Below are 72,089 nucleotides of genomic sequence, written 5' to 3' on the forward strand. Positions count from 1 at the left end.
ATGATGATAAGGCATCAACAGAACTGATCTTCTACAGATAACGGTGTTTTTTTTTTTTCTCTCTTTTTGGTCATTGGAAACAGTCTCTTCATTGACATAAAGGGAAGACAATTTCTCCTTTTTATTGCAGAAATGGCTGACTCAGTCTGTAATTTGTGTGGTTTGGGGCAGCCAGAAGAGTACCTTAGTCCCTTATAGTCCCAAGGTGAGAAAAACTGTCTGCTGCTTTACCCAGTGACTCAAATGGCCAATTAGAGTGAATGTGAAAAGGCAGAGTGCCAAACACAAACACATTTTCTGTGGTGGCTATTTTTAACCATGCCAGTATCTTTTGACCTACTTCCCCCAGCTCTGCTATCTTAAAGACTCACATTCTTAAGGATGACACATCTGAATACTATGCACATATTTCCCTCATTTCCAAGTTGGGTTAAAAAAGAAAGGCAAGGTTATAACCCTACAATCAAGGCTAAACTTCTTGGCAAGCCCAGCCATGCTTTGTCAAGTTCACTCTTCCTGCTTTGCTCTTGGTGTGTGTCCAGTGTTCTAACGCATGAAGTCCAGACTTACCTAGTATTCCGGAGTTCTGGGTGATGCTCCTCTAACATCGTTTACAGGAAGGGATCTGTGAAAAGAACGCATCTCCACCTCTTGCAGCTTTACAATTGCCTTGGAGTCCTGTTTCTGCCCCAGAGGCCCAAGAGAATGCTGTTTCCAAATGCGCACACACGCACTGCCCAGGGGTCTGCTGGAGCTGCTTTACAGGGTAGGAGCAAGGAAATGGCTGCTTTGTAAAAAGGGGGCTTGCTGCACCTGACTGTGAAGTTACATGATGGAGTGTGCCTGCTGCTGCCCCTCATTTTGGAATTCCATGACCACAAGAGGACACACGACTGATTCTCCATGTTTAAGAGGTTAGGGAGTTAACAAGACAGGAGATGGGGACTTGCAGTCATTTAAAACCCAACGTTGGTGGGCCAGTGTTGTGGCATAGCAGGTAAAACCACCACCTGTGATGCAGGCATCCCATGTTGGTGCTGGTTTGTGTCTTGGCTGCTCCACTTCTGATGTAGCTCCCTGCTAATGGCCTGGGGAAAGCAGTGGAGGAGAGCCCAAGTGCTTGGGCCCCTGCTACCCGTGAGGGAGACCTAGATGAGGCTTCAGCTTCAGCTGGGTCCAGCACTGGCTGTTGTGGACATCTGGGGAGTGAACAAGCAGATGGAAGATCTTTCTCTCTCTCTCTCTCTCTCTCTCTCTCTCTTTCTCCCTCCCTCTCTCTCTCTCTCCCTCCCTCTCTCTCTCTCTTTCTCCCTCCCACCCTCTCTCTCTCTCTTTCTCCCTCTCTCTGTAACTCTTTCAAATAAATAAATAAATAAAATCTAAAAAACAAAAACCAACAAAAAACCTGTATTGAGTATGGATGGAGATAACCAGTTCCCAAGGGAGCTACACAAGTGTGCAGCATCTTTTTCCCTGATGCATTACACACTGGTGCCTGTGTTGACATTGGTATTTGCGTCGTTGAATTGAACTTTGAAAGATCAGTTTGTTGCTGCCAAGGTAGTAACAGACTCCCTGAGTTCCCACATCAGAAAATACCAGCACATTGTCAGTGTTTGAGAAAAGAAGAGCAAAAGCTCGGATTTACTTTAAAAGTTTACTATCAGGACAATAAATTTGAGGGTCACCAGCTTTTACCTGTTGGCACCTTTCCTAAACATCCATGGAATAAGGAACAGTGCTACTACTACAGTCATTTATATTTGCAGGGTAAATGTTTGTACCTTTTCAAAAGCGTATTTGTCCTATTAAACTTTGCTAACCTTTGGAGCAGTTAGGGCAGAGCCCAGTACTTTTTGAAGACAAGTGAAAAAAGAATTGCACACACACACACACAGACATACAGACACACATACCCCAACACACAAAGAACTGTTGGGCTCAAATTGTCACTAATCCTGAGGTTGAGAAAACCTGGTCTTTTAGAGTATTTATCTGGTAAATGTAGGTCACCTTGATCTACAGGGAGAAAACTCAGTGTATCTAATGCTTACCACCCTCTTCTCTTCTACTCTATCTACATCTTCTCCTCTATTTATTCAAAAGGTAGATCAGTGCTTTCTATGGTAGGTTATATGGAGTGATAAGTTAAAGAGAAACGTGTCATTTCCTTTCTTTGCCATGTGTGCACACTATATAAAAATAAAGCTATTTGAAAATAATCTAAATTTGTGTGTGTCTTTTCCTGTTGTATGTACTAAAGAATGTTATTTTAAAAATTTATTATCAAGGAATAGAGTGTAGCTATTTGTGATCTAATTATTTGCCCTGTATCTGTAAGCTTATGTATTTAAATTATACTGTGTCAAATTGCAGGAACAATCAACAATTGTGGCGAGATGTTAAATAAATGCTCATTTTTGAATTCCCTTTTCCAGTTGCTCAGTGAAAGCATGCATATCCAGAGATTTAAGTCAACATTAGTTGTAGAGAAAGAAGGCAATGTATAATTAAGGGGGGACCTACAAAAACCCATGGTTTTGCTAATGGGCTCTACTGAAAGCAATCGTGTCCTGCATTTTCTTGCCTAATTCCCATTTTCTAGGTAGCCTTCTGCCAGCAGCAGCTTTCTTGTGCTGGGGAATTGGCCTTCTGCTTTGAGCACATTGAAAACAGACATGTTTTGTATTTGTGTGTGTGTGTGTGTGTGTGTATGTGTTGCTGGGATTAACTAGGCACACTTAAGCTGCAGAAAATAAGACAATGGAAATAAGAGACTTTATCTAATGTTAGCTAGAAGTGACCCAATATGAGGTTGCTTAAGGCAGGCAATCACTTGTCTCCTATGTTCCAGACTTGGCCTGTCCTGTCCCATTTGGTAGTCTTTTCACATTTTTAATTTTTTTATTGAAAGTAATTAGAGATTTATATCCTCAGTTACCCTCATCACATTTCAAGTGCTAGAAGAATGACCAGTGGCTACGACAATGGGCAGGGATGCAATAGAACAGTCTGTTATCACAGAAAGTTCACTGGACAATGATCTTCCAATTGTGTGGATTCAACAGATAATGACAATGTGAGGGCAAAGCTGAAGGTGCCAGAGCACACTCCTGAGCAAGCAAAGTCCTTCTGTATGGCTGATTGAAGGCTCTACCCAGTAGGCAGAAACTATAGAAACCTCACTGTATTTCTATTTAATTCATCCAACAATTACGTATTCAATGCATGCTATAGGTTGAGCACAATTCTAGGCACAGAAGCCCTAAATGAACAAACATGATTATGTCATTGTCTTCAAGAAGGCTATCTTTGAATGTGGAAGAATCTTAAGACACACAAATAACAGAAATTCATACATTGTATTTAGAGTCATGCGAAGCTTACCCATGACAAGAAAGAAATGTGACATTAGGTGATTTCAATATTATGCAAGTCCACTCAGACAAACTCAGATGGCTACTATATCCTGAGGTGATATAATCTGATAGGACCACTGTCATATATTCAGTCTATCATTGGCTAAAATGTCATTGTGCAGAATAGGAATTTCTGTAAATACCTGCGTTCATAAAATATACAACTATGAAATAATCACTGCTTGGCAAAAATATAAGGGAATGTGAGAGGAAAATATTGTGGAATTGTAGGTGCTATTGCAAATAGAGTACCCAAAGTGGACCCTCCTGAAGAGGTGATACTTACATAATGTTAAAGGCAGTGAGAAATAACTCATGCTCACATCTGGGTCAAGGGAATTCCAGACATAGCTACAGAAAATGCCCAGGCTATGAGGTGGGATCTCTCTAATTAACTCAAAGAAAACCCAGGAAGACTAGCAGGACTGGCACAGCATTAGTAAGAGTAACAGTAAAAGTCATAGGAAATGAGATTGATTATTACAGATGATAGAGAAAATCCATGGTAAGGATTGAATTTCATTTCAAGAAAGATAAGAAGCCTTTCATATTTAAGCACAGAAATGACGTGATCTGATTTATATTATTTCATGTCTCCTTTGTTGCAAGAACGGAAACAGTGTCACCAATTCATAAGGCATTGTTTAAAATTGGGCAGGAAAATTCCACTAGAATGTTATCACTAGAAGAGATAAGGAGTGGATCAAGTACACTTAAGTTGAAAAAATTTAAAAAAAAAATACTAATTGAATGTAGTATCTGGAATTTGAGGAGGGGTCAAGAATTACTAAAAGATTTTGCTTCAACAACTGGGTAGATGGCAGTATGATATTTGTTGAGGTTAGAGAGTCTGGGAACATAGCAAGCTTGGTGTGTGTGATAATAGAGTTCCCTGTGGGATATATTTAATGTGAGATCCTCATTACAGATCCAACAAGGAATTCCTCATTAGCAATTGAATACAGAAGGATAAAGGATAGAAAAGAAGTTGGGTGGGCTTTATGGGCACAGGTTCAAGTTCTGGCTACTCCTCTTCTGCTCCAGCTCTTGCTAGTGTGCCTGGAAAGGCAGCAGGAGATGGCCCAACTGTTTGGGCCCTTGCTATATACGTGGGAGACCCAGGTGGAACTCCTGGCTCCTGGCTTCCCTCTGGCCCAGCCGTTGCCATAGTGGCTATTTGGGGAGTGAATGAATGGAAGACCTTTCTCTCTGTCTCTGCCTCTCCCTCTCTCTAACTCTGACTTTAAAATAACTAAATAAATATTTTAAAAAAAGAAAGGAAGCTGGATCTGATTATATAAATTTTTATGTTAACAACCCCATACTCACAAAGTAAGTAAGTGTAGATAAGGAAGCAGACACTGAAGTGCTGAATACTTTGGCATTCCAATTTATAGACAGACTCAGAGGATGTTCAGAATTAACCATCGATGTCGTAGGGAATTGGGAATGTGTATCCTGGAGACCAAGTGAAAAATTTCATTTTTAAAATGGAGAGTGATCAGTTATGTTAAAGGCTTGTTGGTAAGTTGAGTGAGGTAAGAGCTGAAAATGTTCCATTATATTTAACATTGTGTAGCTTATTAATGAGAAGTTTCTTGGGGGCACTGGGGACCGAAGCCTGCCCCAAAATCAGAAAATATAAACTCATTATTTGGTCAGTTCCAGAAAAAAAGAAAATGAAATACTTCAGAATATGAGCAGCAATTATTATTTAGAGTAATTCCACTGTGATGTTAGTACATGTCTTTTGAGTTCAGAGCTTCTATGCAAAATAGCTCCCTTAGTGACCAGCACTTCAATGAAGTGAAGACAGAAGCCAGCATTCTTTCAAAAAGCGTAAGTCCCCTGAAAGATTAGCATATCTTTTTGTGGCTTCTATTTTTTCTTGACTCATGTATAATTGTGATTATTCTACTCTCTGGTTTTACCTTTCAAAAATTTTTAATGAAATCACTCAAAAAATCCAGAAGAAAGGATTTTAAATATTTTCACCCTAAAAAAATGATAAGTGTTTGAGGATATAGATAGGCTTACCTTGATTTGACTTTAGATGATATATACATATACTGAAATATCATGTGGTAATTTAAAAATAGTTATTATTTTTATGTACCACTTAACTTTTAAAAAACAATCCTTTAAAGAAAACTTTTTCTTTCTTTTTTGCTTAAAAGCACGAATATTACTGACACATAATGTTCTTCAATTAAAACATTAATGAATGAATATTAAGAATGAATATTATGCATGTTTATTATTCATCTTAATCAACACCCAGTGAAGTGTTTAGTAAATTAGAACTCAATAAATACTTGGCTTGAACAGAATATTAATGGTTCTTCTAGAAAATAACCCCACACAAAGAAAGATGCTAAGTTGTGCAGTTTTGCATATTATGTTGTTCTATTTTATCATTATAACATTTATCTCAATTGGGTATAATTGGGACTCAACTCCATAAACAAAAATCTGCATATTTAGAGTCTAGAAACTTTATTAGGGTCATGGACGTGGAATGTAGCAGCAGTGAAATTTGTACTTGAATCTGAACCACTCCAAGTCCCACACTGCCCTCGCAGATCTTAGTTAGCTGGGGAGGAAGGAGCTGTGTAACAGCTACAAATACTGCTTGCAGAATAAGCCAATGCTCTAGTAGTTTACGGCTTTAGAAGAGGCAGTGGGAGCTTCTTCTGGGGGGAGGCGTGAAAGGCAATCTAGAAGACAGTAAGTTCCGTTTAATCTCCCCCAAAAGATACCATTTAGTGTCTGCCTGCCTCTGAAAGTACTCCACCAATGTACACCAAGGATTGCCTACTTTCTTATCCAATGGACAGATTTCCAACTCCCTGGATTTGACCTTTAATTAGAATTTAGTCCCATGTGCCATTTTTTTAAAGATTTATTTATTTATTTGAAAGGCAGAGTTATACAGAGAGAGGATAGGCGGGGGGGGGGGGGGGGGGAGGGGTTTCCATCTACTAGTTCACTCCCCAGATGGCTGCAACTGTTGGAGCTGTGCCAATCTGAAGCCAGGAGCCAGGAGCTTCTTCCAGGTCTCCCACGCAGGTGCAAGGGCCCAAGGACTTGGGCCATCTTCTACTGTTTTCCCAGATCATAGCAAAGAGCTGGATCGGAAGAGGAGCAGCCGGGACAAGAACTGGCGCCCATATGGGATTCTGGCACTTCAGGCCAGGGCTTTAACCAGCTGCGCCATAGCAGATAGAATTCAGCAGTGAAGCCATCTATGCTGGCTTTTTTTGTTGGAGGGTCTTTAATACTATCGACATTTAAATTTACTATTGATAAGTAATGACTTTGCCCAGCCATTTTTCCAAAAATATTCCTATTTTTTACTTTGGATTTCCTTTGTACTTTTACTGGGAGATTTCTTTCCTTTGCTTTCTTTTGTAGTGATGACCATGTTCCTGTTTCTGTGTGCAGCACATCCTTAAGCATCTTCTGTAGGGCTGGATGAGTGGTGACAGATTCTTTCAATTTCTGTTTTTCATGGAAGGTCTTTATTTCACCTTTGTTCATAAATGAGAGCTTTGCAGGGTATAGTATTCTGGAATGACAGTTCTTTTCTCTTAAGACTTGGAATATATCTTGCCATTCTCTCCTAGAATGTAGGGTTTCTGATGAGAAGTCCCCTGTGAGTCTAATTGGAGATCCTCTGAAAGTAATCTGGCATTTCTCTCATGCACATTTTAGAATCTTTTCTTTATGTTTTACTGTGGTCAGTTCGATTACAATGTGTCATGGTGAAGATCTTTTTTGGTCAAGTCTATTAGGAGTTCTGTGTGTTTCTTGTGCTTGGATATGCCTTTCTTTCTCCAGATTAGGAAAATTTTCTGTTATTTCATTAAAAAGGCCTTCTAATCCTTTCTCTCTTTCCAAGCCTTCAGAAATTCCTAGAACCCATATGCTGGGATGCTTGATAATATCCTGTAGATAGCAACAGTTTTCTAATTTCTTCTTCTTGTGTTTGGTCTGACTGTACCTTTTCTTGCGCTTTGTCTTCTAAGTAGGATATTCTTTCTTCTGCTTCACCAATGCTGTTGTTAAGGCTTTCCACTGCATTTTTATTTGTTCTATTGAATTCTTTGTTCCAAGATTTCATTTTTATTTCTCTTGTAAATCTCAATTCCGTGGAAGAAATTTTCTTTTATGTCATGTATGGATTTCATTATTCATGCATTTGCTTCTGATTACTTCTAAGTAATCCTATGATCAATTTTTTGAATTCCATTTCTGGCATTTCTTCCATCTCATCATCTTCACACTCTAGTACTGAAGTGTTGTGTTCTTTTGGGGTGTCATTTTGTCTTCTTTATTCTTGTTTCTTGAGTTGGTGTGTTTGTTATTCGACACTTGTGGAGATACTTGTTGGTTTCTTCTTTGATTTTCTGCTATGGTGGCTTTTATCTTTGGACTATATCTGTGTGGATTAGTGGAGCATTTCCTTTCAGGGAATACCTAGGCATGTGGTGTGTATAGCCAAGGAGCTGTGTTTAGTGCACCAGGGTGAAGGGCGTATCTGGGATGACACACACAGGTGTGGCATGGCAAATCTCTCTCTCTCTCTCTTTCTCTCTCTTTTTAATGAGAGGGGAGGTTTGTTCTTGTCTGTTGGTGTAGACTCAGCTGAGCTCCTCTCCTCAAAGGAGACCAGTGCCTAGGCACTAGTCCCAGTGGGTATGTTATTTATCCGCTCTGCCACAAGGACTACAGAAAGGATCTGTGCAGTCCTCAGTGTAAGTTCAGATTCTCCTCAATGCCCCTCAGTAGGTAGTCAGGGAGCCCTGATTGTGTGGAGCCTCCCTCAGTGACTGCCCAAAGTCCCAGCCACACCCTCAACCCTCCCACACAGCCTCAGTGTTTTCACAGTCCCGGCACACAAGCCTCCCGCAGTCACAACACACAGTCCCCTGTCAGTTCTCCCCACAAGACTCAGGAGTCTCCACTTGGTTGTATGCTGGGCACAGACACAAGCTGGCACAACTGTTTCGTATGTCCAAAATGGCACCTGTTCTCTATCAACTTGTTACAGGATGCTGTTGCAGGGTGATAGGGGAGAGAGAAAACGTGCTGTCCTCCACCCCCCACTTTGTTTTCTCTCTAGTGTGGCAGGTACACTATCCTCCAGGGGGCTCCAAGCCAGATTCCCTCTAGGTTCTTCCTGCAGTTTTTTTGCCAATGACTTTGGCTGCTACAGTCTGGTCCCACCTCATTCTCCAATGCTGGTGCAGAAGAAACTCCACACAACAAAAAACAAAATCAAAAACAACAACAACAAAAATCCAGGTAAGAAATGGACAAAGGACTTAAACATATTTTTCAAAAGAGGAAATCCAAATGGACAACAGACACATGAAAAAATGCTCAGGATCGCTAGCCATTAGGGAAATGCAAACCAAAACCACAATGCAGTTTCATCTCACCCCAGTTAGAGTGGTTTTTATACAGAAGTCAACAAACAACAAATGTTGGCAAGAATGTGGGGGAAAAGGTACCCTAATCCACATTGGTACGAATGTAAACTGGTAAAACCACTATGGAAGACAATTTTGAGATACCTCAGAAATCTGAATATAGAACTACCATATGACCCAGCTATTCCTCTCATGGGAATTTACCCAAGGGAAATGAAATCAGCAAATAAAAGAGTTATCTGCACCCCCATGTTTATTGCAGCTCAATTCACAATAGCTAAGACAAGGAATCAACAAAAATACCCATCTGAAGATTGGATAAAGCAATTACGAGATATGTACTCATGGAATACTACACAGTGGTTAAAAATGAAATCCAGTAATTTGAAACAAAATAGATGAATTTGGAAAACATCATACTTAGTGAAATAAGCCAGTACCAAAGGGACAAATACCACATGTTCTCCCTGACCTGTGAAAACTAATAGAGCACCTAAAAGGAAATCTGTGGAAGTGAAATTGACACTTTGAGAAGCAATGACTTGAACAGCTGTTGTCTTGACTGTCAAGGAGCAGTTTTTTTTCCTCTTCTTCTTACTATTTGTTGAACTCCTTACCTAACATAGAGTTAATCTATGCATATAAAGTCAGTTGAAAGTAGATCTCAGTAAAAAATAAGAGTGGGAATAAGAGAGACAGGAGGAAATTTGTAACTGTAAAGATCTATAGTTTTTCACATGTTCCTATGGACTTACTTCTAAGGGTACAGTTTATTTATTTACTTATTTTTTGACAGGCAGAGTTAGTGAGAGAGAGAGAGACAGAGAGAAAGGACTTCCTTTCCGTTGGTTCACTCCCCAAATGGCTGCTACAGCCAGTGCGCTGCGCCGATCCGAAGCCAGGAGCCAGGTACCTCCTCCTGGTCTCCCATGCGGGTGCAGGGCCCAAGCACTTGGGCCATCCTCCACTGCCTTCCCAGGCCACAGCAGAGAGCTGTACTGGAAGAGGAGCAACCGGGACAGAATCCGGTGCCCCAACCGGGACTAGAACCTGGGGTACCAGTACTGCAGGTGGAGAATTAGCTTAGAGAGCCGCAGCGCCGGCCTAAAGGTACAGTTTAAAAACTTGCCATGGGACCCCCAATTCCATTAAGTTGGTACAGTTTAAAAACTTGCCATGGAACCCCAAATTCCATTAAGTTGGGTGGTAAAAATGCCATCTTAACTGTTAAAGTCACCATATTAAGTGTTAAATTGATCATATAGATAGAATTAAGTGTTAAAGGTATCATATAAATAAGATCAGATGTCTGATAATAATAATATATAGAATTGAAAAGGAAATTATGTTTCAACACGGGAAGCAGTCTACACAGCAGACTCATAAAATAACAATCGCTCTAAACAGCTCTCTGACCTCAGAATCAGTGCTAAAAGCATTCTTGTCTGGCTGAAAAGTCCATGAGAGCATTTCATGCCTGGAAAGCCAAGACACTGTGGCCAAGTGAGGCCACAGTGGAAAGAAAGAAGTGGCCATCAAAAGGAGGTACTTTTTTCTAAAGGGAGGAGAGAACTTCCACTTTGCTTATAGCCCTGTCTAAATACTGATGGAGATTGTGGATTCAAAAGGCTTCCATAGCCTTGACAGCTCCTGTTAAGAGCCTCGGGTGATCACTGACTTCATACATATGAGAGTTAATTGTTAAATTAACAACAGGAGTCGCTGTGCACCAACTCCCCATGCAGGACCTCTGTCTTCAATGAATTGTACTATGAGAATTAACTGTAAAATTTGTTCTCAAACATTTTGTGTGTGTGCACATGCAAATTATTGAAATCTTTACTTAGTGTAGAGTTGTTCTTCTGTATTAAAGTTAATTGAAAATGAATCTTAATGGAGAATGGGACTGTGAATGGGAGAGGGAGGAGGAATTGGGGTATGGTGGGAAGAATCACTATATTCCTAAAGTTGTACTTTTGAAATTTATACTCATTAAATAAAAGACTTTCTTTGGGAAAAAAAATGACTATTAAAGTCATTTTCCACTTTTCTTGCAAAAACATTTTTAAAACCTCCAAGCCATCCCCGTAGGCTTTCGGAAAATGCCCACATGTCCTGGCCTGGTCCTGGTTTCTGGTCCTAACCTCACGGCCCTCCTCCCTTGCTTCCCCATGACACACTACATTTCTGCCATATTAAGCTCTTTGTAGAAATATTCTTCTTCTTCATCTTGCATTGTCTTTGCACCTTCTGTCTCCTTGGTCTAGAGTATTCCTTTGATTCCATGATAAGATTTCTTAGTCTTAGTGCTAGCCACATATTTGACAACTTGTATAATTGTTGATTTTGAAGAGATTAGTGAGTAGGTTCTCTATTTTCAAAATACTAGAAAGAAGCAATGTAACATGCCCTGCTCCACCACCACTCAGCCATGTCAGTTCCGGTTGAGACTCCCCACTCTAGTGAAAATGTGTGTGCCCTGCCAAGCACAAGTCAAATTCCTTAGTGAAGATTTCTGTTCTCCCTTCCAGATTTTCTTGGAGCATTCCACTGTGCTTCTCCATAGGTCAGTCTAGCTTCTTTTATAGTCATTCTGTTTCTAACGGTATTAATTGAACATACATTGTTATAATACTGGAGCTGGATACTTCTGGCAAATCAACTTTTGTGGGTATTTCTTTCCAATATCCTGTTCAGTGATGTGACATTGACTTGAAATCAGCCATGATGAGAGTATATATAAAGCATGGAAATTGAGAAAGGCCACCAAGCAGGGTTTTCTTTCCCCCTCCTTGATGCTAAGCAGGTGGTTATTTTATGTTTCCTAATACTGGTGCCTGATGTGAGTCACACCCTTCTGTGGGTAGTAGAGATACATACGACAAGAAAGACACCATGTCAACTATCAAGTTCTACTAAGTAGGTTGCAAACTCTTTAAAGAAAACATGTCTCTACTTGTCTTCTCCATATGGGCACAAACATAGTGACTGACTCATAGGAAGAACTCAGATATTCAAAGAAAGTTAATAAAAAACATGGATTTGAACATATTTACATTATGGACATCAAATTTCTTCATAGTGTTTTCTTAGTCCTTTTGCCTTTGTATACTTCCTGTCTACAACTTTCAATTAACAATGGGATGTTTTAGTGGTTGGTTTATTTATATATTTCTAAAATTCAGTGATTTAGCAGGAAGGTTCTTGCAGGCTGTAGGAAATCTGGAAGCTTAATTATGGCTATTCTGAGCTTTTCAAAATGGTTTTCATGATTTCTTTGACCACTCTATTCAGCTGAGACGTTTGTGAACTTAATTTTCCCCTTTCATTCTCCTAACAATTACTCTTTGCTTAATGGACTTTTGCCTCACCTTTTCTTTTTTCTTTTCCTTCTTCTTCTTCTTCTTTTTTTTTTTTTTTTTTTTTTTTTTTTTTTTGCTTTACTGTAGTTTCTTTTGGGGATGGGGGTGGCTGGGGGATTCAAGCTTTTGTATTTGTGCTGTATATTGACTTCTAAAGTTTTTTATTAGAAGATAAAAATTTTCACATCTTTAGATGAGTGATTACACACAAATGGAGAGGAATGAAAAAAAGGGATTCCGTTTTCAGGTTTTAGTTGTATCTGTTATTATTTCAATTTTTAAAAATTCCGCAACAAGGGGCCAATGCTATGGCATAGCAGATAATGCCGCCACCTGTAGTGCCGGTATCCCCTATAGGCGCCAGTTCGAGTCCCAGCTGCTCCATTTCCAATCCAGCTCTCTGCTATGGCCTGGAAAAGCAGTGAAAGATGGCCCAAGTCCTTGGGCCCCTGCACCCTCGTGGGAGACCCCGAGAAAGCTCCTGGTCCTGGCTTCAGATCTGCGCAGCTTTGGCCGTTGTGGTCAATTGGGGAGTGAACCAGAGGATGGGAGACACCTCTCTCTCTCTCTCTCTCTCTCTCTCTCTCTCTGTAACTCTGACTTTCAAATACATAAATACATCTTTGAAAAAAATTCCACATCAAAATGACAATTTCTTAATTTTTTTCTAAAATTGTATGTTGAGGGACAGATATTTCGTGCAGAGATTAAAATACCTCTTGGAGGGTCTGCATTCCATATAGGGATGCCTGGATTTGAGTCCTGGTTCTGCTTTCTGTACCAGCTTCTTACTATTGTACACCCTGGGAGGGAGCAGGTGATGGCTCAAGTATTTGGTTCCTACCACCCACGTAGGAGACCCAGACTGAATTCTTGACTCCTGGCTTTGGACAGATCTATCCTGGTTGCTGCAGTCATTTGGGGAGTGGACCAGAAAGTAGAAGCTCTTACTGTCTCTGTCTCTGTCTCTCTCTGTATCTCTGACTTTCATATAAAACAAAAATAAAAAATAAGTAAGAAAAAATTAAAATTTCACATAGAGTGAAACAATGAATGATTTCTTTGTGTATGTTCAAAATGTTTTATAGTTAACTATGAAATAACAAAGCATTGTGTTTATAAATTAACTAATATACGGAGGCCAGTGCTGTGGTATAAAAGGTTAAGCTTGCAGTGTTGACATCCCACATGGGCACCGGTTTGAGTCCCAACTGCTCCAGTTTGATCCAGCTCCCTCTAATGCACCTTGGAAAGCAGCAGAAGATGGCCCAAGTGCTTGGGTCCCTGCACCCATGGGGAAGACCTAGCTCCTGGATCCTGGCTTCCATATGGCCCAGCCCTGGTTGTTGTGGCCAGTTTGGGGGTGAACCAGGAAACGGAAGATCAATCTCTCTCTCTCTCTCTCTCTCTCCTTATCTCTGCCTCTCAAATAAATAAATTAATCTTTCTTTTTAAAAAATAGTAAATAGAATACATAATAACAGAAGTAAAAATTAACCCAAATATTAATGCTGATATTTGAAATATTTAATATTCAACATGACATGGGCACTAATCTATCAGCTTGGACTTTGGATAACTGCTGGAGTCAGTTGGATGTCGGTCCAGGAGCATCTGACAATGGCCACCAATGTTCTATGCTTACATTTATGGGACATTTTAAAATCTTATACACATACCTATATGAATGATTTAATTTCTCTCTTGGTCACTGTGATTTATCTAGGACTTAACCTAGTGCTTGGCATGTGGAATGCTCACAGTATTCACCATTAATATGCCTCATGTAAATAGATATAGCGGTACAGTATTATTTTTCTAGGTTGTGTCATATGTTATGCAGGGGTATACCATAAATCACCGAATAATCTGTTGGACATTTAGATTACCTTTACTTCTTCACTTTATTTCCCCAGAGACTCTCCTTATGCTGTTTTTCACTGTGGAGTTGTTTAAAGTAAAAAGAAAGGGTAGAATTTGGAGAATCTGTTGAGAAAACTGAAGGTGATTTGTAGCATCTTTCAAATACAACAATCCATTCACTAATTTCTTTATGCTTATGTATGAAATTTGAATAGTAAAATCTTTTAGTATTTCTCAGTTGCAATGACTGTGACTAACCTACCCTAAGGAATCAGAGAGGTATGTGAATGACTGGGAAACTGGTGTGAGAATGAACAAAGAACAGGAACGGAGCCTGACTCAGCTTTTTGGCTGAGTCACCAAAGTTTGTGATGCTGTGAGTGGCAGCATTGGACTTGATGCCTGTACTTTGGGTCTGTCTCAATGCAGGTGGCCAAGCAAAATAACTCAGAAACAAATTTTTCATGGGAAATAAATCCCATTTTCTCTGCTCACCTTTGTTTTCTATTGGTATAAAATTTCAACAGTAATAAATTTTTTGTTAAATGAAATAACCTTTTTTTTGGTTGAAAAGTAAAGTGTCAGAGGAAGGAGACAGAGGGAGAGAGAAAGAGAGCGAGAACGGGGTGAGAGAGAGAGAGCTAGAAGGAAAATCATTACAGAGAAAGGGGACCTTCTGATTGACAAACTGCTACTCAATGAGGCCGTCTTTTGTCCTCGTTATGATGGAGGCTCGGATTTTGATTTCCATTAGGAAGAGAACTATAAGTTCTTGGTTAGCTTCAGTTTCAAATCTGAGCTCTTCCAAGACCTAAGCGTCCATGAATAGAAGCCACTTGTCCACAAAGGCCTGAAAGCATAAGCAAGTCATAACCCAACTGATGCAGGCTGCTAAGGGCTGAGGTAAGAATTCACCTTGTGCTTTGGAGCTGTGTAAGTAGAGGAAGCTCCATGTATTAGGCTTATATAATTCTTTCAAGGAGAAAAGAAATCTTGGGCCACTAAATGTCAAAGCTGCTTGTTTTTCAGCATAGTTGAGTGCAGAATCAGCAGTGCTGTAACAGAGGTTTGAAGGTGAATGATTGCACAGCACTGGAGCCTCGAGTCTGGGCAAGAGATAATGATTGCAGCAGAAAAAAGAAAACATTCCTCTCCATCATTTTTTATAACAAAACTCTCTGGAGAATAATGATTTCCTGCCCAAATTAGCCTGGCTTACACCTACGAAATACAAAGGATAAGGTCAATAGATTGAAGATTCTGAACTCTCACTTTTGCACTCAGAGAAATGAATGATGAAAAGTATTAAAAGACTACTGCCATTGCTATTCTCAAGTTAAAGAAATCAAGCCAGAAGGCATAATGCTCACATGGTGTTTATTTTTACAGCTTCATTCAACAATTCCTTAACCTGCTGAAAAGTTAGGTTAGACACTAGAATTTAAAGTGCTCTTTCATTGTTTAATTGGATGTTGACATTCATTGCAGCAGCAAATATATATATATATATATACACACACACACATATATATATGGAATACCTGCTATACACTGAATACACAATTTATAGTTAATTATTTTTAATCATTAGTGAACTTACAGTTAATGATTATTTACCACTCAACATAATAACAACGCAATTACTGTAAGAAGCAACCAAAGCTGGTTTCTATGCACTATGCTACATGCTGTGGTGTCCAACCTCTGAAATTCATTTGGACATTTGATTGCCATGGCTATAGTGTTGGGAGAGAAGGCTTAAAGTAGTGATAAGATCAGTAACTGGGATAGATGTCTTTCTTCTGTATCTGGACTAGTTACGAAAAGAGTTAGTTATAACAAAAGATGGCTGCCTCTTATGTCTCCCACATACTTGGCCATCCACCAGGAAATCCTCACTAGAAGCTGAGAAGACAGCAATGCTATGTTCTTGAACTCCCCAGACTCCAGGACCATGAGCTAAATACACTTCTTTCCTTTATTAATTTCAGCAGCAAAAAATAGTTGAAGACACTATGACTGCCAAAATCGACAGAATCTAAAATCTTCCAACTATGGAAACTAAAAGCACTTTATAAAAAGGAAAATTTTTAGGAGAATTGGAGTTCTGTCTAGAGTGACAGACACTGACTCCAAATAACTAAGATAAAATGGGAAATATTAAGGGTTGTGGCTGGATGCTGGCAGCTTTGCAGGAGAGATGAAACTATATAATCAAATTTAGAGCAGGCAAAGTCAAAGGGCTCTGAGTGTTCTTAGTAGGTCCACAGACTTGTCCAGGTGTAATTGCTGTCTGATAGCCCCCTGAATATTTAAGCTGCTGGCAGAGACTGAGTTGGATGCATCATAATCAGGCTGTGCATGATTGTAAGGACTGGATTGATTAAGAAGAGTCTTCCATGGTCCCCTTAAAAAATGACACCTGCAGTGTGAAGCAAGCACATCAGTTGTTGTCCGGAGCTGGAGGTTGAGTGGTATGGGGTCGAGTGAAAAGGGCACAAAGAGCTCCTTGCAGTGACAGAATCTCTGGTTGATAGTTATATTGGTGTGTATTTTGTCAAAATTCATTGAGGAACTAACATTGTGGCATAGTAGGTAAAGCCTCAGCCTGTGATGCTGGCATCCCATGAGGGCACTGATTCATGACCAGTACCTTGCTAATGGCCTGGGAAAAACCACATGGGAGATTCTGGTGGAGCTCCTGACTCCTGGCTTTAGCTTGGCTCAGCCCTAGCAGTTGCGACCACTTGAGGAGTGAACCAGCGGATAGCACATTTTCTCCCTCTCTCCCTCTCTCCCTCTCTCTCTTTCTGTGAGTGTGTATGTGTTTGTGTTTGTGTGTGTGTCTCTCTCTCTGTAAATCTATCAAATAAATCTTTAAAAAACCTCTCTCTTTCTCTCTTTCTTTCTGTGTGTTTATGTGTCTCTCCCTCTCTCTCTGTAACTCTTTCAAATAAATCATTCTAAAAAAATCATTGGAATGTACACTTTGATGAATTTTGTTGTATGTAAGTCATGCATCCAAAAAGTTGATTTTAAAAATTTTACCCAGAAGCATTGCAATCTGCAAGCAGTATGAGATTGGCAGCTAATAAATGAGCAGTGCCCACCACAGCTCTGTAATGGCAGAAGCTGACTTTGGTAATGGCAGAAGCAGTCTGAGCAGATCCAGATGAAAAAATGACCACCATTTAAAGTTTTTGGGAAATGAAACTAAAGAAAAACAGCAAATAAAAAAAACCACCATCTATTCAGAAAATCTATGAAAAATAGTAGACTAGCAGGAGTCTATGGTACTTGAGCCCAAACTTTCCTTATTTCCACTTTCAACAGAGCAAGAAGTAGAATCACCACTCAAGATTGCCCCAGCCAATAACACATGAACCCTCTCTTCTTTGCTTTCTGGGCGGATCACTCTTTGCAAATTTGCCTGCATATTTATTTGAAAGAGAACTGAATCAGTGAGGAAATGTGGGCTGTGTTCATTGCTCTCGTTCATATGCAGGGAACACACACTGTGTGTGTGTGTGTGTGTGTGTGTGACCCTGATCAGCCCTGTCCTGGCTTGTGATGCATGGTTCAACAGACAGAGAGAAAGGAGAAATACAGGCTTCTTCCCTACCCCCCTCTCCCAAAAAGTGTTCAGTTTCTGAAGTGGTGATGGCACTTGGAGAGTACTTTGCTGTTGTATCTCTCCCCAGATTCAGAGCCTTGGCTTAAAAATTTTGCAGAAGGTGGGAAGGGATAGGCCATAAATAGTTGGCATGGAATCCCTTCCCAGAGGAATTAGCTTCATTTGAAACAAATTTTGGGGAAGTTCAAGCCTAAGGGTGCTCTCTAGAACAGTGGAGATGTGGTGACAGGCAACGGAGGGATGACTCAAGATGCAGTCTCAACTGTAGACCAGCTGGTTTGCCAAAAACAACCATGGGATGAGCCACCTGGGAGAGACCACTCCAGAGATTAAAAAAAAGAAATATAAACTTGATCCCCCAAGCCTTAAAAGATGCCAGAACTTGACTGGGTTATTTTATAGAATGGTTTATGCTCTGGGGCATTATTGTAAACAGTAGAGCAATCAATCACCCACCAATTCATGAGGTTTAACAGATGGGTACAGTCAGGGAAAGGGAAAACTAGGGCACCACCAAAACCACCTTCCTCCCAGTGTGATATGGGCCTAACCAGGGCTCTGCCATCATGGGGTGCAATGTAGAAGCTGCATACTGAGGGGAAGGGCAGCCTGCATTAAAAGAACCCAGCCATTCACCAAGCAGACAGATAACAAGCCCCTGCAAGGTATGGGGAACCCGTATCTGATAGTGCTTTTAATAGAACGTCTAAAAGCATGATACATGAGAAGAAATAAGAAAGTTTGTAACCTATGTGCCCGAAGGATTTAAAAGAAGACAACTGGGGCTGGTGCAGTGGCATAGGGGTAAAGCTGTTGCCCGCAGTGCCTGCATCGCATATGGATGCCAGTTTGAGTCCCAGCTGTTTCACTTCCGATCCAGCTCTATGCTATGGCCTGGGAAAGCAGTAGAAGACGACTCAAGTCCTTGGGTCCTTGCACCCATGTGGGAGACCCATGTGGCTCCTGGCTTTGGATCGGCGCAGCTCCGGTTGTTGCAGCTAATTGGAGAGTGAACTACAGATGGAAGACTTCTCTCTCCCTCTCTACCCCTCCTTCTCTCTGTGTAACTCTGACTTTCAAGTAAATAAATAAATCTTTTTTTAAAAAAAGATTAATAATTATGGACCCTTCTCAAGTTTATTGAAAACAACATTCCACATGACAAGGAAGATCAACTAAGTTCAAGGAGACACCCACAATCAGACACAGTGTAGCAAAAATGTTGTAAGTCAAAGGCTGGAAAATATTGAAAGCAGGGCTGTCACTGTGGCTTAGAAGGTTAAATCTCTGCCTGTGGTGCCTGCATCTCATATAGGTGGTGGTTCAAATCCTGACTGCTCCGCTTCAAATCCAGCTCCCTGCTAATGCACGTGGGAAAGAAGCAGAAGATAGCCCAAGGGCTTGGGCTTCTGTACCCACATGGGAGACCCAGAAGAAGCTCCTGGCTCCTGGCTGCAGCCTGGGCCAGCCCCAGCCATTGAGGCCATTTGGTGAGTGAACCAGCAGATGAAAGATCTCTCTCTCTCTCTGCCTTTCAAATAAATAAATAAATCTTAAATAAAAGAAAATCTTGAAAGCAGCAAGAGAAAAATTATTTATTACTTGCTAGAGAATCTCAACAAAATTAATAGCTGAGTTCTCATGAGAAACAATTGAGGCCAAAAAATAGCATGGTGATGTACTGAAAGTGCTCATAAAAAATCTACAAAAAGCAAAAACTGTCAACAAAGAATTGTATGGACAGCAAAGCTATATTTTAGAAATGAAGGTGAAATAGAGTTTCCCAGATAAAATAAAGCTAAAAAAATTCACTGCTAACAGATCTCACAAGAAATACTAAGGAACATTTCCTTAGGTTGGAAGCAGGGGATCCCAGACACTAATTCTATCCTCCCAAAAACAGTGCCAGAAAAGGTAATTATATAATCATATCATAATGACAAAATTTTATTGTTGACTTTGCAATATTTGGAGATATAATATGTATAGTAAGAATACTGAAAAACATGGGAAAAGAAATAAAGTTATATTATAGCTTAATTTCTATGTATCACTGTAATTAAGATGTGTAAATAAGAAACTAATTCTGATGAGTTAAGATGCATTTGATATAACTCAAGACCACCATTAAAAAAGACTCAAAAACAGAGTGAAAAACTATTAAATAAATTAGGTGTTACATTAAATAATATTTACTTCATACAAAAGAAACAGCAAAGGAGAAATTAGAACAAAAAAAGAATATAGAAAATAAAAAAGTAAATTAGCAGATATAAATTCAACTATATCAATAATATCATTAAATGTGAATATAATAAATAGTCCAATCAGAAAACAATGATTTTCAGACTTGACAAAAACATACACATGAAACATGACAATTATGTTGTCTAGAGCAAACATACTTTAAAATAAAATATGTAAATAGATTGAAAGGAAAGGGATGGGATGAGATATTTGAACCATAACCATGAGAACACTGGATGGGTTACACTGATATCAGACACAGCAGACTTAAAAACAAGAAATTAGTAGAAGTAGAGATAGGACGTGAATGGGAGGGATGCATTATAAATAGTAAAAATTCAGTCCATCTGGAAGATAGAACAATATAAATATGTTTGTACCTACCATCAGAGCAGCAAAATGCATGACGCAGAGAGTGATAGATATGCACAGAAAAAGGCAATTCAAAATAATTCGAGGCCTCAATACCCCACTTCAGTAATAACTAAAACTAGAAGAGATGTCAACAAGGAAATAAGAGACTGAACATGATAAAACTCACCCAGACCAAACATATATCTGTAGAACACTCACTCAACAGTAGCAGAGTACATGTTCTCGCTAAGGACACTTAGTGCATAGAGCATAGGCCTACGCTAGGACATCAAGAAAGCTTCTGCACATTTAAAATAAAATAATACAAATTCTGTTACCCAAGCACAAAAATATGGAATTACAAACCAATAATAGCAAAGCAATCTGGTAACTCCCCCAATATGTTAAATAGCACACTCCTAAATAACAAATGGGTCAAAGAAGAAATCAAAAATAAAAAAGCAGAAAAAGCTTTGAGATTAATAGAAACATAGATATGATATATTAAAATTTATAAGCTATAGCTAAAGCAATGATTAGAAGGAAAGCAATAATTATACATAACCATCCTAAGAGAGAAAAAAAGATCTAAAATCCAATATCTAGCCTCTTACCTAGACACTGGGAAAAGAAAAGAAAGATGACTTTTTGATTTTAATCCACGAAGCACACCTTCCATACATAGCTATTTATAAACAGCCTAAATTAATACCACAGCTATAAAGTTCATGATGAATTTCTTTTTTAAAAGAAGATTTATTTATTTATTTGAAAATCAGAGTTACACAGAGAGAGAAGGAGAGGCAGAAAGAGAGAGAGAGAGGTCTAACATCCACTGGTTCACTCTCCAATTGGCGGCAACAGCGGGAGCTGCACAGATCTGAAGCCAGGATCCAGGAGCTTCTTCCAGGTCTCCCACGTGGGTGCAGGGGCCCACGAGCAGAGAGCTGGTTTGGAAGTGGAGTTTGGAAGTGCCGGTGCCGCAAGGCGGAGGATTAGCCTAGTGAGCCACAGCACCGGCAAAGATGCACTTTAAATAAACTAAAAATATCACATTGAGTAATGATCTACCAAGAGTTCCCCAAAATTGTGGTAACCCAGTGAGCTTGTTCCAGTGAAACTATAAAGCAGACTGGAGAAACATGAGTTTGCAGGCATTCTGCCCATTGCACTAAAATTTATAAGCTGTGGCTAAAGCAATGATTACAGGGAAAGTAATAACTATGCATGACCATCCAAAGAAAGAAAAGAGATCTAAAATCAAAAACCCAGTCTTATCTTTTAGGTGTATATCTGTATCTGACGGTGGCATTCAGACCCAGAGAGGACTACCTTAATGCCCTTCTTCTGAAGTTATAGCAATTCTTTTTGTTTCTGCTTTTGTCTTGACTACGCTTAAAGTAAACATTGGTTCAGGCAAGGGATTATGATATATTTTCAAAGCTTCCATAGCTCAATATGTCCACAGTACATTAAGGGGAGAAAAAAAAAAAAAAACACCTAACCGTGTACCCATCTTCAGCTATTAATCCTGTCTCTGAGGATGAGCTCCCATTACTAACATGAAAAGCAGTAAAATACTGACCCAAGCAGTTGAGATGAGTATTTCTGCTTTCATTTTTCCCAAAAACAGAAGCCCAAAGTTGGTGAGTATGAAGACATTTGTTACAAGTCACATAATAAGTCTGGGATTCAGCAGCAGACTCCACAGCAATCCCATTTGCTTCACTAACCGCACTCTCTCTGGAGAGTGAGTATGAAATCTGTGTTATTGCTGTCAGTTCTTAATCTGCAGTATCAGAAATTGTTGGAAGCAGCAGGATTTGCCTCTAAATACTAACTGGAATTTTGTCACTTTGTAATTAAAAATAAACTCTAGATTCATTAACCTGTTCTCATCCTTGCTGCAAAGTTTGATCCAAAGAAAAGCTTGATAGAACTTAAGGTCACCAGAAACCATTCACTGGGTTTGTCCTACTGTCTCTGTATCTTATGGCTTTGTGCTAGGCATCTACTCACAAAAGAATACTGAGTTTGGAAATGAGATGCTTGGGTTTTCTAGGCATAAATTTGTGACATTTCAGAAATCTTTCATGATAAGTCTCCTTTTTCTAAACCATAAAGCCATGATAATGAATGTTCTCTGCTTATCACAGGGTCTCTATAAAAGCTGAATAAGATAATGACCTAAAAGCACTCTGGAAAGTTATAACATGAAAATAACGTAATGCAAGTCCACTGGTGGCAGGCGCCGCGGCTCACTAGGCTAATCCTCCACCTTGTGGCGCCGGCACACCGGGTTCTAGTCCCGGTCGGGGCGTCAGATTCTGTCCCGGTTACCCCTCTTCCAGGCCAGCTCTCTGCTGTGGCCAGGGAGTGCAGTGGAGGATGGCCCAAGTGCTTGAGCCCTGCACCCCATGGGAGACCAGGATAAGTAGCTGGCTCCTGCCATTGGATCAGCGCGGTGCACCGGCTGCAGCGGCCACTGGAGGGTGAACCAATGGCAAAAGGATGACCTTTCTCTCTCTCTCTCTCTCTCTCTCACTGTCCACTCTACCTGTCAAAAAAAAAAAAAGTCCATTGGTGTTCAAATCCATTTCCCACAGCCTCCGACCAATAAAGTATCCTTTTCTTGGTGGATCATTGCTAAATACACCTCCTCTTCCCTCCCTGTCCATTTGCAAAGGGTTTGCTCTCACTCATTGCCTCCATAAGCGCAGGCTGTCTTTTATGTCGTACCTAGAGTGTGTAGGAGCACTCCTTGTGGAAGGAGAAGCAGGGTTACCCGACATCAGTTACATGAGACGTGCTCCACTCAAACCCAGCATCTCATGGACACCATTTGTTTTCTCCTGGGCACAAGGGCAGCAACTTCCCAAGCATCCTGGGAATGCACAATACTCTGGCAATAGACCTTTCTCAGAGATCTAAACATCTGCAAGATCTTCAGCTCAGTTGGCTGGCTGTCTGGTCAGACACAGCAGAGACACTTTCAAGCTCAGTGTTTCCATAGGAAGAGAGACCTCAAGGAGTGGGGTCCTTCCTTGGAGCACAGCAACCATGTGGGCTACAGGCTCTGGGTGAGGCACACCTGTCTGCCTGACGGGTGGCCACATATCTTCAAGCCTTAACCCCAAACCCTATCTTACTTCCACACCCCCACACAAGTAATTTATTAATTTTCTTCTTATTTATGTAATGAGGCACACACACACACACACACACACACAGATGGGGTGTGTGGGAGAGATATATTCTATCTGTTCTCTTCTCAAGCCCACAATGACTAGGGTTGGTGTAGGACAAAGCCAGGAGCTAGGAACACAATCCAGATTTCTCACGTGGGTGTCAGAAATTACTTGACTACTTAAGCTGTCAGCACTGAGCCATCAGCACTGCTGCCCAGGTCCTGCACTGTCAGGAAGCCGGAGGCTGGAACCAAGCCTTGAACACAGACTCTGAGATGTATCCCAAGCAGAATTTCAATGGTTAGGCCCAATGCCCACCCCCAAAATATTGTAATGAAAAGACATAATGAATTCCATTTCAGTTATCACGGAAAACCAGGAAGCTCGGAGAGCTTGCCTAAAATCATATTGCTCATATGTAGATCTTTTTGTACAGGGATTACAGAAATGAGAATTCCTAGAAGAAATGGGCTTCAGGAGTCAGGGGCAAGTCTAGATGGGAAACAATAGAAGAGGTATCAGAACAAATACCATTAATGCATTTGAGGAAGAAAAAGTGAGGCACCATTTAACCTTTCTGGACATGTATACCATCCAGAGAGAAATGTGGAGGTAAGAACGTGTTTCAGCTACCTCGCTAAGGACACTCATCTTAACTGGACTCTCTCCATGTACCTGTCCAGCCAGGTTCCCCAGGAGCTCCCTGGGAGGCTGTTGATAGCATTGCCTGAGTGGATAGAGAGTCTAAGAATGTGTGCCCATCAGACTTTCCTGTTATGGGTTGTAGTTCATTTTCTGTTATTGGTAAAAATCAACAAAAACAACATAGCCCAGCTGCTGCCTGGAATGCTGTTTCTGAATAGATGATGGTGAAGATGTGTTGGTTTCATTCCTTACAACATTGTTTTGCCCATGCATACTCTCTTCTGTCAGTTTTAATTGATAGAATAAATGAGGAGATAGGAAGTCTAGCCTGTACAGGAATTAGGCAGTCAGATAGCAGGTTTTGAGCAACCTATTATTGCATGCATCATTATATGCTAATAACTGGCATTCTTTTTATTTTCCCTTGGATGGATGTAATACACTTTGCCCAGAGTTGACAATGTCTATTTGAGAACTGTCACAATGATGCACATCAATGGAAAATTACTGAGATGCCATGGAGTTGGAGCAAATGGCATTTCATCTACAGTGGGTCCCAGAGCCATCAGTGCAGACACGAATAGAAAAAGAATCACTGATATTTTACAACACTAAGCCAGCATTGTCCCTTTGGCAATAGACACTTCATTAGTTCTCTTAGACTGACAAGTCTTTTTTTAAAGATTTATTTATTTATTTGAAAGGCAAAGTTACAGCAAAAGAGAGGAGGGAGAGACAGAGCAAGACGTATCTTTCATCCCGTGGTTCAGTCCTCAAATAACCCTGGCTGGGGCTAGGCCAGGCTGAAGCCAGGAGTCAGGAACTCCTTCCAGGTTTCCACATGGGTGCAGGGATACAAACATTTGCATCACCATCCAGTGCTTTCCCAGGTGCATTAGCAGGGAGCTGGATCAGAAGCGGAGCAGCCAGGACATGAACCTGTGCCCTTTTGGAATTCCAGTGTTGCAGGCAGTAGTTTAACCCAATATGCAACAATGTCAGCTCCTTGACAATCATTCTAATCAGAGAAGTGAACCCAATTTTTGGTCTATCGTCATGGTACATGACCCATGTAAATGGGCAGAGCAGCTATTTGTTAGCATCATTCACGATATTAATACTCTGGGAGCTTTGAGACCCTGAGAAATTATTGAGAAAGTATCAACTCAAAAAACTATGAATGGAAAATGAACAAGAGCCTGCAGATTCATTAGAGAAGAGCACATTCAAGGGTAAGTTTTCTCTGTGGTCATTTACCAAAGTCAGAGCCTCTAGGAACTTGAGCCATAGAAGATCCAAGAAAGAAAGCTAGAACTGCAAATCTACTGAAAGAGTCATGCAACCCCCCCGCCAAACAAGCACACACGCACACACACACAAAGCCCTCCCTGCTTGCTAGTGATTATCAAATGTAGGGAATCAGTTTTGATATTACAAATATGTTTGGAAGTTAGATATTCTAATTGCCTAGTGATCTGGAGAAGGTCATATACATATGTGAATACACTGTATGTGTATATTCCTGTACATGTACATATTATGGGGAAGCACACAGAGAAAGGTCTTTAATCCAAGAGGGACCTAAAGATGTGAGTATACAGACACAGAGAGAGATAAGCCTGCGACAAACTGGCTTCCCTGTAAAACTCTCCATCAGATAGAACTCTTAGAAAACAGTCTTTAGCTGGCGCTGTGGCTCACTAGGCTAATCCTCCGCCTTGTGGCGCCGGACACAGGGTTCTAGTCCCGGTCGGGGCGTCAGATTCTGTCCCGGTTACCCCTCTTCCAGGCCAGATCTCTGCTGTGGCCAGGGAGTGCAGTGGAGGATGGCCCAAGTCCTTGGGCCCTGCACCCCATGGGAGACCAGGATAAGTTCCTGGCTCCTGCCATCGGATCAGTGCGGTGCGCCTGCCGGAGCGGCCATTGGAGGGTGAACTAACGGCAAAGGAAGACCTTTCTCTCTGTCTCTCTCTCTCACTGTCCACTCTGCCTGTCAAAAAAAAAAAAAAACAGTCTTTAGAACATCAAGATTTTAACCATTTTGATAGTTCTTATTTTATCCTTAAAATAAAACAGGTTTAGGCACTGATTCACCTATTTTGCTCTCCTACTCATTTTCTCACTCTTTGCACTTCTGCATCTAGGAGCACTGCAGCTCTAGAGTGGAGTTTTTCATACTGAGTGCCATGAAGAAGTCTCCCAGAGCCCATGCACCACTCAGTGTTCTAGGCAGAACTTTATTTCCCAATTTCCAGTTATTTTATTTTTTTGTTTCTTTGAGGAGATGTTCATTCAGCATGTTTCAGTGTCAACAGGTTTCAAGTAGATAGCAAAAAGGCCCATCTGTTTGTCAATACTGACTACTTCCATCCTTGTAGTGTTTCCATTTGGGAATTCCTGGGGTTCCGACTTCCCACCTGCACAATGGAGACTGGGGCATGTTGTTGCACAGGATGTTGATAGTAAGCAAGATGTTTGTCATCCAGTGTCAACTTAAGAATTCTACTTTCCTGGAGGCTCTGCATCTACAAAAATAAGGCATTTATCTGTTCTCTTTATCCCTGGCACCTCAGGGGCTTTTTCAGGTTAAGGGTCTGAGAAATTATCAACAGAGAGAGAAAGAGAGAGAGACAGAGAAAACCCATACAAATACATGTGTAGATGAAGCTGTGGCTGCCTAAGTTTCCTCTGTCCATCTCTATCTGTCATCCCACCTGAGACTTTTACCTCCTGATGGTGGACCTAGGAAATCACAAGTAATTTGGTTCATATAAAATCATCTCATGGCTTGGACGCTAGATGGGAATGGGAAAGCACAGTAGCAGATAAATCCATTTTTTTCTAAAAACTAATCACATGATTTCCCAAGGCAACTGAAGAATCCCCTGAGTCGGCCTCATTTTCTTCTTTCAGTCACCCTAGACTGTATGTTCCCATTGTTTCTTGTCCTGATACTGTATCCCCCAGGCCTGCACCAAAGAGGTGTTCAGCATAGATCCACGGTGCTGCTGTGGGCTTTGCTCTTGTTTTCAGTAATCTGCTTATGCACCTGACCTACTGCAGAAATTGCCTGAGCGCAGCACGTGGGCTTACCTTGGCTGGTTCCATGAGATAAACAGATGTTTCTGCCAGACAACTCACTCCGAACTGACAGAAAACCAAATGGAAAAGGAAAGTAGTATGTTTCATTAAGTCATGGCAGCCTGCCCCCATACTCATCAATTTACATGTTCCCAAATTGCCCATTGGCTACTGTATGGAGTTGGTCATAATAATGCTAACAGCCTCGAGCAGGTTATCTGTCCTCTCAAAGTTATTCCATTGCTCTCATTCTACTTTCAGTCAAAACACACAGATATAGAGTTTATTGGGATAAGAGAGACTGTAGGTATATAGTCAATGTACCTTTCAAAAATTAACGGGTATTACCCAAACAACTCTCAAACACTAAAACCAAGGATATACACTTCCTGACAATCAGGCAAGGTAATTTCTTGAATTTTAATTCAGAAAGTAGTGTTGGGGAATAAATTGCTTTGCCTCTTCCCCTTGACCAGTCGTACCCTAGTTTTTCAGCATTTCATTCTCAGTTTGGCAGAAGAAACCTGAAAAATCGTAACAGGAAAAAAATACATATTTCTTAAGGGCTCAGAGAGTAAAATCTTACAGCTAAACCTCTGTTTACAAGTAGTCAGGAGGAACACTGACAATGTCTTAAACGTGGCTTAAACTGTTTTAAATGTTCAGACAAAAACACATTAGTGAGTTTTTGAATAATCTTAAGGATAATAGATATATTTACCAGTAGCTAGACTAGTCTACTCTTACTCTGGTGTCTATACCCCGATTTTCCCCTGAAATCACCCTCCTTCTCTCCTCATTCTTGTAGTGTTAGTAGAACTTCCTTCCATAACTCTGAAGATGAACAAATAAGTTGCTCTGGCCAACCAACACAGCATCAGCCTCTGACTGGAGCATGGTAACGTCCCAGTGAGATCAATGAGACTCGATTCCAGGAATATTTTAAATTTCTTAGTCAAGGGAAACTGATCATGCATTGCAGTAAAGTAAGGATCATATGAAAGAGAATTAAAATGCAGAAAAGAGAGCTGAGACAGAGAAGGAATTAGAAAATTTATTGAACCTCTAGATGCAACACTGTTTTTAAATTACTGTTCTAGGCTTTTAAAAATATTTTGTTCTTGAGCTTTGTTTTTAAAATTTATAGAAATTATATATGTAGCGGTGTGGGGGCGGGGTGGGGGTATGTATCTGTATTTACACTCGAATGAAACATTTTCCAGAGACTCTATCTACTGAGTTACCTGTTTCCTCCAAATTCAAGGCTACCAAACAACCAGTGAGGTAGCTGAGAGGTCAAATAAGATGACTGATCACTTCTCTAAATCAGCAATTTAGCAAAGTTCAGTAGTGACCTTGAGATAAGCTGTATTAGTAGATTATTAAGGGGCTGAAGCTTGATTGCAGTGGATTTAGTAGCAATTGAGACAGCAGAAATTGAAAAGGAGATTAAGTACTTTTTTTGAGATTTCCTGTGGAAGGAGCAAACAGATGTAGGGAAGGCAGGCAGGAGAAATGGTGTCGATAGCAATCACTTTCCAAAGGATTCCAACCACCCATGACTGAAAATGTGCCATCTACCAACCACTGATGACTACCGAAGAACTAGTCATTGACCTAAGGCTAGTCCTGCTCCATCACAGGCCCCTCAACAATGATGGCCTCTGAGGTCCATTACTGCATTGTGAGGCCCAAATTGCTTACACGTTTCCTGCATTTACTTTGTAGAAGCCCTTGTCTTCACATGGTATAAAATTCCAAAGTTACAAAAATTTGTAGTGAAAACTTGCCCTGCTACCCTTATCCCCAGATACACAGTGTTTTACTGTAGGTAACAACTATTATCAATTGTCTAGATATGCTTCTGGATTAATTGTGTATGTGTCTCTGTGTCAGTATAAATGTGTGTGTGTGTGGCCGGCGCCGCGGCTCACTAGGCTAATCCTCCGCCTAGCGGCGCCGGCACACCGGGTTCTAGTCCCGGTCGGGGCGCCGGATTCTGTCCCGGTTGCCCCTCTTCCAGGCCAGCCCTCTGCTGTGGCCAGGGAGTGCAGTGGAGGATGGCCCAGGTGCTTGGGCCCTGCACCCCATGGGAGACCAGGAAAAGCACCTGGCTCCTGGCTCCTGCCATCGGATCAGTGCGGTGCGCCGGCCGCAGCGCGCCGGCCGCGGCGGCCATTGGAGGGTGAACCAACGGCAAAGGAAGACCTTTCTCTCTCTGTCTCTCTCTCTCACTATCCACTCTGCCTGTAAAAAAAAAAAAAAAAAAAAATGTGTGTGTGTGTGTGTGCACGCACGCAGGTATATGTACCCAAGTCATTTGGCATGCACAAAGTTTATCTGAATAACGCATTTTAGAAGAGAAGTTCTGGGCCAGCGGCGTGGCTCAATAGGTTAATCCTCTCTGCCTTGCAGCGCCGGCACACCGGGTTCTAGTCCCGGTCAGGGAGCCGGATTCTGTCCCGGTTGCCCCTCTTCCAGGCCAGCTCTCTGCTGTGGCCTGGGAGTGCAGTGGAGGATGGCCCAAGTCCTTGGGCCCTGCACCCCATGGGAGACCAGGAGAAGCACCTGGCTCCGGCCTTTGGATCAGCGTGGTGCGGTGGCCACAGCGCGCCGGCCGTGGCAGCCATTGGAGGGTGAACCAATGGCAAAGGAAGACCTTTCTCTCTGTCTCTCTCTCTCACTGTCCACTCTGCCTGTCAAAAAAAAAAAAAAAAAAGATATGAGACTAGTGTGCCAAGAAGGTGTAAGATGGCCAAGCCAGTCCATGCTCTGGTGTTTCTTAGACTTCCTTGTAACTTATAAAAATATACCTATTTGTTGATGCAGACCTTGGCAGCATGCATGGAAACTCCATTTTACAATAAGTTTATTTTACATCCTAGGTGACAGTATAAACTGGAGATCATTCACAGCTGCATTTGAAATCCTTGGGGGCCAGTTGGGTTTCAGGGTTCAGAATGATTCCAATTATGGAAAGGCAATTCTGTATGTCTACCCCATACAACATAGCAATCCCTGGAGGCAGGGACAGCACCCTGTGAAAATTTAACCCAAGCAATATGCCTGTAGCAAATCTAAGATAAGAAAACACCTAAAATAGGTACAAGCCAGGTCAGGTGAGGTTTTGGCACTAGATGGATTCAGTGTGGATCAGATGTCTCCCCACTGGTGCAGATCCTGGAGGGCTCAAGTTACTGGGTTTCTGCCACACTCACAGGAGACCTGGGTTGAGTTCTTAGCTCCTAATTCCTAAGTCCAGGCCATTGTGGGCAACTGCAGAGTGGAACCAGTGGATGGAAGCTCTCTATATGCTTTCTTCTTGAATACAAAAAAATAATAAAGCCTAAAATGCATTTATACATTCATAAATAATGTTCAAATATTAGTTGTCAACACTCATCTTCTCTTTCTCTTAGTGATGCTTTAAAAAGTCACTTAAAATTTAATATAATTTTGAAAGTGCATACCCAGGAAACAGCAGGCTGACTTACAGAACCATTAAAACAGGAAGTCATCAAAATTAGCCATGCCCAGAAATGAGGCATATTATTCCCCAGCAAGCTAGATTCAGGCAGAGTCAGATGAAATACTATTTCAAGAGTGTGACCCAACGGGGACTACGAGAAGCTGACCCACCCGCCACACACTAAGACTCACCACTTAGGAACTGGGCACAATGAATTCCCTTGAAGTAGTGAGGCTCAAGCAGAGAGAATTCCCATCCCTTGGCTAAAGGTGCTTCTCAACACCCTGCGATCACAGGACAGCATCCCACAGGGGAGAATCCTTCCCAACGTCTCCTTAGTGTCATGGTCCAGAAATTCTACTTTACAGGGATTCTCAGGCAGCTGTAATCTGTGATACTGGGCAGTTATTCAGTGAACAGTTAATTTTTGTTGCTTTGATTTCTGCCAGAAAAGTTGCATGTTTAGTTGGGTTACACCTTGTTGAAAGATTAACTACTTGATGACATAATTCAAGTTATACCACCAATAATTTTTGTAAGTTATTAATTGCTAAGAGTTCAGGAAATTACCATTAACCACTGCAGCTGGTGCCAAGGCTACAACATAATTTCTGGGAAAACTCTAATTATGAAACAACTTTACAATGAAATTGGATATCAAGCATTTTACTTTTACTGTTTTTCCCACATTAGATATATTTTCTTTTTAGGTAAAATAATAATTATAAATGAATTCACTAAGTTGTGATTATTTTGACCTTTCCTATTATTGGAAATGACGTAATATTTTTAAGATGACTTTCTGCAATTAGTATGATAAAATGTCATTGTGCTGCTCAGAATTTAAATTGAATATTAACTCAAAGAGGTCCTTTCTAAGGAAACCAGGCCCTTGAAATGAACAAAAAGCAGAAATCATATACAATTTTGGTATTTGTAACATACAATTTTAGTCTTCTTAATACACGTAAGATCAGTTGTCTCTGTTTGACTCTAAGTATCATCTGCTTGAATAATGCAATTTTTAAAATGTTTGAATGGGGCAGCATTATGGTGCATTGGGTTAGGTTGCTGTGTGAGATGTTCACATCCCAGATCAGAGGATAGATTTTAGTCCTGGGTGATCCAATTCCAATCCAGCTTCTTGTTAATGCACTTGGAAAACTGGCATAAGATGGCCCCAGCATTGAGCCCTTTCAATCCACATGCAATACTCAGTGGAGTTTTTGACTGCTAGCTTTATTTTGACCCAATCTGGGGTCATTATAGCCTCTTGGCGGGGGGTCAATCTGTGGATGGGAGAACTCTCTCTCTCTCTCTCTCTCTATATATATATATATATATATACCTCTCTCCCTCCATCCCTCCTTCTCTCTCTCTGTCACTGTTTTTCAAATAAATAAATATTTTGAAAGAAAATATTTGAATGGGGTGAACGTTTACCACAGCAGTTAAGATGCTGCTTGGGATCACTGTGTCCCAAGTTGGAGAGCCTGGGTTTGAGTTCTGGCTACCCCTGCCCCTCAATTCCAGCTTCCTGCTGATGTGCACCCTGGAAAGCAGCAGGTGGTGAACTGAGGAGTTGGGTTTCTGTCACTCACAAGGAAGACTTGGCTTGAACTCCCGGCTTCTGGGTTCTGCCTGACCCATTCCCAGCTGTTACAGGCATTTGGGCAGGGAGTCAACAATGGAAGCTCTCTCTTTCTCTCCCTGCATTTCAAATAAACAAAGTAAGTAATTTTGTAAAAAAAATTTTTAACACATTTCAGCTAATTTGTGCAACTATTTTGAAGAAATTGGACATATTGACTGAAATGCACTCCTTAATTCCTAGGAAATACTTGGTAAATTAGAAAAAAACAAGAATACTGTTTCCTGCACACCAAATATATGGGATCTCCCAAAGAGTGTCTCTTTATAGGGTTCATGTTTTGGCAAAAAGGAAAAGTGTCCAGTCAAGTATTATAAATTGAAAATTCATAAAATGATGCATATATTTAGAGATTGTGCATGGAAATGTGGTATTATATAAAACTCATCTTGGATGTTTATACTTATAAATTGTACAAATTTGAAGTATACTAAAAATTTATCTCTGTGAGTGAATGACTTAAACCAAAATATGTGCTTGGGGATCACAAAATGTTATTTCCTTCTTGCCAGTCTAAGAACCATGAAATATCCAGGTAAACATAAAGGAAATACCATTAACCAATGTCTTCTCCCATTCAATAACTCTTTTTTTTTTTAATTTTTTTTTATCTTTTATTTAATGAATATAAATTTCCAAAGTACGACTCATGTGTTACAATGGCTTCCCCCCCCATACCATCCCTCCCACCCACAACCCCCCCCTTCCCACTCCCTCTCCCCCTCCATTCACGTCAAGATTCATTTTCGATTATCTTAATATACAGAAGATCAGCCTAGCATACCTTAAGTAAGTATTTCAACAGTTTGCTCCCACACAGAAACATTAAGTGAAAAATAATAGATGATTTTTTTTAAATGATGATGAAATCAGATCAGACCTATTGTCATGTTTAATCCCAGTGAGAGTCAAGTTGGGAATCAATAACTCTTAAGTTGATGCGCAGATCAATTCACCAGAAAGTGAACCATTTGCTTTCATTCAAGGCTTTTGACAGATCACATTCACTGACCATGCAAATTCTTATTTGTTTTCAGAAATGTAGTATTTTCAGAGTAGAGGCCATGAAAATACTTTTATATGTTGAAGAATGATTCATAGATGTCTTAAAGCAGCTGGGGAAACAAAAATGCTATTCCATTTCCTTTGCTTTGAGTCCTATTAGTGAAAGAATAAAATGGCAAGATATACTCATGGAGAAGAGTACATGCTGTTGTCATTCATGTAGGTCTACATCCATTTTTCTCTTGCATATTAGGATGCCACTCCTCATGTCTGATGACAAGTGCGTTCATCTCATGAGTCCACCCTTTTACAGGAACTTTTAGGGGTTCTTGCTTTCAATCACACTTAGTTTTTACTAAACCTCTATCAGTAAGATTGAGGCTCATATTTTACACAGAATCCTCTTTATTCCAAGCTCCACCACAGCTTTGCTTTATTTATTTATTTATTTTCATTTATTTATTTTGACAGGCAGAGTTAGACAATGAGAGAGAAAGAGAGACAGACAGAAAGGTCTTACTTTCTGTTGGTTCACCCCCCAAATGGCTGCTATGGCCGGCACGCTGCACCGATCCGAAGCCAGGAGCCAAGTGTTTCCTCCTGGTCTCCCACGTGGGTGTGGGGCCCAAGCACTTGGGCCATCCTCCACTGCCTTCCCAGGCAACAGCAGAGCTGGACTGGAAGAGGAGCAACCAGGACAGAATCCGGCGCCCCAACCAGGACTAGAACCCGGGATGCCGGCGCCGCAGGCAGAGGATTAGCCAAGTGAGCTGCGGCGCCGGCCACAGCTTTGCTTTATAAAGAGCTGTTACAGGTTAAGATGTCCATGTTCCATATTGGAGTATCTGAGTTTGATGCCTGCTTCTGGTTCCTAACTTCAACTCTGTTCTAATGCAGCCCCGAGAGAGAATGGTGCTGGATCAAGTAACTGGATCTCTGCCATTGGTGTGAGAGGCCTGGATTGAATTCTCAATCAAGAATTGATTGAATTCTTTGATTCCCCTGGGGTTTTTGCATGCATTTGAGAACAGAACCAGCAGACAGTCTCTCTCTCTCTCTCTTAACTATTTAACTAAAAAATTTTAAAATAAAAATGTAAAATATAAGATCTGACAAATTATTACCATTTTTGTTAATAACAAGAAAACCTCTATGAATTATGTACCTTCCCCAAAGCCATTTGTTGAAGCCCTAATCCTCAGTGAGATGGTACTTAGAGAACCATGAGATTTAGAAAAAGTTTTGAGAGTGGGGCTCTCCTGTATTTAGTGTCCTTCTCTACCTTGAGAGTTCTCTATGCTAAAATGACCTTCTACTTTCCATGAGAAACCAAATCAGTTGACACCTCAAGGGAAGTTCCCACCTCAAGGTGGGAAACCTCTTTCCCACTTTCAGAACTGTTAGAATTAAATTTCTCTTCCTAAATCCACTAATCTAATCTATTTTAAATAGAAAACACAAACAGTGAACTGGAATGAATTAACCTCTTTATTGACCCCATTATATACTAGAAACCATATGATTTTTGTCCTGAAAATTTTGTTGTGCAATGTCATAATGACAGTAACATAGTTATAAGAAGAGTTCTTAGGACTTGGTGCACAAGTGTTGCATCTTCAGCTATTGCTGGTGCATCAGTGAAACAGAGGCTGTGATGCTGATAGAGCACAAAGAGTCGTACTGTGGGAGCTGGTAGACATCAACTTGACTGTCAAAAACACCAGAATGCTGCAGTAAGCTCTATGTAAAACTCAGAAGACTGTCTAGTGTGCATATTTATTAGATTACATTCTGAGTAAGGCAAGAATCACCAAAGACATTCTTCCCAGTAAGGTGCAAGTGATAGAAACAAAATGAGATTAAACAAAAAAACACTAACAGCTAACATGCACTAGGCCCTTGCCATAATCTATGATGTTCCAGGATCTTTGCAGTTAATAACTCATTCAACCATCAAAATGACTCCATGAATGTTGTGTGCTGTTGGCATGTGTTATTTTTAGCCCCTGTTTTAAAATGAGAAAGATGAAAGCCACAGAGCTTAAATCACTTCCCCAGGGCACTTGGAGAGATAATAGAAAGATATTAGAATCCAACCCAGATCTGGCTCCCCTCTCCATCTCTTCATTTTCAAGCCCTGAGATACAGACTCGCTACCAAATCCTTGCCAGTGGCAGTGAAGGAGGTCAGATGCCCTACATGGCCAACTCCCCAACAAAGGCACTCTGCAGGCTATTTTCCAGTCATTATACATTCAGAGATTCCAAGAAATCTTGTGTCCCACATATTTGCTGTAAAAATGGTCATGCAGACAGATAGAATACTTTATCCAAGAAATAAGAATTTATTGAGTTGAATAATAAGTTGTTTACTTTAAATCTTAAGGTTCATACAGCTTAAGCACAATATTCTCATATTCTCAATTCATCCAATAATTAAAGTCACGTAAATCAGTTATACAGATGCCAGTATTTGGAGGTTTTTACTGCCAGCTGTGTAAAAACTACATGGGAATTTAATGTGCCTGACAAAGTCAGGCTGTATATGGACAAGGACTAGCCAAAAATCATTAGGCAACTGGATTACTACAGGACAACAAGATCACCCTTTAAACTATGAAAAAAAATCTTGGGGTGGTATTTTGCAGCCAATCTAAACAGCTAATCAAATGAGATCATAGGTTCTCAGGAAAGCAAAGATGTCCATTCCTGACTGATTCTCACCAACAAACTGTCATGTGAAATTTGGGAGGAAGTCCTTAGATTGTTCCCTAGGGATTGGATTCAATCTTTAGCTTATGTTGATTTCAGACTCATCTTGTTATTCTGCACAGGATGCATATAGCTGGTTTTTTTTTTTTTAAGTTTTCAGATAATTTCTCTGTTGGCTTTAGGATTTTTACCCTTTCTAATTCTTCAGGATCAACATTAAAATGTCAAATATAATGTTCATTTAAATATCAACACAGGCCTTAGAAACTGTTGAGAAAATGAAAGCCTAAAATTAAAAGTATGCACACAAGATGAAACATCCAAACAAAAGAAGAAAAAAGAAAAAGAAAGAGATGATGAGAATGAGCAACAGAGAAAATACACACAAGGGAATCATTGCAGCTACTGGAAATGGAAGAGTGTGGGAACAGACTTCAGCTCACTCATGCATTTCTCATGAAGCTGTGGAAGACATGTCCCAAATGCTTAGTCAAGCCGAGGCTGGAGGATATGGGTTCCTATGGGAACAGAAGTTCCTGCCAAGGTAGCATGCATTCCAGGCATGTGTCTCAGCTGCAGCCTTCTTTTCCTACTCAGAATATTATTTGTGCTCTTAGTCTCAATTATTGCACTCCAGAGAGCTCTGTAGAACTAGCTCACAGCCTTAGCTCCTCGTTCCTTCCTGTCTTCTCAATTCAGATGTGTATTCCTTCCAACAGTTTCTCTTTCCTTCCTTTGCTGCAGTTTATCAGGCTGTTTCCTTTCCCACAACATTCCTGTACACAGCCAGTGTAGCATACATATTATGTCTAATACACAACCCTGCAGAAACTCAAAAGGTTGTGCTGTTGGTTAGCCAAACAGACTAACCCTTGCCAGTGCTGATTATTGCCTCATCAGAAGCATGCTGCTGGTACCCACTTATTGTGCTCATGGGTCCCTGAAGGCTGATAAACAAATCAGCACTGTCCACTAACTAAAGACTAATGAGACCTCTTAGACTGCAAATTCTTTCTGTTGTCTGTGTAGGCATTCTGATACATCATGCCTTTTCATTACGAGGCTCTTGTTGTTAATTTTTCATCTTTATCTGAATGGTGAGACAGGCTTGACATATTATTTTCCAGGTGTATTAAGGTTCTTAGGTACTCAGTAATCTTTCCATACGTGGGAGAGTTTATTAACTGAAACATAATGGACTAGGCAACTACTGTTTATAGCAATGATGAGCTCTGTGAGACAGTTGCAACAGAATTACATCATTATGAAAAATGATGATTTTTCATCAATAGGAGAATTTAAAAATAAATTGTGATACACCCACATAATGGAAAACTATTTAGCAATAAAAATACACAAGCAGTGTAATTGATGAGTTTCACAAATATCATGCTGAGTGATTTGCATGCAAAGAAGTGATCCATGTATATTAATTCCTAGATTAGGCAAACTAATTTATAGTAATGGAAATAAAACCTGTAGTTGACAGTGGAAGCCAAAAATGAATGGGAAGGAGCATGAGGAGGGTTCCTTGAGTGATAATATGCATTTAGAAAAACTGAATAAAGGAACAAGTTCTTAATATTTCACAGTTCGTAAACCATATTGCAAATTTTTATTTTATACATATTTTAAAAGATGTAGTTATTTACTTGAAAGGCAGAGAAAGAGAGGAAAGGGGGAGGGAGAGGGAGAAGGAAAGGGAGAAGGGGGGTTGCTTTTCCATCTACTGGCTTACTTCACAAATGGCCACAATAGCCAGGTTGGGCCAGGCTGAAACCAGAAGCTAGAAACTGGAAATGGGATCCTGGTGTTCTATATGGATGGCAGCAGCCTAAGTACATGAGTCATCCTCACCTGCTTTTCCAGGTGCATTAGCAGGAGGCTGGATCAGAAGTGAAGCAGCTGGGACTCACAGTGGCACTCCAGTGTGGGATGTTGGCATTGCAAGTGGTGGCTTAACCTGCTGCACCACATTACAATTTCTAAAAATGCTTGTTCATGGCTCCCAGCTTCAGTCTGCCCAGCCATTATGGGTATTGGGGAAGTGAGCAAGCAAATGGTAGCTCACTGTATCTCTATCTCTCACATAACTAAATTAAATTAATATAATAAATTAAAATTAAAATAATAAATTTTATTCTTAAAATGATAAATTTTAAAATGCTGGTTCTTGTGTCTTACCACCCAAGCATCTGCACTTATCAATATAATTTTTTGTTTTGCAATAGTTTTAGATCTATAGAAAGTCTCACAGATAAAACACAAAATCCTAGCACACCCAGTACCCAGTCCCACCCACCCCCACTCTCAACATTTCACATTACCATGGTACTTTTGTCACGGCTACTGAATGAGTATTGGAACCCTGATACTTCACTTGGAGTTATTTTGTTAGTTTTCTCCAACTGTCCTTTTTCTGATCCAGGCTGCTGCTATCCAGAATATCACATCTCATTCAGAACTTCATGTCTCTTTCAGCATCTCTTGGCTGTGACAGACCTTTCTGTTTGTTATGACCTTGACATTTTTGAGAAGTCATGGTCAGATATTCTGCAAAATGTTCTGCAGTGAAGGTTTGTTTATGCTTTTCTCATCATGAGAATGGGGTTGTGGAGCCTGGGGAGGAAGGACATTGAAGTAAAGTCCCATCCTCATCACAGCACAGTGATGACACACAGAAGAACCAGACCTGTCACTTATGGCATTCAATGCGTTGACCTGCCTGAGGAGCACCTGCATTCTATTTTTATTTATTTATTTATTTATTTATTTATTTTATTTTTTTGACAGGCAGAGTGGACAGTGAGAGAGAGAGACAGAGAGAAAGGTCTTCCTTTGACGTTGGTTCACCCTCCAATGGCCGCCGCGGCCGGCGCACTGCGGCCGGCGCACCGCGTTGATCCGATGGCAGGAGCCAGGAGCCAGGTGCTTTTCCTGGTCTCCCATGGGGTGCAGGGCCCAAGCACCTGGGCCATCCTCCACTGCACTCCCTGGCCACAGCAGAGAGCTGGCCTGGAAGAGGGGCAACCGGGACAGAATCCGGTGCCCCAACTGGGACTAGAACCTGGTGTGCCGGCGCCGCTAGGCGGAGGATTAGCCTAGTGAGCCGCGGCGCCGGCCCAGCACCTGCATTCTAAACAAGCTTCTTAGATGTTTCTTATGTCCACCACTTTTCAAAAGTCCATCATGAATTTTAACATATCACAGAACATCCGTTAAGCCCTTGGAATGAGTTGCAACAGAGCTCCCTGCTGAAAGCCACCTATTACCCATCAGAAGAGATGTCTACAATACCCCTTTTGCACATCTGTCCCTTCTGAGTCTGGAGATAAGGTGGGTGTCTGGCTCAGTCCTCACAGCTCTTTGCGTAAGATAATCCATCCTTCCTTTCCGAAAGCCCATGTTGCTTTGAAAGTCATGCTGTCTCTGCAGCATGTTTACCACCCAGTAATTCTCCTTGATAAGTCACCATTTCCTGGACTTTTGAGCCCCCATCTGTCTCCTTTCCATGACTGCTCCTTTCATATTGCTTAGTGAGTTCAATATGCACACACCTGTTCCTCCCAGCAAATGGCCTCTCTGCTCTCAGACCTTATTCCCAGTGATCTTGCATCTCTCCAACCTCAGCCTTGGCCATATTGAAATCGCAATATTAGCAATAATTTTTTCCACTCCATAAGTTCCAATTTTAACCACCCCATCAGATCATCTAGATGTCCATCTAGATGTCCATCTCTAGAACGTCCATCTTTTGGTACCCTAATTCTCAAAACTCTTTGCCTTTCTTTAAAAGAAAAAAGAACACTTTCAATCACTTGTCCCCACCAGCCATTGGAGGTCCAAGATTCCCCTTCAGTCCTTACTTTTCTGTGGTCTAACGTTATATTCTGTCGTATCCACATGTCCGACCCTAAACCTTGTTGGATGTACCTCTCTGCTTATATTGTCCCTTGGATCTTACAGTTGGCAACTGATAGTAGCAAAACACACAACATGGTGCTTATGCTCATATTCATTCCATGGCCACACTCCACAACTGGGCCTTAGTGTTGCCTTGTCTTCATTTTCACTTACCCAGTCCCTTAGGATGCAGTTTTATAACTTCCCTTATCTCCTTAAGCGTCTGATACCTTCTCCCTCCCCCCTCATCTAATTTTCAGCTAATGAGCTGGCTTTCTCCTCACTGAGGAAACATAATCAGCTAGATAAGGATTCTCAAAGTCTTCCATGACATCTGCCTACATCAATACTCACCCACTTGCTTTCTTGATCTAAGATCAACTCATCTACTTAAGTATAGCCTGAGCTTTGTTCTGCTCAAGGCTGTTGCTCTTGCTATTGTCTACTGTGTTCCATCACCGCTTTTTCACTCCTGATTTATTTCTGTGACTACACAAATGTGAAAGGTCTTTGAAAATGTTCATGGGATGTGGGTTATGAAAAACTTTGCAGAGACCTCAAAAATGTATGTACCGAATAAACTTATTTTTAGTTTTATGTTCCCTAGTGTAGACCATTTTAAAGAAACCACTTGGTTTTGCATTTCTTCACAGTTACTGCCCCATTTTGTTGCATGTTGTGCTGTTACTCCTTTTTGCCTTGCACTGCCCTCTTAACCCAACTCTTTCCGGGCTTATACACCTACAACTCCACTGGTGATGCTCCTGTCAAGGGAAGAAAGATCACTGAACTGTGGAACTCAATGGCCCCTTATCAGATCCAGATGACAATTCAGAATGATTTCAGTTGATCATTATTGCTTGTATTAGTCAGCTTTTCATTATCACAACTAAACTACCTGAAAGGAGCTTCTTGGCAAGGAAGGTGGTTTAATGATCTTACACTTTTGGAGGTTGACATTCAAGATCTGGCATCCCCATTAGTCTGGCATCATCTGAAGATGGCAGAACACGTGTGAGAAGGATGTTACATGGTGAAGCAGGAAGCAGAGAGGGAAACTAGACCAAGCTCAGCTTAAATTAGCACCTGATCTTGAGAACTACTTTCCAAGGGCAAGCCTAAAAGAATATAAACACCTTTCACTGGGCCTATTTCCTTGATGCCACGACTATATCATTCTCTACCCTAAATCCATTAACCTTTACCGTAAACTTTGCAGTGTAGATGTCTCAAACCATAGGGAATTTGTAAGGATTCCTTTACTTAACCTTTGTAACACCGACGTCTTTTGTCTGTTTGTTGACCTCACTAGCTATTCCTTCTCAGTCTCCTGTGATAACTCCTCTGCATCTCCAGTATTGGAAAATGTCCATCCTCTTACCCAGGTGATCTCCTCCTGTCTTACAGCTTTAAATAGGAGTGCTAGCCTGAAAATTCCAAATTTATGTTTCTTGCCTAAGTTCCTGCTGGGAATTGCTGATTCATATCTTCATGTCTTGACATCTCCATTTAGATAGATCTGATAGGCATCTGTATCAGGCCAGTTAAAAGGGCAAAGAAGATTTTATTCAAGACTATTTCAGTAAAAGAGGTTAAACTCAGCTCTGGTGAGACAAAAGACAGCAGAGTTTTTAGGCAGTGGGGCGAGCTAGTGCGAGGGCACTGGTAGGCTAACATTATTGGAGCTTTGGTCAATGGGACTAGGCCCCCTGTTCCCATAACTGATGCTTGCTATTTTTTGCAATTTTATTCATTATCTGTGAGGCAGAGAAACAGAAAGAAAAAGAAGGTGAGACAAGAGAGAGAGTGTTCCATCTGTTAGTTCACTCCCCAAATGCAGAGGCTGAAGTCAAGGGTCAGGAACTCGATCAAGATATTCTATGTGGGTAGCAGGAACCCAGGCACTTGAGCTATCACTTCTCAGGGTCTGCAATAGCAGGAAGCTGGCATCAGGAGCCAGAACCATGAATCAACCCAAATGGACATGGGATGCAGGCATCATAACTTGTCTTATCTGCTAGGCTAAATGCCTGCCCCCGATTTGTGCTTGTTGGATTTCGACTCAAGCCTGTCCACAGAGACAAGTAGATTGGGTTTCATCTTTCTTAAGGAATCCTTTCCCAGGTCCTTTAAAAAAACATTCCTGGGTGGTAGAAGGTTTTAATCTCAAAGAAACAGAAAAAAAGAAAGTTTCCTCTTGCAAATTATCGAAAATAAATATTCTTTTTTTTTAAAGCAAATTTTATTTATTTTCACTTATTTGAAAAGAAGAGAAAAAGGAATTCAGGTACAGACAGATGTTTCTTTCATCTGCTGGTTCACTTGCCAACTATTCTCAACAGCTGGGACTGAGCAAGGCTGAAGCCAGGAGATGGGCACCCAATGAGGTTACCCATGTGGGTGGCAGGGACCCAAGTACTTAAGTCATCACCTGCTGCCTCCCAGGGTGTCCCTGGAGGGAAGCTAGAATCAGAAGCCAGGAGGGAACCCAGGCACTCTGACCTGGCCTATGGATACCACAAGTGGGGTCTTAACCACTGCCCCAAACACCCACCCTTAAAATAAATGCTCTTTAAAATGCAAGGTTAAGGACCTATTGTTGGAGTAGCATGGTCTAAAGTTGAATCAAGTTGAATCAAGTTGAGGGAAATTTTAAGGTGATTTTGGCACATCTCAAACTTAATGTGACCAAGCATGAATTATTGATTTTCTTCCATTCTCAAGCCTACCATATTCTAGTCTTCTCAAAACCAGTAGCAAATACATTCTTCAAGTTGTGCAAGCTAAAAATTTTATTTACATTTTCTTTTAATTTTATTGACAGGCAGAGAGAGAGAGGGGGAGAGAGAGAGAGAGAGAGAGAGAGAGAGAGAGGGAGAGAGAATATCTTCTATCTACTGGTTCACTCTCCAAATGCCCACAACACCCAAAACTGTGTCAGGCCAAGGCCAGGACTCAAAATTCCGAGTCTCCCACATGAGTGGCCCGCATATTTGCTCCATCATCTGCTGCCTCTCAGGGTATGCTCACAAGCAGGAAACTGGACCAGAAGTGGAAATAGTCTTCAACCCAGCACTCTGAGACGTGATATAGGCGTCCCAAGTGGCATCCTAACTGCTGGGCCAAATGTCCACCATGGGCCCAAAACTTTTGGGTCAACATGGAACCTGCATTATTCTCTGTGCCTCTAACCCCTGACCTTTGTCCCTCACATCTTACTACTCAGTAATCTGAGGGTACTTCCAAAAGTTTTATGGGAAATTACCACTTATCATTTTTAGGCAAAAATATTGACATCCTTGCATTTTTTTCATAGTACATATTTTTTATGAACTTTATTTATCCCATTTTTAACGATTAATTTTTACCAGGCCGCCCCAGCCCAATCCACCAAAATTATCCAGTGAATGATCAAATGACTTTCTTAATTGTCGTTCCTGGTGCCAGGCTTTCTCTCCCTATAATCCGCAAATTAGACTCCCTGATTATCATATCACTAGGATCCAAAGACATTATCCTGGCCTACAAAGCTCCATAGACTCTTTCTCCTGCTCTGGTCCTATGTCAACCTGGACCCTTGCTGACCCCTGGGGCCCCCTATGCCCCAGCCATGCTTGCTCCTTTATCACCCATTATACATTCCTAGCAGTGCTCCTGCCCAAGAGTTTGTGAATTTTTCTTCTTTGTCTGATACATTCTTGGGGATATCAGCACAGTTGTCTTCTTTCTTCCATCATGTTGTGGCTCCATTGTTAAATGTTACATCTGGCTTGAGTCTTTCCTTAAGCTCATACAATATTACAGTATTAAAAGCCCTGCTTCGGGACCAGCGCTGTGGCATAGCAGGTGGGGCCGCTGACTGCAGTGCCAGCATTCCATATGGGTGCCTGTTCAAGACCCAGAGGAAGTTCTTGGCTCCTGGTTTTGGATCGGCACAGATCTGGCTGTTGTGGCAAACTGGGGAGTGAACCAGCAGACGGAAGACTCTCTCTCTGCCTTCTTCTTCTCTCCCTGTGTAACTCTGATTTCAAATAAATAAATAAATAAGTCTTTAAAAAAAAAACCCTGCTTTGTTTTCTTTCATAGCCCTAATTCACTACCTGAATTATTATTGTGCTTGCTCATTTGTTGATTTTTTTCTCTCCAATTAAAATGTATATTCTTTGGGAGCAAAGACTTCAAGTATGCTTGCTTATGAATGACCATGTGTCAGGAACACAATAGGCAATAACTATTTTTGAAATAAATGAGTGAATTCCCAGCCTTATGTGAAGGTTTTCAAACACCTATCTGTGAAAATTTGTCACAATCTTCAATGAATTCCAAGCCAGAATCTGCATAACTCTCCCAGCCCTGGCCTCTGTTACCCTCAATGATTTAGCCCTAACACATTTCATTACTTTGACCACTCAGAATTCATCATCATAAATGTCTCAAGCTCCTCAGTGAAGAAGCTATAGTTGAAATGGATCAAACTTCTGCTCTGCAATTCACTTCTCTGGATGAAAACACTTGAATTCTCCTTACTTTCCAACCCTTTCTCCAACTGCACTTATCTCTGCGTTGTTTATGATCTCTCATTGCTTACTCTTACCTCCAGTTTCTTACCCTTCATTCCCATTCAATCCCTGTCACTAAGAATGAGTTCTATAATTAGTCATTCTTATAATACCCTCATTACTGCCCCTAATATTTTCATCCTTTAGTCAATCTTTAACTTGTGACCTTTCCAATATGTTGTACTGTAAAAATCTAACATTTGGGGTGGCATCGTGGCACACTAGGTTGAGCCACAATGTGATTCTGCCATCTGGTACCAGCAGCAGTTTGTGCCTCTTCGGATCCTGTTCCCTGCCAATGCACCTGGGAAAGCAGCAGAAGATGGCCCAAGTGCCTGGACCTCTGCCACCCACAAGCAATACCAAGATGGATTTCCAGGATCCTAATTTTGGCCTGGCCCAGCCTTTGCTTTTGCAGCCATTTGGGAAGTAAGTTAGTGGATGGAATATCACTTTTTCTTTCATTCTGTCCCTTTCTCTCTGTCTGTAACTCTGCCTTTCAAATAACTATATAAATCTTTTTTTAAAAAAATCTAACATTTATTGCATCTGTTTTAATTCCTGGACTACTTATGCACTCATTTGATTTCCAATCCATAGGCAAAATTCTCATCTAGTCTTTCATTACTACCCAGTAATTCTTTTGTTCACATATCTTACACATCATGGGTTCTTTTGTCATTGTTTCCATTGGCTGTGAATTCCATTGTGCACTGCTTGAAGTCATTCCTGCATACCTCGAAATATCAATGCAATGTTTTTTCTATTACATTCAGTAGTCAGCTTCACAGTTTGTTTTCTTTTTTTTTTTAAAGATTTTTTTTAACTTTTATTTAATGAATATAAATTTCCAAAGTACAGCTTATGGATTACAATGGCTTCCCCCCCATATCGTCTCTCCCACCCGCATCCCTCCCCTTTCCCACTCCCTCTCCCCTTCCATTCACATGAGGATTCATTTTCGATTCTCTTTATATACAGAAGATCAGTTTAGCATACATTAAGTAAAGATTTCAACAGTTTGCTCCCACACAAACATAAAGTGAAAAATAATAGATGATTTTTTAAATGATGATGAAATCAGATCAGACCTATTGTCATGTTTAATCCCAGTGAGAGTCAAGTTGGGAATTGATAATTTCTTCCTTTTTTTTTTTTTTACAGAAGATCAGTTTAGTATACATTAAGTAAAAATTTTTTTAAGATTTTATCTATTTATTTGACAGGCAGAATTACAGACAGTGAGAGAGAGAGAGAGAGAGAGAGAGACAGAGAGAAAGGTCTTTCTTCCATTGGTTCACTCCTCAAGTGGCCACCACGGCCAGAGCTGTGCCAATGTGAAGCCAGGAGCCAGGTGCTTCCTCCTGGTCTCCCATGCGGGTCCAGGGCCCAAGCACTTGGACCATCCTCCACTGCCTTCCCAGGTCACAGCAGAGAGCTGGACTGGAAGAGGAGCAACCAGGTCTAGAACCTGGCACCCATATGGGATATTGGTGCCGCAGGCAGAGGATTAACCAAGTGAGCCACGGTGCCGGCCCCCACAGTTCGTTTTCTGAAATGATCATTTTATGTGAGATTCTCAAAATTCCTCCTTGTCATTTAAATAAGAGTCATCTTTTCTTTAACTCCAATATTAGAAGAGCTAATATTTTTTCCCCTGTTACTATAAATTTCTAGATTCTGCACTTGCTTTCATTCTATCCTATGCTACTTTGGATGTTCTCCCTACAAACACATATATTATTTTCTGCATAAGAATCAATCAACCCCCATCTCTCTGTTCATAGCTGTTCATGACTCTAATAATCTTACAGTAGCCATTGTTTTTATTATTGATTAGTTGGCAATTTCTCAAGACAAAATGAAGTCCAACTGCCTCAGTATTCTCCAAAAGGTAGAGCTGTCACTCTATAAAAATTGAATGATTGCATGACTGTTATTAGGAGTTGGAAAAGAGTCTGGTGTGAGGAGGAGGATACACTAAAGAATGTTATATGCCTTTCCCTACTAATCCCAGAGTGACCTTAATAAAATGGCTCATTATTCCAAAGTTGGGGTGACAAAGGTTGTGGTGGGGTGCTATTTACTCAAGATTTTTCATATTTCATGGTAATCTTTGGAAAACATTCCAAAGATCAAGACTGATTTGTGACCTGAGTTTGAGCTCCTTTGACTTTGGTTCAGAGCCCAGCTGAAGGATTCATGGAACCCTTACTCTCTATTTGCATTTTAAATGTTCTATTGAATCCCCACTGTATCCAACCATATCCATCAGTCCCCTTTTCTGGAAGGAAGAGTCTTAGAAAATTACTTCTATGAGTTCTAGATTCCTCCAATTGACCTGGGAGTGAGATTAATTGTGAAATTGTACTATACAATCCAATTCTCCATCTATTATTCTATCTTAGTCATTACAAGAGCAAAGGGGCCTACAAATATATCATGTTTTTAAAAAGATAACATTTGTATTGATCTGCTAGAGTAGCCTGTATTTTTAAAATTGAAATAAAGGCCTCAACTTCACAGTAAATTTCAATTTGGCAGCTGTTGGAGGACTCCCTGTTGTCAAAACACGTTATGGTTCCTTTCTACTTTTTCTGCTCTCAGGTGTTTCAAGTCTTGTAGCAAAAATATCTCATTATTCTTATTTTAAAATTTTTTGACTTACATACGTCACTGGATTATCTATCCAGCTTTCTCTGAAAGAAGAGGTTTCAGAATGCCTAATCTTAGATGTCCCTTCGAGCTATTCTTTCATATAACTAAAGAAATGAATTAAAGTTTTACCAAAGAAATCCTATCCATATCTCTTGTAGAAATTGGGGGTGCTTAGGTAAGAAGACAACTGTAACAGACTCAGGAGCTCTGTTTCCTTTCTCATCCCATCACTAGGACTCCATGGAACTTTAACAAGAGACATGCTGCTTCTAAAGAATCATTGAATAATAAAACTGGACTTCACTGATCACCTAGGGTGCAGTGGAGCCAAAATGTTGTCCATATATTAATTCCAGAATTTATAAATGTGTCTTTCCAGATATGTTTACAAATAATCTTGAGATGGGAAGATTATTCAGCATTATGTGTGTACATCTTAAATGCTATTATGTGTGTGTGTGTATGAGAAAGAGGGAGAGAGAGAGAGAGAATGATAAATTGATGTATCTAGTATTTATAAGTAGGGAATGCCAACAACCACTAGAAATTAAAAAAGAAAGACACAAGGAGAGGCATTGTGATCCTGATAACACCTTAATCTAGATTCAGACTTGCGGCTTCCAAAACTATGAGGGAATATATTTTTATGGTTTTAAGCCCTCAATTTCTATCACATTAAAACAGCCAAATGAAGGAAAATGCATAGCGTGAAGCCCTTATTTATCTAGAAAAAGAAGCTAGGTTTCTTTTTTTTATTTTTGTATTTTTAATGAACATTCCAAGAAGTGAAATATACATGATGAAACTTAAACTTAAGAAGTATTTAAAGATGATAGTGAAATAGATCAAAGGACCCTTAACTGCTTGATGAACTTTGATCACAATTTTCTACTTATATTCTTTTTTTCCTTTTTTATTTTTTTATTTAATGAATGCATGTTTACATAGATACAACTTTAGGAATATAATAGTTCTTTTCTCCATACCCCCACCCCACTCCCATCCCACCTCCCATTCCCTCTCCCATCTCCTTCTTCATTATGGATCATTTTTAGTATGACTTTATATATTGAGGACCATCTCAATTCTAATCATAGATTTCAACAATTTGCCCCCACACCCACACACAACATATAGAGTACAGTTTGGGGAGAAAATTTGCAGTTGATTCTTATTACAATTCAATAGGACAGAGGTCCTACCTGGGGAGCAAGTGCACAGTGACTACTGTTGTTCCTTTAACAATTAATACTCTTTTTTATGATGTCAGTGATCATCTGAGGCTTTTGTCATGGGCTACCAAGGTTATGGAAGCCTTTTGTGACCATAGACTCAGTCGGTATTTGGACACGGCCATAAGCAAAGTGGATGTTCTCTTTCCCTTCAGAGAAGAGTGTTTCCTTCTTTGATGACCCTTTCTTTCCTCTGAGGTCTCACAGAGATCCTCCATGTAGGATTTTTTTTTTTTTTTTTTTGCCATGGAGTCTTGTCTTTCCATGCCTTAAATGCTCTTGCAGGACTTTCAGCCCAACCAGGAAGACTTATGGGTTGATTCTGAGGTCAGAGTGTTATTTACTGTGAAAGTCATTCTAGGAGTCTGCTTCCCATGTTGGTCCTTCCTTCCTTTTTAATTCTATTATTTTTACCAGGTACTTGATGTTATTTATGCCATTCCTTTTAAATTTAGACTGGTCTATCTGTTGCATTTAACATTTAATATGATCATTGTAACAGCGAAGATGGTATTTATACTACCGATTCTTATGGGTTTGGAGCCCCATGATCAGTTCTTAGGCTGTACCCTGAGAGGTAAGTCTTTATGCCTGTATGAAGAAATATACTGTTTTACAGTTTTAGACTACCTCCTCCATCTCTTATCCCCTTCCTTATTTTTAACTCGGATATTTTTCCAATTGCCTTAAAATACATGTAATTAACTCTGCGTTACATAGTGAGTTCAGCATGTAGTGTGAAGTAGAGAGATGAGAGAGAAAAAAAGAAGAGAAAAAAATTGACAAAACAAATAAAAAAGGATATACATAGTAAAAAGTAATAATGGTAAACTGTCTCTCAATAATTAGATCAAGGATTCTTGAAGACACTGTATTTTTTTTTTTTTTAATTTTTTTTGACAGGCAGTTAGACAGTGAGAGAGAGAGACAGAAAGAAAGGTCTTCCTTCCGTTGGTTCACCCCCAAAATGGCCGCTATGGCTGGCACGCTGCGCCGATCTGAAGCCAGGAGCCAGGTGCTTCCTCCTGGTCTCCCATGCGGGTGCAGGGCCCAAGCACTTGGGCCATCCACCACTGCCTTCCTGGGCCACAGCAGAGAGCTGTACTGGAAGAGGAGCAACCGGGACAGAATCCGGCGCTCCAACTGGGACTAGAACCCAGAGTGCTGGCAACACAGGCAGAGGATTAGCCTAGTACGCCACAGTGCCGGCCCGAAGACATTGATTTTAGACGTGACAATTTCACAAAAAAAAAAAATAAGTAAATAAATAAATAAAATAAGAAGTGACATTTTCACTTCTATAGCTTTCATTTTAGCTGTGCTTTAATTCTCCAAATCAGGGAGAACAAATAGTGTTTGTCTCTTTGGGACTGAGTTATTTCACTAAGTATGAGGTTTTCCAGCTTGCTCCATTTTGTTGCAAGGGACCAGATTCATCCTTTTTTACTGCTATGTAGTATTTCATAGTGTACATATCCCACAATTTCTTTATCCAATCTTCGGTTGATGGACATTTAGGTTGAGAAGCTAGGTTTCACAGAAGTGGTATTACTCACAGGAAGTCATATAATTGGTGGAAAAGCTGTGTTACAATTCATAGGTTCTGCCCATCCCTTTGGGGAAACTGCCACTCATTTACCACAGCTGATTCTTTGCATTTCATTTAGACACAAATAGAAGAAGACCTGGTGCTTTCCACTAGAAATAAAGGCTATTGTTGCAGCCATTTTCTTTCAATTTTCACTTAAATGGGTTTATATTGAACAAGGATATAGTAACCTTCAATCTCCTACCAAGGAACCGGAGGTGTCTGATGTCAAAGACCCATATATTGTATTTCCCAGCCTTCCTTTTCAAAACCCACAGAGGAACGAGGGACAGTGTGTAGACATATCCAACTTACTCAAGGCTGGGAGATTTTGTAATTGTCGATGTATCCATTTCCTCTTAGGGAAAGAGTAATTGTAGAGATTTCCCTGGGGCTCATGTTTGTTGGCTTACTGTGGGGTGTCAGAACTTACTCATACTTTCCAAAAATCATTGGATTTTGAAATGTTTACCTTTAATGGTGTTCTAGTAAGCCCCTGGGAATAGACAGGGGTGAAGCAACCTTTTATTGGCTGCAATAGTTGAATTGCCCTGGCCTCGCCCTCTTCCAGGAAGGCCACGCAAACTTCTTATTTCATCTCACTTAGTCTCCTCTTTCCCATATCTTACACTCTGAATAACATTCACACTGGATGGTAGGCATATAAGTGTTTGTGGTTTTAGTGTTGAATATTCCTATAGATTGACACAAACCCATTCCCTGTCTTTTTTGTCTCCTCACACACATGTTTAAGTTAAAATATATAACCTTTAACTATATTGAAAATAATATTGCTGCATCCATTTTGCTAAAATACATTTTGCTAAAATACATTTTCCATGAAGCCCAATGATTGGAAGGGAAACCTTAAAAGAAGGAAAAATCTCCTTAATGTTATCCATGGATTGAATAAAGCCCAAGAAAGTTTAATAACTTGATCAAGGTTATACACCTGAATTGTGACAGTGGTATTATTAAGATTTAAGTCTCTGAAAGTCAAATTCATCAAGTCTTTATTAAGTGCTTATTCACTGCCTAATTTTCATGGGTGTTTTTTCAATAATTTTCATTATACACAAAGAGAAAATCAAATAATTAGTCAAGGTCTCAAAAATATAAATAAGTGAGTTTTATCTTGTTTTTGCTATTTTTATTATTATGTTATTAAATAAATCAATTACTATCATTGTACTAAGTTTTAAAATGCATGCAGTTAAAGAGGAGAAAACAAGAGCTCTGAAAACATATCATTTTTTAAAAAATATTTTTGAAAGGCAAAGTCACAGAAGCACAGAGAGATGGGGGGATGGGGAAGGGAAGAGAGAGAGAGAGAGAGAGAGAGAGAGAGAGGATTGCTCATCCACAGGTGCACTCTCCAAATGCCTTCAGCAACCAGTGCAGGGCCAGGCTGAGGCCAGGAGGATAGAACTTAATCTGGGTTCCTACATAGGAGGCAGGGATCCAGATACTTGAGCCATCACCCCCTGCCTCTCAAGTTGCTATCGGCAGGAAGCTGCAGTTAGGAGCAGAGCCAGGACTTTCACCAGGGCCCTCTTGGAATGCTGGTGTCCCCAGCTGGTGTCATAACCACTAAGCCAACTGTCTACCCCCCTGCATTTTTTGTTGATCACTATTTACAATTCTCATATATCATTCACATTTTGTCTAGGTGGACATTTTCAAATGGAAACAAACTTTTGTTTCATAGACTTTATCTTTTCAAACACTTTGAGGTGAGCTTCATAACACTGAATGCAGGGTAGAGAGGATACTCCTACTCCTACCCCGGTGGCCACTGTCAACACACCATCCCACACCACGGTGGTGTGAATGTTTCCTTTGCTGTTCTGAAGCTTGTTAGTTTGATGGTCAACTGTTTGTGTCACATTTATGAAATCACTGCCAATGCTACTATTAGGATCTTATAGTTAAGTCTTTAATTTATTTTAGCTTGATTTTTGTGTGTGCTACAATATAAGGGTCCAATTTCTTTTACAGGCTTATTCTAGTTTTCTCAATACCGATGGTTAATGAAATGTTTCTTTTCTCTATGTACATTTTTGGCACCTTTGTGGAAAATCAGTTGATTCTAAATGTGTGAATTTGTTTCTGGGCTCTCTGTTCTGTTCCATTGGTCTATATTTCCATAGTTTTATAATATATTTTGCCATCGGGAAATGTGGTGTCTGCAGCTTTATTCCTTTTTCTTTTTTTATTTTATTTTATTTTATTTATTTTATTTATTTATTTATTTATTTATTTTGTGACAGGCAGAGTGGACAGTGAGAAAGAGAGAGAAAGGTCTTCCTTTTGCCGTTGGTTCACCCTCCAATGGCCGCCACGGCCAGCGCGCTGCGGCCGGCGCACCGTGCTAATCCGATGGCAGGAGCCAGGTGCTTTTCCTGGTCTCCTATGGGGTACAGGGCCCAAGTACTTGGGCCATCCTCCACTGCACTCCTGGGCCACAGCAGAGAGCTGGCCTGGAAGAGGGGCAACCGGGACAGAATCTGGCACCCCGACTGGGACTAGAACCTGGTGTGCCGGCACCGAAAGGTGGAGGATTAGCCTAGTGAGCCACGGCGCCGGCCTATTCCTTTTTCTAAAGATGGATTTGTTTATCGGTGTCACTCATGGTTACTTGAGAGTTTGAAAATTGTATATGCATATCTGTGAAATAAAGTGCCATTGGAACCTGATGGAGATTCCATGGTTGTGGTATGGACATTTTAACAAAATTGAATTTTCCAGTCCATGAACATGAGTTATCTTTAAATTTATTTCTGACTTAATTGCTTCCATCAGTGCTTTGTAGATTTTAGTATACGCCTTACTTAAGTTTATTTCAAGTTAATCTATTATTTTTGGTGCAATTTAAAATGGCATTGCTTTTTTTAGTTTCCTTTTCAGATAATTTATTGTTAATATTTAGAAGTCCAACTGAATTTTGTTGTTATTTTTTTCTCCTGCAGCTCTACTGAATTCATTTATTTCTAACAGTTTTCATGGTGCCCTCAGGGTTTTCTCTGTATTAGAGAATGTCATGTATACCAGGAACAATTTTGCTTGTCTTTATTTCTTTTTCTTGCCCATTTTCCCTGACTGAGACTTCCAGTATTATGTCTCACAGAAATGATGGAAGCCAGCATCCTTTATTGTTTCTGATGTAATAAGAAAAGCTTTCAGTTTTGAGCATGATGCTAGCTGTTGGCTTTTCCTATGTGGCCTTTATTATGTTCAAAATAGATTATTTCAAAAAAATAGATTCTTTCTATTCCTAGTTTGTTGAGAAATTTTTTAATGTGGTGCTACTGGATTTTGTTAAATGCTTTCCCTGCATCCATTGAGAAGACTGTGTGACTTTTATCCTTTAATCTGTTGATGTAGTATATCACTTATGCAGTTTGATATATTGAACCATCCTTGCATCTTACAATTAAATCCCACCCAGTAATGATGTGTGATCCTCTGAATGTGCTGTTCAATTTAATGTGCTAGTATTTTGTTGAGGATTTTTGCATCTAATTTTGTGAAGGCTCTACCCTATTAGTTTTCTTATGGTGCCTTAGTCTGGCATTGGTATCAAAGTAATGATGACCTTATCAAATGTGTTTGGAGTGTTCCTTGAAGTGTAAAATTGAGTTGGTTATTTGAGCCCTTTCTTCTTTTTAATATGGTGTTTACTGCTATGTACTGATTTCTTATTGCTGTGTTTGCTTCTTCCCATTGATTTTGGTGAGTTGTGCTTTTGTTTTTATGGAGAAAGAAAAATTATTATACACAGTCCCCAACGTACAACAGTTTGACCTAAGATTGTAGATTTATGACAGAATGAAAGTGATTCCCACTCAGTAGAAATACTATTTCGAGTTTAAATTTGATCTTATCCCAGGCTTGCAAATGCAGCATATTATAGGATCCTCTCTTGCCAGGCTGGCCAGTATGGCTGAGCTGAAGCTCTCAGTCAACCATGGAATCCTGAAAGTAAATCAATACTTGAGGGCACTGTGTTGCCAGCATTTTTTTGGATAGGTCTATTCCATAAATTATTTAAACTCTTCAACATTTTATTATGAAGTAGGCTTTCTATTAGATTATGTTGCTGCATTTAGGTGGATATAGACGTTTGGGGTACAACTAAGGTAATCTAGTCTAAACTGTTATGGTTGTTAACTATATTTAAATGTATTTTTGGGGCTGGGGATGTGGCATAGCAGGTAAAGCCACCGCCTGCAGTGCTGGCATCCCATATGGGCGCCTGTTAGAGTCCTGGCTGCTCCACTTCCGATCCAGCTCTCTGCTATGGCCTGGGAAAGCAGTAGAAGATGGCCCAAGTCCTTGGGCCCCTGCAACCATGTGGGAGACCCTTAAGAAGCTCCTGGCTCCTGGCTTCCAACTGGCACAGATCTCGCTATTGCAGCCAATTGCAGACTGAACCAGTGGATGGAAGACCTTTCTCTCTCTCTCTCTCTCTGCCTCTCCTTCTCTCTCCATGTAACTCTGACTTTCAAATAAATAAATCATAAATGCATTTTCAGCCTAAGATATTTTCAACTTATCATACATGTATTGGCCTGTAAGTCAAGGAGCATTGTTAGTCCTATACTTTGGTCCCAGTCTTTTGGTGAGCCTGTGCTCCTGAACTGTGAACTTCCCCAGAGCTTCTCAGTATCTTTACCCCTTTAAGGGCGATAGAATGGCTAGAAGATGTTGGCATAGGCGATTCCCTTCTCCCAGGTAAGTTAAGCTGTGAAAAGAACATCCAGCAGGTTCATGTCTGGTAAATACAGACCTTGGGAAAAGCAGAACGGAACACTCTGGTGTACTTCAGAATAGTTGTTTTCTCCATCCCCTAGGATTCCTAGGGAATTTTTTTCACCTTTTCATCATGAGAACCCAGTAAGGCTCCTGGAGATAAAACTCACAGAGGTGGAAGATTGCCCCTGGTGACTAAACCCCTGAAGTTTTTGACTCATCTTTGCTCATGCTGAGCCTCTAGCAACTCATCAGTTACTGTAGTTCAGCTGTTCTCATGGGTTTGTGATGCTCCTACCTAGTGCTTCTCCGATCTGGGAGCCAGGGAGGAGGGTGTTTTTGGCCCTGTGACCTCAGTTCTCTGGCGAACTCAGAAGAATCATTGATTACTCAGTTATTCAGTTTTTTTACTTGCTCATAGTATGCACTGGTGACTTCCAAGTCCCTGATATGCCAGACCAGAAATCAAAAGTCTGAAAAACACCTTTTTTCCCAACATAATAGCAGATCATGAACATTTTTCTATCAATGATTATTTGTTTGTTATGTATAAAGTCTATCAAAACTTTCATCACTATTTTTCTCTTGTGGTTGAATATTTAGGTTAAAAGAAAGAAAGAAAAAAAGAAAGACAGACAGACAGACAGACAGACTCAGGGCAGGTGTTGTGGTGTAGCAAGTTAAGCCATTGCTTGTGATACTGGCATCCCATATGGGTGCAAGTTCAAGTCCTGGCTGTTACACTTCCAATTCAGCTCCCTGCTAATGCTCCTGAGAAGGCAGCAGAATATGGTTGAAGTACTTGGATACCCGCCACCCATGTGGGAGATCTGGAAGGAGCTTCAGTTTCCTGGCTTCGACCTGGCAGAGTTCTGCTGTTGTAGGCACTTAGGAAGTGAACCAGAGGATGGAGTATCTTTTTCTCTCTCTGTCTCTCCCTGTCTCTCTTTCACACTTTCTTTCCAATAGATAAATTTAAAAAATCTATAAAAAAAAAAAAACCTGGCTATAATAAGCCATGCTATGGGAACATTCTTACATCTATGTCTTTGGGCATTTGCTCACTTCTCAATCCATAATCTAAACACTTTCAAGTAGAAGGGAATGAATGTGTTTTCCTAAAGTCCCTGTCAGTGCACAGGTATCCTCATTACCCCGTCCCTCCCAATGTAAAATATTAATATTTTTAAATTTTTATAAATAGAATAGACTGAAAATTCAATTGATTCTTATGAATCCCATGTTGTCTTACTTCAAAAATTCTTCCAGTACCTTGCATTTCTATAACATAGTACCCTTTGTGATTAATGATGTATTAAACTTTTAAGGTCAAAACATAAAAAAAGCATCCCATGGCTTTCGTGAAATACATTTTAATCCAAGAAAATTTGTACTTTCTATCTATTAAAAAGTCATTGAAAAAATCATTGATCCCTACATACCTATTCCCTAAAGCTCCCATGGACCACAGGGTTCCTGTACAAATATTTTATTTTGAAAGGCAAGGATTTCTGTGTGACAGCTTTATCAGTGGTGAAGAAATGGTAGGGTTCACCATAGTGATAGTCCCAGTACAGTGTGGGTCATGTTTGCAGGATTAAATGCTTTCCATTTCTATTTTTACTTTACCTTCAATCAAAAAAGGGAGGAAACGCCATTAACCTCATGTTAGCTTTAGGGCCTCACTTCAATACCACTTTATCTAAATTTAGCTGCATTCCTTCCTCTTCAAACTGTTTGTTTATAGCAGCTAAAAAGTGACCATAAAATTCTAATGGTTGTACTATGAAATATAGACCCCGAGGTAATTGGTTTCTTGCTAATTTAGACATCATGATGGAGACCAGATGGCACACAAATAAAGTCAATTTTAAGAAAAATGCAAGAATGATAAAATACTAATTATTTTACCACCTTCATTTTAATTTAATTTTTTGAGACACAATTAGACAGACAAACACACACACACAGAGAGACGAAACAGAGAGCTCTCATCCATTGATTCACCCTCTGAATATTTGCAATGTCTAGGACTGGGACAGGAATGAAGCCTGGAGCTGTTCTTGCAATCCAAGTCTCCCAAGTGGGTGATAGGAACTGAATTCCTTGAGCCATCATTGCTACCTCTCAAGAAGATTATCAGGAAGCGGGAGTCAGGAGCCAGAGGTGGGACTTCGACCCATATTAGGCATTAAGATACATGTCCACTCCTCCCACCTTCATATTTTTTTTAATTTTTTTTATTTGACAGGTAGAGTTATAGACAGTGAGAGAGAGAGAGAGAGAGAGAGAGAGAGAGAGAGAAAGGTCTTCCTTCCTCTGATTCACTCCCCAAATGGCCACCAAGGACAACGCTACACTGATCCAAAGCCAGGAGCCAGGTGCTTCCTCCTGGTCTCCCATGCGGGTGCAGGAGCCCAAGCACTTGGGCCATCCTCCACTGCCTTCCTGGGCCACAGCAGAGAGCTGGACTGGAAGAGGAGCAACCAGGACCAGAACTCGTCGCCCACATGGGATGCCAGCACCACAGGTGGAGGATTAACCAAGTGAGCCATGGCACTGGCCCCCACCTTCATTTTTAAAATATCTGTTCCAGAAGAACTTTATGAAAAAGATAATGACAATATTTAGATTTGTGGTAATTAAATATCTTCATTATTAGAAAAAAATTCCTGAATCAATATAGGCATAATGGCGTTAGCAAATATGTTATTTTATGTAAATTATTTAAATTAGAACTTTGTATTCTATAGAAAGCCTTTATTGAAGATATGCCATTTTATTTATTTGTTTTTTAAAGCCATACTTATTTATTTATTTGAAAGCTGAAGTTACAGAGGGAGAAGGAGAGAGAGAGAGAGAGAGAGAGAGAGAGAGAGAGAGAATCTTCCATCTTCTAGTTCACTTCCTAGATGGCCACAACAGCCATAGATTCATCCAGGTCTCCCATGTGGGAGGCAGAGCCCAAGCACTTGCATCATCTTCTGTTTCTTTTCCTGGGTCATTAGCAGGGAGATGGATAGGAAGTGGAGCAGCCAGGACACAAATTGCCACCCATATGGGATGGTGGCATCAGTGGTGGTGGTTTTCCTGGCTATATCACATGGGTCTCAGGGACCCAACTATTTGAGCCATCACTCGTTGCCCTGAGAGTGCACATTATCAGGAAGCTGGAACTGTGAGCAAAGGTAAGACTCAAAGTCACTCCAATACAGGATGTGGGTGTCCCGCATAGTAGCTTAACAGCTGTACCAAACACATGCTCCTGTATCAAGCTCTGTAAAATGGTAACAAAATAAATATCTCTCACAAGGTACTTGATAGGAATTAAAGGGCTAATAGGCATAACAAGGCCTCAAAATAACACTTATATAATGTATGGTGCTCTAGTAATTTTAGCTATGATATTTAAGGAGGTAAAGTTGGAGATGCAATGAAAAATTAAGATATAGTTAGGAAAAATAGCCAACTCTGCTTGACCTTTCGGATTTTAGGTTTAAGGAAGAAATTTTTAAAAAATCTCAGATTGTGGATTGAATAGTGGGTAACAGGTGCTGTCAGTCACAGAGATAAGGGTAAGAAGAAAAAAGCATAGTGTGAAAGGCAAAATTCGTGGGTATGCTTGGGACACATGGGATCTGAATTTGAATTCAAGGCATCCAAAATACCAAGCAGGCACTTGCAGCTAAAGTTTTGGAGCTCATTTGAGAGATCTAGCTTAGAAACACACAACTGCACACCATTTGGGTAGAAGTAGGAATTGAAAGGAAGGTTGGATGGACAGAGAGCAGAGAATGAAAGCTGCATGCAACAAAGGAATGTAAAAGGTACCCAGAGCAGGTTTCAGGCAAAATTGAAGTGAAAAAAAAACAATCTTTCTACCGTAACCTCACCAGCTTGCTCATTTCTTTCTCCTCTGTGTTGAGGCAATTGTCAGTGAATCCTGCTTCTAGTTGCCCATTCAATGAGGAAGCAAGAATGTGTGAGTAATTGTGGACCAGCCACTGCCTGCTAAGTGTTCTGCGGTGAAGAAGGCATGTGCATCCTCTGCTCTCATAACTGTGACAAATATCACACAGTGCAAACACTGAGCAAAGACCTGAACTAAGACCATGCGATGAATGAGATTGAATGACTACACTAGTCTGGATGAAAGGGGAAGGGCTTTCTCTGAGGAGGCAATATTTAAGCTGAGAATTTAAGGATAAAATGGAAGCTAAATTTGGTCATCAAGTAGAAGAATTTCCAAAGTTGATCCTCTCTTAGAAATAAGTCAGTGGGCTCATGCAGCAGATAGAAGCACTATACAGTTATTGGGAAGGAGTGGTAGAAAATAAACTAAGAGGAATACTCAGAGACCAGGTTGGGTAAGGCTTTGTAAACCCTAGGGATAAGTGTAATCATAGGTGTGGTACACTTTTAAGCCATTGGAAAATTTTAAGCAAGCAACTGTCGTGACTCAATTTATGTTTTTAAAATATCAGTATGTCTTCTCTATGAGAATATAACAGAGCAAGTATAGGAGAGAAGCAAGGAGATCAATTAGAAATCTAGTCCTGGAATCCATAGAGAAGGGATGTGGTAACTTGCACAGGATTGGGATCATGCAATATAAACAGAGAGAATTAAACAAAAGCAATTGAATATGAGCTGAACATGACTCTTGGATTTTAGTTGTCTGTAGCACAATGGTGTCATAAACTGAAATGGAGATTGACAGAAGAGCAAGTTGGAGACTGGGAGATCAAATGTTCCATGTACTAGGTACTCAAGTTGAATATAGGAGTCTTGTGTATTTGAGAAAACTTAGGGCAATAAATACAGATTTTCATGTCTTGGCACAAAGATAGTATTTAAAATCATGGGGAATGATGAGCACCCCTAAGTAGTATGTGTAGATACAGAAGAGAAAGTGGTATGGAGGCAGAGGAAATAAAAGCAAAAAGGAGCACCTGATGATATTGGGAAAAAAAAATTGGAAGAGTGTGGTGTTACAGAAGCCATGAGAAGAAAGGTTCCCAAAATGGAGGGAGTTGTTATCTGTGCTAAATGTAGTGTAGTAAGGGAAATAAAGGTAAGAGCCAAAGGCAGCCAGTGTGGACAGTCTTGAGCCTTCCTTTCCCATATACACCTCATATTCAAGATACTTGGTGACATAGTATCTCCAGAATTTACCTGTTTTGTGTACTATTCTCTCAAAGTATTCCATTGGACTAGTCACCTACTCCATTAAATCAAGCTATGCAACATAAGAAGCTATAAAGTAAGAGAAACATTTTGCGATTTAAGTGTTCTTGTTTCTCAACCAATTATTCCTTTGTCCTGATTTCCAGGGTGCTTTCAGTAAGAAATATCCTTTACTGAATAAGACTTTAAAAATTAGACTTCTGAAATTTCACAATTACCTTTTGATTCTTGAATTTAATGCAACTGAGCTTTCCTTGGAATATCAACTTTGCTGATACAGTTACAAATTTCTTCAGGTTCCTTGACAGCTAATCACCCTACATCAATTGGTACTGTCCTTAAGAGTAAGATGTAAAATTGATGATAAGAGCATTATCTGTGCTCGTGGTCTTGGAGCATGAGCTGCTTTTTACATTTCATAGTCATTAACAAAAGTTGACTCAGCACAATGAATGTCTCCTCCACAACTCATATGATGGTGTTTGGAGGAGGGGGCCTTTGAGAAGTGATTAGATCATGGCGGCTTCACATTCATGATTGGACAAATACCATTATTTTAGGAGTGGATTGGTTATGGAGTAGTCTCTTTCAAAAGAAGAAATTTCAATCCCATGTCTTCCTCCTCCTCCTTCTACTCTTTATCCTTCTTCTCTCTCTCTCTCTTTCTCTCTTTCCTTCTCTCTCTCCTCTCTCTCTCTCTCTCTCTCTCTCTCTCTCTCTCTCTCATATACTATCTCATCAGGTGAGATTTTCCAGTGTATGACACCACAAGAAAGCATTAACTACATACAAGCAACATGTTCTTGGACTTCCTACTCTCCAAAGCCATGAGACAAGTTAATTTCAGTTTGTTATGAATTATTCAGAGTTATCCATTCTGTTATAGCAGCAGAAAATAGACTAAATACAAGAGACAAAAGAGAGAATTCATGACCTGCTATTGTTTGGTGGAGACTCAAAAAGCCTCTATATTTCTTCACATTTCTAAGAAAGACTACTGGGTTTCCAACATTTCAAGCTGGACTGTGTTCAATCTAGTTCATCCTTGAACTATATTTTATTTGAACTTTTGCCCCTATAAAGTATTTTCTATCACCACTGGCAATAAATATCACAATAAAAGTCATGCTATGCTTGGAAATTTTTTTTTTCTTTGAGAAATGTCTGTTTAGATCTACTGACCGTTTATTAATTGGATTATTTGGGGTTTTTTTGCTATCTAGTTATTCACATACTCGTAATTAACCCCTTGTCAGATGTATAGTTTGTGAATAGTTCCTTCTGTTCTGTAGCTCTTCTCTTTACTTTTTGCTTCCTTTGCTATGGAGAAACTTTTTAAATTTTATGAAATCCCATTTGTCTGTTTTTGTTTTTGTGTCCTGTACTTATGGATCAGAACCAAAAACCCGTTACCCATTCTAATGCCCTGATGTTTTCTGCTAGTAGCTTCAGAGAGGCAGTCTTGCATTTCAGTCTGTGTTGAATTTTGTACATGGTGAGAGATGAGGTCTAGTTCCATTCTTAGGCATGTGCGTATCCAATTTTCCAGTAACATTTATTGAACAGAATGGCCAGGCATCAATTTATTGTGTTCTTTAGTTCCAGGAGCTAGTTCTTAGCCTTTTATTACTCATCTTACATGGCATGAAAAAGGAACCAGACCCAATGTCACAGTAGGAGAAAAACACTCTGTCTTATATTACCTACAAAAATCCCTCTTCAAATACAAATATTCAATGGGGTGGGAACTTGTGCAGCAACAAAGAGGTTAAGATGCCACTTGGGCCGTTGTGTCCCATATTGAAGTGCCTGGGTTTGAGTCCTGACTCTGATCTCCAATTTTCCTTCCTAATAATAGGCATTCTGGGAAATAGCAGGTAATGGCTCAGGTGGTTGGGCCCCTGCCACCCATTTGGGAGAACCAAGATTGAGTTCTGGGCTCCTGGCTTTGGCCTTGTCCAATCCAAGATGTTGTAGGTATTTGGGGGAAAGAACCAGGATATGGAAGAAATTTCTCTTTCTCCAATTTTGTGTCTCTGGGTTTCAAATAAATAAAAAGTAAATAAACAAATATTAAAACAATTAGTTTAAAATACCCAGATAGGTTAATAATAAGGGGATGGAAAAAGAAATACCATGCTAACACTAATCAAAGGCAAGCTGGGTAGCTGTAGTCATTTCAGACAGAACAAATACTCAGAACAGTGATGACCATGGCATTGTATGATTAAAATTGAGTCAACTTTCTAATATACAATAACCTAAATGTATTGTATTTACCTAAGAAAATAAGCACCAAAACATGTGAGGCAATAATTGATACAACTGAAAGTTGAAATAGTAAGCGTCTATGCTTAAAGTTCAAGGGCAAGTACTTAGCCTAGAAGTTAAGATGCTCTCATATCATATCCGACTGTCTGGGTTCTGTTCCAGCTTCCAGCCCGGCAACAGATACCCACTAATGCATGGGCTAGGAAGCAGCAGCTATGGCTCAAGTAATCATGTTCCTGCCCCGTGAGGAAGATCTGGTTGGCGTTCCCAGCTCCTGGCTTTGGTCCAGCCCTGGCCACTGAGGGCATCTGGGGAGTGAACCAATAGATGGAAGTGCTCTCCCTCCCTCTCTCTCTTTCTCTCTTTCCATTTCAAATAACTATAATAAATGATTTTAAAAACACTCCCATTTGGGCAGTGAACCTGCGGATGGAAGACCTCTCTCTCTCTCTCTCTCTATTTCTATCTCTATCTCTATCTCTATCTCTCTCTGGTTCTACATCTCCCTGTAGCTCTGCCTTTCAAATAAATAAAGTAAATCTTTGAAAAGAAAACAAAAAACCCAAGTTAGCAATATTAAAAATAACACAGAGATATTACTAATGATTTAATGAAAATAATAATAATAATAAATACTATCCATAAACCTATGTCCAAAAATTTGTTAACTTGGATAAAATGGACATATTCCATGAAAAACAGATGCCACTAAAATTCATAGAAGGAGAAACACATACTCTAAGTAAAATACATCTACTAAAGAAATTAAGATAATAAATATTTACCTAAAATAAATCAGGCCCAGATAGTTTTGCATGTCATTTCAACTGAACATTTAAAGAAGAAATAATATCAATTCTACACAATCTCTTCAGAAAATTGAAACAGGGGAAATCCTTACTGACTCATTTTAGGAGGTCAGAATCTCAATAACAAAAATACATGAAAATAGTACAAAAAAGAAAACAACAGAACAATATTTCTCATAGGTGCAAAAGAAAGCATTCCTCAACTAAATATGAGCAAATTGAGTTCAACAATGTATGGAGTTATATACTATTTCCAGCATTTATTCCAGGTATGCAGAGGTGGCTTAACATTTGAAAAACTGTATCAACAGCCGGCGCCACGGCTCACTAGGCTAATCCTCCGCCTTGTGGCGCCGGCACACCGGGTTCTAGTCCCAGTCGGTCGGGGCACCGGATTCTGTCCTGGTTGCCCCTCTTCCAGGCCAGCTCTCTGCTGTGGCCAGGGAGTGCAGTGGAGGATGGCCCAAGTGCTTGGGCCCTGCACCCCATGGGAGACCAGGATAAGTACCTGGCTCCTGCCATTGGATCAGCGCGATGCGCCGGCCACAGCATGCTGGCCGTGGCGGCCATTGGAGGGTGAACCAATGGAAAAGGAAGACCTTTCTCTCTGTCTCTCTCTCTCACTGTCCACTCTGCCTGTCAAAAAAAAAAAAAAAAAAAAAAAAAAAAAAAAAAAAAAAAAAAAAAAAAACCTGTATCAACAGACCAGGAAGAAATATTGTGTAATCACACTGATTTCTACAGAAAAAGCACTTTTTAAAATCCAAGAGCCATGCACTATTTTTTTAAACTTCTCAGAAAACAGAGTAGAGAAGAATTTCTCAACTTGATGAAGAACAGCTACGAAGACACTGTAAAGATCTGTACACTTAATGGTGATGAACTAGACTCTTAACCCCTTTTAGATGAGGAACCAGGCAAGATGTATCCACTCTCCGCTCCAATATAACATCACACTGAAAATGAATGTCAATCAAGCATGACTCCAATTTTTTAGCTAAAATATTTTTATTGAGATCGAGTTCATATAAAATAAATCATTTTAAAAACAATACTATATATGCTTAATTGAAAAAATTGTACATATTTAGCATGTAAACATTTTTGAAATAGTATACATTGTAGAATGGCTAAATTGGGTTAATGCACAAAATTAATCATCTTGAAATGAACAATTCAATGGCATTTACTGCATTCACTATGTTCTGAAGCTACTCCCTCTATCCAATTCCAAAATATTTCTGTTACTCTAAACAAAATTTCCTACTTGCTCCTACACAATCAGACCTTGGCAGCTACCAATTTGCTCACTGTTTATGTGATGTATGTATTCTATGTATTTCATACAAGTGGGATCTTATTATTTGTGACTTTTTGTGTCTCAATTATTTGACTTTTAGCATAATGTTTTCTAGTTTCATCTACATGTAGAATGCATGATAAATTCATTCTTTTGGGGGGTTGGGTAGTATAATATATACATATGTAAATTTTTCATTCATTTTTGGATATATAAGTACTGTCATGAAAATTTACGTTCAAGGACTTGAGCACCTGTTTTCAATTAAGTTATGCATATAAATGAACTAGAATTACTGGGTGATACAGTTAGCCTGTGTTTAACTTATTGAGAAATCATCAAGCTGTTTCATACAACTTAACTGGATATGAAGTGGTATTTCGTTGTGGTTTTCATTTGCATTCTCTTAATGACTAATGATGTTGAACCTCTTTTCATTTGCTTATCATATTTTCTTTGGAGAAATAGCTAAGACCTTTGATTTCATTAGTGAATAATGAACTATTTCATACCCTTCTGGTATGTGTGACATCAACAGTTTCAACTTCTAAACCAAACGTGGGGTGGGAAACAATACCATCTTTGCAACACCTAGCTGTTACAGTAAGACTAGGAAGTTAAAATGATAAGATTATATGAAAGTGTTATAATAGCTTTTTTAGAAAGACAAACGGTACTAGTAAATTACAAATTGTAAAGTAAGATGATATACATGCCTGTCAATCACATAATCAAGGCATGAGATAAGGAAAACCACCAATGATCACATTAAGACAAGAAGTCACTTCAAGTTATAATCTCATTTCTAGTTTGGGCATTTATATAATTGTATACTGTAAGATTCTTGTCAAAGATAAAATCATGGCAATAACAAATTTCATGCCAATAATTTTTTTAATTAATTGTCCATTAGAAGGTGGTTATACAACTAAAAATTCTTGCCACTTAGTAAAATCTGAGATTTCAAAGGACAGCATAATTGTATGTAGTAAACATATTATCCCTATTTCTATCATCCAACAAAATATACTACCTATCTTTGTTCAATGTTTTCTGACAAGAAAATTGTGAAAATTTATTATCTTATATGTAATTAAACAGAGATATCACTTTTTGCTTCTCCAGACACTGCTCATACTAATTCTCATCTACATGAGATGGAATACAATATACTGGTTAAAGCATTCCATTCATTTTATAAAAATCATAAAAAGCAACAGTGATGAATTGATGATATCAAGTTTAAATCATATGTACAGTAATCTTTTGTTAAAAAATCACTCCAACACGGAAAAATGCTATATTCATATATCAAAAGACATATCCAAGATATGTAAGTATGTTTTACACTTTAGTATGGAATAGACAATTTGATGAAGATTTAGATAAAAATTATGAGCAATTAGGAAGAAACATACAAATGGCAAAAATTTGAAGAGATGCTCAATTTTGCCAATTATTAAACAAGTTCAAATTAAAACAAAATACTATTCAGCAGCCATCAAATTAGCCAAAAAGTTTATGCCTAGTATTATTGACAATGGAATGAAGTGGGTATTGTGATGAAATATAAATTGTTACCAGGGGCTGGTGTTTTGGCACAGTGCAATAAGCCATCCCTACAACACTGGTGTCCCATATGAGTGCCGGTTTGAGTCCCAGCTGCTCCACTTCTGATCCAGCTTCCTACTAATGCACCTGAGAAACAGTGAAGGATTGGCCAAGTACATGGGCCCTTACCACCAATGTGGCAAATCAAGATGAATCTCTTGGCTTCTGCTTGGCCCAGCCTCAGCTATGTGGCCATTTGGGGAGTGAATTAGCTGATGGAAGATCTCTCTCTAGCTCTTCCTCCCTTCTTTTCTGCAACTCTGCCTTTCAAATAAATAAGCAGGTCTTCAAAAAAAAAAAAAAAAAAAATCCTTACCAATCTTTGGAGAGTAATTGACAACTCCAGAAAAAGGAAAAGTTTGTATACTTGAACAGAATGACTCTCAGCCATGGGCAATTTTGACCCTCAGGGGACACTGGGAAACTTTTGGAGACAGATTTGGTTTCATAACTATGGGAATGTTACCAGCATCAGGAGTAAGCATCAGTGTAAGTAAGGAATGTTCGCCAACATTATACAATGCATACAACAGCATCCAAAAACAAGGAAGTATTTGGACCAAAGTGTCAATAGAGCAAAGTAAGAAATCTTCATTTAAATTGAAAGACAGAGACAGACATACAGAGGGAATAAAGGAGATATCTTCCATCCTTGAGTTCACTCTTTAATGCCCACGTCAACTAGAACTGAACCAGCCTGAAGCCAGGAGCTGGGAACTCAGTCCAAGTCTCCCCATGGGTGGCAGAGACCCAACCACTGGAGACATCTACTGCTGCCTCCCAGAGTGTGCATTAGAAGGATGCAGTAAGCAAAAGCAGAGATGAAACTCAAACACAAGCACCCTGATATGGGACGGGGCATCCAAAAGGGCAGTGTAGCCACTACACCAAATGCTAACGCCAAGAAATCCTGCTGAACACAAAGAAGTTTCATCTCTCCATCTCTCTCTCACTTCTGTAAAAACACACTAAGCCAAAGGGAAATATGTACAAGGACTTTCAGCACCAATGTTGAGACTGTAATTTAAATGCAATAAAATTCATCCACTTAAAGTATATACTTAGTATATTCATAAATATGCAACTATTACCACAAGCTACATTTAGAATATTTTGGCTACTCCTAAAGGAAATGTTGTACATTTGAGCAGTTACTTTTCCCTTCCCTAAATCTCCTAGTTATTGGAAATCTCCAATCTACTCTTTGATCTCTTCGGATTTGCCTGTTCTGGACATTTAATATAAGAGGAGTAGCACAATATGTTATCCTTTATGATGGGTTTCTTAACGTATTGTCTTCAAAGCTCATCTACTAACAAGTCTGCCGTCCTTTCAACCCTGAATAATACTTCATTGTAGGCATATACTACATTTCATTTATCCATTTGCCAACTGATAGGCATTTTAATTGTTTCTGCTTTTTGGTGATTAAAAACAAACTTGCTATGATTATTCATCATAAAATGATTTTAATGCAGCACTGTCTGTAATATGGTGAAACTTGTAAATGAATAAGATTTAGTAAAATACTCAATATTCATAAGCTATGCTAGTTTAACATAATGGGCAAAAACCATCATTCCCAGACTTTGTCACTAATTGTATCATACAAGTGCAACCAAAGTCAGTAGAGAAATCAGCAATTTTTGACATTCCAATTTGCATCCCTACTTGTAAATGAATTTGAATTTGCAGGTAGTAATATTGTTTCATTTCCAAAGATGTAAAATGAGGCAGGGGGAAGGGAACTATATCTTTCCTGGATAAAAATTTGGTTGAAGACCATTTCTATTACATAAAATGGTTTCTCTACCATTTGTGATAGGCATAAAATGATTTTTTATTTACTCAGAAAATGCTTATGTTAGGGAACTTAAGTAGAAATTCGACATAATCTTTAGGCCTCAAGTGCCTTTGTGTTTTATATGCATTCCATTCATAGTAGAAGTTATATGCTTGTTTGAGTTGTGGCAAAATCATACTTGGTTTTGCAAGCAAACACCTGAAATATCCAATAAACATATGCATAAATCTTTCTTAAACACAATTTATTACTTTATGCATTAAACTTTAACATAATTAGATACAAATGCAAATAAAGTAAAAAGTTTTTTATTGCAGTGATGCAATATATTTGTTCCTAAAACAAATGCCATTATTACAGCATGTGTTTATATCCTTACTTTTATGTGCTTCTCTATAAAAACTATTAAATCAATAAATATCATGGTTATATGGTGGTCAAATGCAAAATAGATTGTTTCTTTTATTTATGATCATTTTCAACAACTCACTCATTGTTTTATTCCTGATACCGTTGAGAAATATAATTGCTTATTTCTTTCTCCATGCAGAGAAATGTTCTCACGTTTCAGTTATTTGTGGCAATAAGCATCATAGCCTACAGACTTTAGAACAAGCTGATTTAAAAAAATGGATCAATTATACTAGAAAATCTATGAAATGTATATGTACAAGTATTAAAAAGAGGGAAGGAAAGTTGTTCAAAGGAAGCATATAAGTAATGATTTCAAGTAATGATTTCAAATCTAATTATCTCTGTGTTTAATACCAAAGAGCTGATGTTAATAGTCATTATCTTTGTCATGAATTAACATATTGTTTAATTCCTGAAACTATATTTTCCCCACTATTTGTTGAACTACTTTTATTTCTTCTTACGAACTCCTTAAATTATCATATAATTCTAGTGCAAACAGAAAAACATAACGAGTAAAAATAATATTGTAAGAAAAAGAGAAAGTTTCTTTAAAAAACATAATTGCCGACACCCCGGTTCTAGTCCCGGTTGAGGCACTGGATTCTGTCCCTGTTGCTCTTCTTCCAGTCCAGCTCTCTGCTGTGGCCCCAGAAGGCAGTGGAGGATGGCCCAGGTGCTTGGGCCCTGTACCCTCATGGGAGACCAGGAGGAAGCACCCGGCTCCTGGCTTCGGATTGGTGCAGCGCGCCAGCTGCAGGGCGCTGGCTGTGGCGGCCCTTTGTGGGGTGAACCAGTGGAAAAAGGAAGACCTTGCTCTCTGTCTCTCTCTTTCTCACTGTCTAACTCTGCCTGTCAAAAAAAAAAAATAATAATAATTGCCATCTCCAAAGAAAACTCACTGTCAGAAATGTTGGTATATTCTAGATCAAAGCTTATAATATTCAGAAACTAGTGATCAATTTTCAAATGTATTGAGTGCCTGCAGGTCCTTGGAGAGAGATTTTTAATAGATAAATTCTTACTCAGATGCATAAGCCTGCCAAACCTTAGAAGGCGTGTACAAAGAGCTCAAAAGATGCAGGTGTTCTTGTCAAGAGCCTCAAGTGATCACTGACATAATAAGAGTGTTAAGTGTTAAATCAACAACAGGTGTCACTGTGCACTTACTCCCCATGTAGTACCTTTGTCCTTAATGAGTTGCACTATGAGAATTAACTGTAAATCTTGTTCTTAAACAGTACTTTATACTTTGTGTGTATGTGGGGGTGCAAATTGTTGAAATCTTTACTTAGTATAGAGTTGGTCTTCTGTACATAAAGTTAATTTAAAAAATAAATCTTAATGAAGAATGGGATGGGAGAGGGAGTAGGAGACGGGATGGGAGAGGGGGTGGGAAGGCAGATATGAGGGGAAGAACCAGTATATTCCTAAAGCTGGACCTATGAAATTTGCATTCATTAAATAAAAGCTTTCTTTAAAAAATAAAAAAATTGCTTTAAAAAAAGATGAAGGAAATGCATTTGAAATGATTCAACATTGCTTTCTACATATTAGATAAAGAAGGAATATACCTCAACATAGTAAGAGAAACCTTATATAACCATGTCATACTTAGTGGTGAAAAACAGAAATTCCTTCCTCTAAGATCAGAAACAAGAAAGGATTCTACTCTTGTCTGTTTTATTTAATTGTATTTTACCAGAAGTCCTTGATACAGGAATTAGACAAGAAAAAAAATAGAAGTCATCCAAATCACAAAGTAAACAGAGCAATTGTCTCAGTTTGCAAATGAAATGATTTTATATGGAGAAATCCCAAAGACTCCAGTAAAAAACTGCTAAAATTTAGAAAAATATTGGTAAAGTTCAAGATACAGACCCAACATACAAAATCAATTGTATTTCCATATAATAATAAATATAATAAAAATAATATATTTAGTGAAGATATAATAAAAGTAATATATTTAGTGGAGACACAGGATATAAAATCAACCTACAAAATTTGCTACATTTCTATGCATTAACAATGTATAATCAACAATGAAATATTTGAAAAATTTGTAGTTAATAATTAGATCTCTGAAAAAGAAGTTAATAATATAATTCCATTTATAATAACAACAAAAATAAAATACTTAAGAGTGAATATAACCAAGGATTTGAAAGATCTGTACACTGAAAACTGTAATATATTGATGAGAGAAATTGAAAAAGACACAAACATATTTGAAGGTATCCCATGTGAAAGGACTAAAAGATTATTATTAACATGCCATACTATACAAATCCCTATCAAATTGCCAATGGCGTTTTTCACAGAAACAGAAAGACAGTATTAAACAATATTAAAATTCAAATGGAACCACAGAAGTTGCTGGGTAGTCAAGGCAATCTTGGGCAGAAAGAATAAAGCTGGGATCATCACTACTTGATTTCAAAATACACTACAAAATTAGACATCAAAACAGCATGTTCCTTGTAGAAAAGCAAACATATGGACCAGGAACAGGATAAGGAGCTCAGAAACACTTGCACACATAAGTGGTCAATTGATCTTTGAGAAGAATGTCAAGAAAACATCACGGGGAGAAGACACCTTTTTGATGCATAGGTAGTGTTAGGAAATCACAATCCATGTGCAGAAGAATGAAATTGGATTCTTCGTCATACTGTATACAAAAACCAGCTCAAAATGTATTAAAAATTTAGAGGTAAGATACGAAACTGTAAAAGTACTAGAAGAAAACATAGGGAAAATTTTCTTGACATTAGTCTAGGCTATGAATTTTTTTACTCTGATGTCAAAAGTGCAGGCAATAAAAGCAAAAATAGACATATAAAATGGTCTGAAACTGAAACTCTTTTGCACATTAAAGGAACTAATCAATAGGGAGAAGAGACCATTTACAGAAGTGAAGAAAATATTTGCAAGGCAGACCACTGATGAAGGGTTAATCCCCAAAATACAAAAGGAACTCTGATCAGCAACAATAGCAACACACACAAAAACAGAAAATGAACACAAAACTAAATAGATATTTCTCCAAGGAAAAATACAAATGGTCATTAAGTACATGAAAAAATACTTAATATCACTAATCATCATAGATATATAAATAAAAACCACAACGAGATATCATCTCACACATGTCAAAATGACTGTTATTAAAAAAGATTAAATTAGTATTGAAGAGCATGTGGATAAAAGAGAACCCTGGAACACTGTTGATAGGAATGTAAATTGCTATAACCATTATGAAAAGCAGTATGGAGACGCCTTCAAAAAATGTAAAATATAACTACCAGATAATCAAGCCATCTCACTTCTGGAAACACATACAAAGAAGCGGACACTTGGATCTCACTCTCCTGGCCATTGTGGTAGTACTCACATTATCCCACATGTTGAATCAATCAGTGTCAATCAATGGATGAATGTATACAGGAAATGTTCCATTGCATATGTGCATACATACAATGGTAGTAATGATATGTTATCCAGCCTTTAAAAATAATTTGCAATTTGGGACAACATGGATGAACCTAGTAGTTGCCACCAACTAGGGAATGGGAGAAAAGGGCAACATTGGCAAAAACCATGTTTTGGTTATGCAAGACAAATAATGTCTTAGATCAAAAGTATAGCATACTGGCCAGCATTGTGGCTGATGGATAAAGTTGATGCTTACTGTGCCAGCAATCTCATATCAAAATATCCATTGCTTTACCAGCTGCTCTGCTTATAATATAGCTCCTGTTAATGTGCCTGGGAAAGCAATGGAAACAGCTCAAGTGCTTGGCTCTCTGTCACCTGTGTGGGAGACCTGGATAGAGTTCCTGATTCCTGCTTTAGGTGTGGCTTGCCACAGCCATTATTATCATTTGGAGATTGAAACAGCTGATGGAAGATCTCTCTCTGTCCTTCCCTCTCT

This window comes from Oryctolagus cuniculus, chromosome 16 (assembly GCF_964237555.1).
Source record: "Oryctolagus cuniculus chromosome 16, mOryCun1.1, whole genome shotgun sequence".
Taxonomy (NCBI): Eukaryota; Metazoa; Chordata; class Mammalia; order Lagomorpha; family Leporidae; genus Oryctolagus; species Oryctolagus cuniculus.